This window comes from Zingiber officinale, chromosome 2B (genome assembly GCF_018446385.1).
Source record: "Zingiber officinale cultivar Zhangliang chromosome 2B, Zo_v1.1, whole genome shotgun sequence".
NCBI lineage: Eukaryota > Viridiplantae > Streptophyta > Magnoliopsida > Zingiberales > Zingiberaceae > Zingiber > Zingiber officinale.
The window spans coordinates 126,764,781-126,836,869 of NC_055989.1; the positions used below are offsets into that span (position 1 = coordinate 126,764,781).

General features: G+C 39.1%; 3 protein-coding genes across 3 annotated transcripts in view; 1 reads left to right on the top strand and 2 right to left on the bottom strand.

Annotated features, from left to right (window-relative positions):
- Positions 1–18,831: 18,831 nt before the first annotated feature.
- Positions 18,832–19,437, bottom strand: LOC122048672. The gene has a single exon (XM_042610207.1). It carries the CDS (start codon positions 19,435–19,437, stop codon positions 18,832–18,834), a length of 606 nt encoding a protein of 201 aa, XP_042466141.1.
- Positions 19,438–21,078: 1,641 nt separating this feature from the next.
- LOC122047066 (DDT domain-containing protein DDR4-like) lies at positions 21,079–29,463 on the top strand. Its single transcript, XM_042608099.1, has 12 exons — positions 21,079–21,562; positions 21,666–21,776; positions 23,444–23,530; positions 23,615–23,652; positions 23,737–23,818; positions 25,059–25,165; positions 25,279–25,435; positions 25,976–26,068; positions 26,847–26,970; positions 27,817–27,859; positions 27,955–28,140; positions 28,223–29,463. Exons 1-12 carry the CDS (start codon positions 21,101–21,103, stop codon positions 28,971–28,973), a joined length of 2,241 nt encoding a protein of 746 aa, XP_042464033.1. The 5' UTR covers positions 21,079–21,100; the 3' UTR covers positions 28,974–29,463.
- A 40,675-nt stretch (positions 29,464–70,138) lies between these two features.
- Positions 70,139–72,089, bottom strand: part of LOC122047068 (plasma membrane ATPase 1) — an 8,145-nt gene continuing 6,194 nt past the window's right edge. The window contains exons 16-21 of the mRNA XM_042608100.1: positions 72,025–72,089; positions 71,707–71,867; positions 71,316–71,501; positions 71,049–71,231; positions 70,794–70,972; positions 70,139–70,384 (exon numbers count right to left, since the gene is read on the bottom strand). The exon at positions 72,025–72,089 is cut by the window's right edge and continues 17 nt beyond it. Coding sequence (XP_042464034.1) covers positions 70,288–70,384; positions 70,794–70,972; positions 71,049–71,231; positions 71,316–71,501; positions 71,707–71,867; positions 72,025–72,089 — 871 coding nt within the window. The 3' untranslated portion in view covers positions 70,139–70,287. The remainder of the gene's footprint in view (positions 70,385–70,793; positions 70,973–71,048; positions 71,232–71,315; positions 71,502–71,706; positions 71,868–72,024) is intronic.

A 72,089-nucleotide genomic window follows, 5' to 3' on the forward strand; every position in this document is an offset into this window, starting at 1 on the left:
TAGCATATCATTAGAGGCCGTTAAGGCCAATCGGAGTGGTTACAAAATGCCTTCATTCCAGGAAATCATAAAGGTCCTTTGGGATGGTACTGAGGAGCGTCGCTTGGTCTTGGGCCGGGATGAGGACGGAGTCGGGAAGCAGACCCTTGGACTTCAGGTAGGTTGTTGTGGCAGTCATAGCAAGCTCAAAGGTAGTGTACATCCGTTCGCAAACTTTCTTCGAGAATTTGGCCGAACGGATGTAATTTAGCCTCAAGGAGGCAACCCGGCCTGGCTCAGCCTCCTAGTATTCTTTGAGGGCCGCTCGGGAGGCGTCGGTGGCTGCCTGGTGTTCTTGCAAGGCAGTCTCAAGCTTCGTCACCTCATCTGATCGGGCCGCCTTCTCGCCGGCCAGCTGATTCATCAGCTCCTTAACCCGTTGCTCCAGGCCCCGCGCCTCGATGTTTTTCTTCTCCAGGTCGGCGATGGTCGTCTTCTTCCGATCGGTGGCAAGACTTATCTTCCGATCGAGCGTCTTCACCTGTCTTTCAAGTTCGGCTAGAGTATGGGCCTGGTCGGCCGTCTTCTTTTGCTCAGCCGCTAATAGATCTTGGGTCTTCTTGAGCTCTTTCTGCAGCTCGGCATATGAAGGACCCTAGGAGGGCGCGCCGCCCGAACTCCTTAGCCTCTTTAACTCTTCGTCCACCATGGCCAGATGATTGGAGACAGCGATCTCCTCTATCCATCTCTGACATAAATAAAATCATTAATAGCCGATCGGAATTACGACATAAAAAACTTCGGAAGAAAACACACTTACCCCAGCGGCCTGCTGCATCGCGACACGGGCCCGAGCGTCGGCCCACATCTCGGCTAGGGGCCCCTTCATGGTGATCATGTGCTCAGGCGCGGTTGGCCGATCAGACTCGGGCATCAACTCTTCGGTGGGGAGATGCAGGGAGACCCTGATGGTATGGCGCCAACCGGGAGTCGTCTGAGCGGAAGCTGGGGAAGGATCGGAGGCCGGTGCAGAAAACTGGGACAAAATGGCCGAGCGTTGGACTTGGCGGGGAGAGGGCGGAAGGGCGCTAACAGGTATGGCCTCGAGGGGGTCCGCGGACGCGTCCAGTTGGGATGGGGTCCGATCGAACGAGATCGCCTCCACTGCTGGGGCTTTGCCGCGAGAATCGGCGGTGGTCCATTCGGACGATTGGACCGCGGAAGTGGCCGATCGAAGTGGTGTCTCCGTTCGGCGCCTCTTTTGTCGGAGAGGACGCTCTTCCTCCTGAGCGGAGCCTTCCTCTTGAACTGTTGGTCCCCTGCTGGGGGTGGCGCCTCTAGCCGCATCCCGGGGAGAGGCTTGAGCGACCGACTCCTCGTGGGTCTCGCTCTCCCCTTCGTGTGAGCCGACCGGCTCAATGCCAAGCGACTCCATCTCCTTGGCAGCTGCGGCCTCGAGCGCCGCCGCTTTCCTCTTCAAAATCCCGGCCATCATGGACTCCATGACAATGTCTGCTGCAAAGGAAAAAGGAGAAAATCAGTTAGCAATTAAGGCAAATGCACAAGTAAAATTCTTACCGAAGCTGCTCGGGAGGGGAGTCCGGATCGGACTCAGACCAAATATGTACATCACCCCTTTGGGTAAGAATTTGTTGATGTCAAACTTTAGACCGCCTAGCATGTTGGCAGCGTGAAGATAGTCCGGTTGGGTCTTGAACCTCTTTAGCTCAGGGGAGGTTGGCGGTCCGACCTGCCACTGGGTTCGGAAGGAGGCTCGTTCGGGAAGACGAAGATAGAAGTAGTACTCTTTCCAATGTTTATTGGAAGAGGACAGTTTATTAAAGAAGACTAAATCGGGCCGAGACTGGAACATGTAAGTACCCAGCTCGGACTGTTTAGGATAATAAAAATAGTAGAAGACCTCCGGTCGGAGGGGAATGTTGTGGATTTTGAACAAGACAACAACTCCACATAAAAGGCGGAATGTGTTAGGGACTAAGCTTCTGAGCGGAATGCCGAAAAAATTACAGACTTCTACGATAAAGGGATGGAGTGAAAATCGCAGACCGGCTATGAGCTGGTCGTGGAAAACACAGATAGCTCCGCGCGGCGGTTTGTGTGGCCGAGCGGAGGGGGAGGGTAAGATAAGTTCAAAGTCAGAGGGGATGTCAAAATTGTCCATCAGAATCTCGGCGTCGCGCCGATCGAAGCACGACTCCATGGTGGTATACCACGGGCCGAGGGCTAGGTCTTGAGATTGAGAAGAGCTGGCCATAAGTCGAGCGGGAAAAGGAGCAAGAGATGGACGAAAGGGCAAAAAGCTTAAGAGAGGGGACCAAATTGTAACCAGGAGACGAGAACGCGAAGAGAAGAAGAAAGCACGAGGAAAAACAAGAAATTGCAGAAGGACCTTACGGAAGCAGACGAAGATCGAAGGAAGAATGCGAGAGGTCGCCGGAAGAAGCAGCAGTAGGATTACCGGAGCAGGAACGACAGGGAAAACTTCTGGGCACGCGAAAGCATAAATGCGGCGGAGGAAGAAGGCGAAAGCTTTATAGGGTAGGGCCCGAACGGCCTCAGTCGTCCGATGCAGGTCGCAAAAACCAAGGACTCTATCGGGCCGTCCATTTCAAACCGCCTCGGTCTCGTCGCCCGCGGCGCCGCCGCCATACGATGATGGCAGCAGCTCCACGTGGCATTCGGCCACTGGAGTGCATTTAATGAGCGCCTTCACGAGGCACAGAGCGCATGCCCGGCCTTAATGTCGAAGATTGGCGCAAATTTCGAAGAGATCCGAGGAATGTTGGCGTTGACTAAGGTCATAGCTACCCCCGTGGGGGTCGAATCACTCGGCGTGACTGGCGGTCCAGTCAGTCGGACTAATCGCCTCCTTCGACTAGACTTGAAGGGGAGGCAAATGATCCGGTAATAAGGACGGGGGACCCCCTTTGTGGGGAGCCAATGACACGTGAAGGTCAGAAGTCAAAAGGGTCAGCATGAGGTCCATCCGATCAGATAAGGGTCGGGTCAACCGGCCGAACGGGTCCGGGCGGAATCAAAGACAACTCGACGGGGAGTCGGGTTTCCGACGCTCATGGTGAATAGGGTCGTCGGGTCGAGCAGGTAGCCCGCTCGGCCGAGGCGTAAAGCATCAATGCTATGAAGGAACAGTCTCAGCCGAGCACGCGAAATCTTACCGGTCGGACCGATACCTACGCCCGGTCGGATCGATGCCTGCCGAGCGGATGGACGCTCGGCTCGGGGAAAAAAGAGACAAGGACAAGGGGACATTGGGGAACATCTTCTGACAACAAGCATGTTTGACGACCAAGCCATACGCAGAATCCTACGACGGAAGGTTCTGCTGTCCCATCAGAAAGGTGCTCAGACTGTAGCAGTATGGTGTCAGGCATGCTCCTCTGGTAAGCCCATACTAAGGTATGGTAAAGGACACGTGTACGCCTTGGTAGGTGTGCATAAGCCTCCCCACAGCTCTATATAAGAGCCCTCTGACTTCGCTGGAGGTACGCGATCTCTCATCTTTGGAGACACTTCATCGTTTTCCTCTTGCCTGACTTGAGCGTCGGAGGGTCGTCGCCGGGAACCCCTTCCCGGCTCGACTTCCTTGCAGGTTCGTCGGAGATTCGTTCAGCCAGTCAAAGACAGCGGAGAGCGCCACGTCCCCAGCGTCCATCGACTCAGAATTCGGACAGGATCACCTTCATTGATTATTTTAGTAAATATACTTGGCTTTATCCTATGAGAAGGAAATATGATTTATTTGATATATTTTGTAATTTTTAAATTCAAGTTGGATGATATTTTAATCGTAAAATACTCTCTTTTCATTCTGATTGGGGAGGCGAATATCAAGCTCTTCATCGTCATCTTGTCTCTTGTGGAATTGTTCATCGAATCTCTTGTCCTCACACTCTAGAACAAAATGGCTCTGCTGAGAGAAAACATAGATATATAGTTGAAACTGTCTTAGCTCTTCTTCATCATGCATGGGTTTCGCGTAAATTTTGGGATGAAGCTGTTAACACTTTCGTATATCTCATAAATCGACTTCCTACTCTATTCCTCAATCATAAGTGTCATTTTGAAAAACTTTATAATCAAACTCCTGATTACACTTTCCTTTGAAAATTTAGTTGCTCATGTTATCCATGGTTGCACGCCCTTAGCCTAAACACAAACTTAACTCTCGTTCACTACAATGTGTTTTCCTTAGTTATAGCAATTCACACCATGGTTATCGTTGCTTGCATATACCAATGGGACGAATTTATATTTCACGACATGTTACTTTTGATGAGTCTCTATTCCCTTTTTCAGTAGCTTCTTCGATCTCTCCTCCAGATACAAGTGACACCTTCTTAATGGCACCAAATATTTTTAGAAGTGATGACATCCTAGGTCTTGCTCCGGAGCTCTCTAATAACTCCCCTATACTATCAAAATCACCTCAGGTTGCTGCTCCAATCTTGGAAGTCTCGCCGGTTGAAGATAATATTCTCTCTAGTTCTGGATCCTCAAATAATGCAAGTTCATCATCTACATCACCATGTCAACCTACTTCCTCGTCGCCATCAACAAGTGATTCAGATGATAATGCTCCTTATCGCATGTTTCCCATTAGTGACATTTATGAATGTTACCCACCAAATGCAACTCGATATCCCCTTCCACTAGCTCCAGTGGTCTCCTCAAAATCTATTGAACCAACTTGTTTTACACAAGCAAACAAGGATCCAAATTGGCGTAGTGCAATGGCTACAGAATTTGATGCACTTCTTTACAATGGAGCATGGAATCTAGTTCCGTGCACTCCCTCAATGAATGTTATGGGTTCTAAATGGGTATTCCGTCTTAAGCATTGAGTTGATGGTTCTCTTGAATGGCACAAAGCTTGACTTGTAGCCAAAGGATTTAGCCAACAACCATGTATTGACTTCAATGATACTTTTAGCCCAATCATCAAAATTACATCTGTCAGACTATTATTATTGATAGTTGTTAGTTCTAATTAGCCTATACAACAATTGGACAATTCAAATGTGTTTCTCTATGGCATCTTGAGGAAACTGTATTTATGGAGCAACCACCTGGGCTCATTCATCCACAATTTCCGTCTCATGTTTGCCAACTTAAGAAATCCTTATATGGTCTTCAACAAGCTCCTTGTGCATGGTTTCATCGACTATCTAATTTGTTACAAACTTAAGAATTTTCTGGATCAAAGACTGACTTGTCTCTATTTCACAAATATAATGATGGATCTATGATATTTTTTCTTATTTATATGGACTACATTCTGATAACCGGCAATGATCACAAGGGTATCACAACTTTATTAAGTCTTCTTAATCAAGAATTTCCTACTCAAGATTTGGGTATTGCTAATTTTTTTCTTGGTATTGACTTATTCTACATGAAGATGACTATCTTCTCTCTCAGAGCAAATATATTACTGGACTTCTTCAAAGAGTCAAAATGGATGGAGTACATCCGGTCTCTACACCAATTGTTATAAACAACTCTCCAACTTTATCCTCTCCTAGTCTGTCTAATCCACAGATTTATCAAAGTATTGTTGGAGCCTTACAATATATCACTATCACACATCCTGATATTACTTTTGCGGTAAATCATGCTTGTCAATTCATGCATACTCCAACTGAACAAAATTGGGATAATATAAAAAGAATACTTCGCTATCTCAAAAGTACTATTCTACAGAGTCTTCTTTTATATTGCCAATCGTCTCGAGATTTAAATGTATATAGTGATGCGGATTCGACAAATTCTTCTGAAGATAGACGCTCTACTAGTGGATATGCAATATTTCTTGGACGAAATCTTATGTCATGGAATTCTAAAAAGCAACATACAGTATCTCGTTCAAGCATTGAGGCAGAATATAAAGCTATAGCAAATATAGCATTTGAAATTATTTGGTTTCAATCACTTCTCTCTGAATTTCATCTTGCATCAAATATTGCACCAAAAATTTAGGGTGATAATATTGGAGTAACATATCTCACAGTAAATCCAATCTTTCATGCTCGTACAAAACATGTGGAAATTGATTTTCATTTTATTCGTGAACATATGGCAACTCAATAATTATCCGTCTCTTATATTTCTGCTGAAGATCAAGATATTTTTACTAAGTCATTATCCAGATAGTGTTTCAATAAATTAACAAGCAAACTCAACGTCAAAGATCTCCTATTAAGTTTGTCAGGGGCAAAAGAGATAAAGAGAATCACCAGAATTAACCAGATCAAATCACCAAATCAAATCAAATTAGTATTATAATTATTCTAATAATTCTATTATAATTATTAGAATAATTCTTAGAATAATTTTGTTATTTATTAATTGGTCAATTGACCAAGTACTTTTTAAGCATTATATATTATACTGTCCTTAGGACAACTAGCAATGAACAATCAGATTTATTATTGCTCTCATATTATTTCTTTCTCTCTTCTTATTCTTTCTCTTTAACACGGATCTGCCTCACAGTCGTCCACAACCATAGGTGTCGACAGATCTCAAAGCTGAGATAGATGAGGTGTGTAGACCCAAGGTCTGAGACACTAAATCCGGCAGGGACTCAGGCCATGTTGTGGATGGTGAAGACCTTCCCCTCGGGCACGAAGTGGCAAGGGGTGACACCGAGGCGGTTGGCGTCGGCAAGACAAGAATCAGTTCCTATGAACAGAGTCTCTTCTTAATAGTTTCTTGATTGAAGAGGGCGGTGTAAGACCCTTGGCGGCCGGTTGGAGGGGGTGAATAACCCTGTAAAAAATAATACTCTTTCTCAATCTTTAAAAGCTTTTATTAAGAAATACTTGCATAAAAAAGAATTATAAAGCTAAAAGAAAGAGGCACAGAAAAAGTTACTTGGTTTGCAATCAGTGAATTACTAATCAAAGAAAATTAAAGCTCACTAAAGTCTCCTTCGGGTGGATAAGCCTCTTACAGTAGTCAAAGCTCACAACTATAAAGCTAAACTCAATTAAAATTGATTACAAGTGTTGATTTTAACTTCTGAGATTAGCGTTGTATTTATAGTCCTAATCGGGGCGCCTGAAAGGGTTCTAGGTGCCTAGACATGAATAGAATTTTATCCTCGTCGAACTGGATCGCGACATCGCATTTCGATAACATTTCTGGTCTGGGCACCCGGACCAGGTCGTCATAGCCCCCGTTGGGTGAGGCACCCAAGAGGAGCCCGGACCATGTCCAGGCGCCCGAACCATGTCCGAGCGCCCGAACCCAAAAGTCAACCTCCTGTTGACTTTTTAGTCTGGGTCTTCTGCTCCGGTTCCGCTCACATGGGTCTTGGTCTTACGCTCCGGCTCCGCTCTCTTGGGTGATTTTGGCCATCCGGAATAGGGCTCATCCGAACTCATTTTCTGACCTTCTAGAGCAACCTTCCGCTCCGGCTTCTCGTCCCTCAGAAATGCCGCGTGTCACTTTCTCATCCTCCAGCGTATTCTTCCACAACATCTCATCCCTCGGACGCACCAAGCCCATCAACTCTCTCCAGTGTCGTCCTTCTCGATAGCTGCGTCTTTCACTTGACTTCTTGTGCTCCTAAATTCCTGCACACTTAGACACAGGGCATCAAAACAAAACAGGACATAACTTGACTTGGTTGATTACATCAAAACTACCTCGGGGTACTAACAATCTCCCCCTTTTTGTTGTGAGTAATCCCAAGTTAAATTAGGGTAAATCAAGAAACAAATGACAGTAAGGGTTAAAAAAATAGATAATTAGATAAATTACCCTCCCCCTAGACTTAATCTCCACTTCTCCCCCTTTGATCACATTAAAAATAGAGTTTTTTTTTTAAAAAAAAATAACTTGAAAGAAAATAGAGTCTAAGGGTTAAAAAATGACTATTATCCCGAAAAGATCAAGAAATTTAAGTTTCGCTAATCTGATTTTTATAATTGATAAACTATATTTGGACAAAAAAAAGGAAAAAAAATATTAGACTGGGAAAAATTCTGAAAAAAAATTTATAGCAGTTGAACAGTCAGATATAAAATTTATTTTCAAAAATAAATTCTTTTTTATAAAGACATATTTTAAAAAATACTTAAAAATAGTTATTAACGTCAAAAAAAATCTTGAAATATTTTCTGAAAATGTAATAGAGTATGTATTTTTTTTTAGAAAAAAAAATTCAAAAGTTACAATTTTGAAAATTTTTAATATTAAAAATTTGTATTTAGATAAATAATTCACAGAAATTTCATAATGGTCAAAAAAAAGTTTAAGAAGATTTTCTTAGATAGATAAAAGGATAAAGTTTCATAGAAAATTAAATTTTGTGAAAAATAGCACTGCAAGATATTTTTAAATCAAAGAATAATAACTTTGTTAAAAAATTCATAGAAAATTAATACAATAGTCAAAAAAAAATTGAAATTTTTTCTATAGATGAGTAACGAAATTTATTTCTCAAAAAAAATAATTTTAATTAATTTCTAATAGAAATTATGCAAAATAATTTTTTTGATAATTCTAAGCAAGAATATGAAAATAAAATATGCATAATAATTTTTTAATTTAAGCATGATTTTGGAACCCAATATAAGTTCCTTCCAACTGGGTTAATAAAAAATTTCTTAGTGATAAATTTTGTTGATAATTTTTTGATTTGCCCCTTATGATATCTAAATTGTTTGTTTAGTTCTTGATATTTTTTAAATTAGAAATAGCTATATTCGAACATGCAGAATTCTTTAGATTTTTTATTTCTATTTTTTATTTTTTTATTTTCTATTTTTATCTTGTCAAAATCTTCCAATCAACAAGATGTTGCTAATGTTCCTTTTAATTCACTATTTTCTTTCAATAACTTCTTATTCTCTAATTCTAATTGACAAGAATTCTTTGATAAAATTTTAATAAATTTAAATAAATGGTCAGGAGATAGAGACTGTACCTGACTTACCTCTTCTTTGTTTGAAGCTCCCCCTGTATTGTTGCTTCCTTCCGATGTTGTGTTGGACCAGTTAGGGCCGGTAAGAGGGGGTGAACTGCCTGAAAAAATAAATAAAACCTTTCATGTTCTTTCAACTCTAATTAAAAGTAACTATAATAATAAATGAAAATAACAACTTAAAGACGAGGTACCAGATTTACTTGGTTACAACCTAGGTAGTTGTTAACCCAAGATCAATGAAAGCGCTAAAAGAAAATCTCCTTCGTTGAAGGCTGAGAAGCCTCTTACACTCGTTGAAAAGCTCAGACAGTTGCTAGGAAATGATTACAAGAGTTGTTATCTATTTCCTAGGTCTAGGGGTCTTTTTATAGCCCCTGGAAAATATTATCCATGGCTTGAAGGCGCCTCCAGCGAGGTGCCAAAGAATAAAGCTTTATTCTTTGGCAACTGATAAAATCAGCCTGGTCGAAGGCGCCTTCCATAGGGCTGGAAGGCGCCTTTGTACTGTTCATCGAAGGTGCCTTCCACAGTGAAGATGCAGGGGCGCCTTCAATTCACTTTGAAGGCGCTTCCAGCAGTAATTTTAGCATCCTTTCACTCTTCTGCTGCTCTGATCACCTGGGTGATCGCAGCCATCCGAAATAGCGCTCACCCAGACCTATTTTTCGGCCTTCTCCTCGAGCAGGCTTCCGCTTCGGCTTCTCATCCTTCGAAATGTCGCACACATCCTTCTCATCCATCGGTGTACTCTTCTGCAACACCTCGTCCCTCGAATGCACTGAGCCCGTCGACTTCCTTCCCATGTCATCCTTCTCTCTAACTACGTCTTTCGCTCAACTTATTGTGTTCCTAAGCTCCAACACACTTAGACACAAGGGTCAAACACAACAGGACCTAACTTTAACTTGGTTGATCACATCAAAACTATCACGGGATTCCAACACATTGCTCCCCCTTCATCGATGCTCTTGATGCTCATTTCGAATGAGCTTGCTTTGTCTTCTTCTTCTTGGTGACTTGCTACTAGTGCAAGTTCGACGAGGGCTTCGATCTTTGACTCGGACGACATTTCGTGACATGTTACCTTTAGATTTCGATGCTTTGTCTTGATTGGCTTCTTGTTATTCTCCTTGTTCTTCAACTTTGGATAGCTATCTTTGGCGTGCCCTTCTTTGTCATAGTGGTAGCATTTTATCTTTCTTTTCTTTCTTTTACCCTACACTTGATTAAATTTATTAGTTTTAAAAAACTTTTTAAATTTTCTTACCATAATCATCGTTTCGTCATTGTCGAGGGATGTTTCAGAATTTGGTTCATTCATTTATGCCTTTAGGGCAATGTTGTGTTTGTGCTCCTTCTTCATATCTGCATATCTAGTTTCATGAACTTCAAATATAGAAAATAACTCTTCTAAAGTATTTACCTCTAGATCCTTAGAGATGTAATATGTATCTACTAAGGATACCCATTCAGAAGTCCTAGGAAATGCATTAAGCACGTACCTTAGTGAATCTCAGTTAATTACCTTTTCTCTGAGATTCATGAGTCTGATGATGAGTTCCTTGATCCTTGAGTGAAGGTGTGCAACAGATTTGCCTTCTTCTAATCGAAGGTTGCTGATCTAGTTCCAAAATAGATCCCGTCTCGCTAGTTTTGCCTCTGAGGTCCCTTCGTGTAGTTCTAGAAATTTATCCTAGAGCTCCTTGGTTGACTCATAGGCTCTGATCCAGTTGACTTCTTGAGGTGGTAGGACTCTAAGCAGATGAAACTCTGCTTTGTAGTTTGCCACGAAGTCGGCTTACTCCTTTTTCATCCATTGGTATTCTTCTTTGCCTTCTGATGCTACAAAACTAAATTTCATAATTAGTAATAAATTGAAATCTATCTTACAGAATACCTTCATTTTTTTTCTTTCGGTTTGTGAATTCCCCCTCAAATTTCAGTGGATAGATGCTCGGTCCGACTATCTCTTATGCTTCGATTGACGGTTAGTCCTTTTGAAGCATCCTAGCCATAGTTTGTAAAATCGCGACCCTACGTAGAATCGATTTAGGGTCAGGATGGGATCGATCAGGATTGGATCGTAGAATCGTATGATCCTACCAAAAATCTTTAAAATCTTATCATACATGATTAATAATTAGAAAAAATACCTAAAAACTCATTTACATATAAATAGATAACTAATTTTGTATATATATGCAATCATATACACTCAACACCTTATATTATATTACTACATGTACAAATTTAAATTAACTTATAATTTAACTATGATTCTCGCATAGTAATAATATTTATATTTTCATATCATAAAATGAAAAAAATATAAAATTTCTATTAACACAATAATAATAACACATTCAATGCCAAAAATATTTTCTTGATTTATAAGATAATTCAATTTAAAGACCAACAAAGCACCTAACGTATATAACAGAAGTTATTAAATCCTTTGATTCAAATATGAACGCCGAAAATAATCATCTGAAGACTGGTTGATGTCACACAATACTAGATAATATGCATCCAAAAACTCATCATTTTAGGAAAGAAATGACAGAATATTATTGATAAAAAACTAACTTAAAAATAAGTAAACATATGTTTGAATAATTTAAAACTCTAATAAGATGGGAAAAAAGATAATAAAAAAAAGATAAAATCTTCTGGACATCTGAAATGGATTTAAATGATATTTTTGGATTTGAAATAGGGTAGTTAAGGATAAACTTTAAAATTTATTAAAGATCTTTGAACGAGCTTTGATTTGATATGTTATAGGCCCCATGGTTCAATCTGAGTCAAAAGTTATGACCTCTAAAAGCTTCCACTGATCCTGTTCCAATCTTACCGATTCTATTCCGATCCTACCAATCCTGCTGCGATTCTACTGGAAAAAATCAATTTTGCACAATCCTGGATCGATTTTGGGTTTCCAGATCATACGATTCGGATCGTGATTTTGCAAACTATGGTCCTAGCTCTGATACCACTTGTAGGACCCTTGACAACTGACTAGAGGAGGGTGAATAGCTCTACAAAAAATGAACACCCTTTCTCGATCTTTATAAGATTTTATTAAGAAACACTTGCATAAAAAAAATTAAAAAGTTAAAAGAAAGAAACACAAAAAGAGTTACTTGGTTTGCAATTAGCGGATTGCTAATCCAAGGAAATTAAAGCTCACTAAAATTTCCTTCAGGTGGAGAACCCTCTTACAACAATCAAAGCTCACAACTACAAAGCTATACTCAATTAGAATTGATTAAAAGTATTAATTTTAGCTTCTGGGATCAGAGCTGTATTTATAGTCCTGATCAAGGCGCTTGGAAGGGTTCTAGGCGCCTGGACGTAGATAGAATTTTATCCTCATGGAACCGGATCGCGATAGCGTGCGTTTTGATAACTTTCTGGTTCGGGCGCCTGGAAGGGTTCCGAGCACTCGGACCGGGTCAACATAGGCCTCGCTCAGTGAGGTGCCCAGGTGATCTGGACGCCTAGACTAGGTCCGGGCTCCTAGACCCAAAAGTTAACATCCTGTTGACTTTTTAGATTGGGTCTTCCGCTCGCTTGGGTCCAGGTCTTCCGCTCCGGCTCCGATCGCTTGGGTGATTTCGTCCATCCGGAATACGGCTCACCCGAGTCTATTTTCCGGCCTTCTCGAGCAACCTTCCGTTCCGGCTTCTCGTCTCTCGGAAAAGCTGTGTATCTCCTTCTCGTCTGTCAGCATACTCTTCTGTAACACCTCGTCCCTCAGACGCATCTAGCCCATTGACTCTCTCTTGTATCGTCTTTCTCGCTAGTTACGTCTTTCGCACGACTTCTTGTACTCCTAAGTTCCTGCACACTTAGACACAGGGCATCAAAATATAACAGGACCTAACTTGAGTTAGTTGATCACATCGAAACTACCTCGAGGGTACTAACATGCGGAAACAACGGAGGAGGAATCAAGTCAACTCCTTGGCCATTAATTCTGTCCAGAAATTGAGAAGACGGAACTACCGAAATGATGTGGCGCGAATGGACCAAGTCGCCATGACCCGGAGGGGAGAGTATGTTGAGATGTCTTCTATGTAGACAGGGTTCGGATTTCCCCGGTTCCTGGCACCCCGATGCTCGAGGCAGATCCCATGAATATATAAGAAGCGGGATAATAGCTAAATAATGAAATGAATGAAGAATAAGTATGGCAACGTACCCTGGCCCAGGGTAGCGCCCTCTGGTAGACCGATGAGCTAGTCATGACGCTGATTGACTCATCGTGACCCGGAAGAGTAGATGAATGTGAGGCGCCTGAGGAGCTAGATCTGAGGGTGATGGTCTGAAGCCGAATGTGACATGGATCCGAAAGGCAGCATGCTAACCAAAATATGACAATAGCTCACGGGCTCGAATGCCACAGCAACACGAAGGCTGGATCGTAATAACGACTCACTGGCTGGATAATACCAACAACTCACAATCATAATAGTGGTATGAAGGGCAAAACACAGCAGCTCGATGGCCGGAGACACTGTAGTGGATTAGATGTCGGATCGGCGTCGAAAACATATTGATCCCGTCTGGAAGGTGAGAGGACAGTTGGATCGGTGAAAGTGCTCGCCTACGACAGGAGTAGGTGATAGGGGCGACAACGACTGCCGGAAGTGGCACGTGGTGGAGACAGCTACTGCAACAGTGATGTGGATGACGAAATAGGGGTGGAGTTAGTGCGTGGGCTGCCAACGTGTGGGCTACCGGTATGTAGAGGCTGCTAGCGGGAGAGGGCTGCGGCGCTCGATGCCTGCCGGCGAGAGGAGGCAGCAGCGCGTCTCAAGTGAGGGAAGAGGGGGCTGACGACGTGGAGAGGGAGACAAAGCGGGTCATGGCGTGAGTGAAGGGAAGGTCGGTGGCATGCATCCCTTTCTGCGCCAATGCGGCGAGCAGCACAATGACAAGGAGGAAGAAGACAAATTAGATCTCGTGGCAGCGACAGTGCACGCAGGCAGAGAAAAAAAGGAGAGCGGCGGCATGAGCCGACCATGGTTGCTCATGGCTGGTAGCGAAGGTGATCTGGCCAGAGGCAACAAGGCCGCCATTGTGAGGAGAAGAGCCGTGCATCCTTGGCAGTTGCATTGCGTGAAGAGCAGATGGAGTGAGAGAGAGAGAGGGGAGCGATGGCTCGCCAGCGACGAGGGAGAAGGCGATGATGCCGTGTGTGAGGGAGAGCAATGTCTCATGCGACGGAGCCGCCAAAACCTGAAGAGGCCCCCTTCCCTTTTTCTATGAAACCCTCAAAATATGAAAAGACCAAAATACCCTTGCTACCTCCACAATCTCTCTTGGCCCCCTTGACACATCCGCATCAGCCATGACGGTTGATCCTATTGAAAGTTGGGAAGATGGTTAGTTGGATACTCCGTTTTGATGTTGACTGGACGAAGACTTCTCGTTGTCCTGCATGTCACAAAAAGTGTTAGTACTAGGCCAAGGAGGGTTCTCCAATGTTGACCCTCCGACACTCAAGTTAGTGATCAAATTTTAGAGAGGAATAGTAAAATGACTATAGCAATGTGCGTGTAGAAAAATGTAGCATCATATACCTTCAACTGTGGATGAAGACCCCCTTTTATAATATTACTATTATGTCTATGCATGAATTACGAAACATTTCTAAAAAAGGATTGACCATAAAGTGACCGTAACACCTTTCTTAAAATGAGCCCGTAAATCCTTGTGATTAGACGGGCTAGAAGCTTCTAAAGTATGATTTGCCAACAAAATATCCCTGTTCTATGTGACATAAAGGCCAAAAAAACATAATAGTTTGTTGGGCTACGAGACCCACCATAGATTGATTTGACCAACTGATTGAATTATTGATATAATCTGACCGGTTGTAATTTTCGAGGAATACCCTATCAATATTTATGAGTATGGTTGACGACTCGGCTTCTTTACTTGAACTATTTGTAGCTAGATGTCTAGTATGTTCGTTCAGACCATATGCTCGATTGGCTGGGGCACTTGGTCGGGATAATTGTTACTTGACTTCATTATCCATTGTATTTCATCATTGATTGTGAAATCATATTTGGAGTTTAGTCGAATCGGAGGGCCCGATCAAGCGAGCCTTTAATTTAACATTCATAGTTCGTACCGCCTAGAGGTCCGACTAAGCCTCCTCTTATATTAAATGATGTCGACCATCTTTTAATTTTGACTTTAATTTCTACATCGACCGGCCTCGGCCTCCTGAATTTTAACCTCCTTGCAGGGTCCACCTTAAAGATCGTATCAAAGGTAAATGAGACAAAGTTTTGTGAGGAACTCTAATTGATGCCGGAAACAAGCAAACTTTGTTCAAATTTATTTAACAAAATAATTAAATTAATTTAAATTTAAAATGAATGAAGTCATAAAAAAACTTGAGTTTGATTAAATTTGCATTACGTTTAGCTCTTGTTATCGAATTTTAATTAAGTTTATTTAATTAATTGAAACTTTTATATTTTTAACGGAGAGTCCACCCAAAAATTATATTAATTGGTGCAAGCGGATAGCTAATTTACTTCATCAATATCTAATGGAGTGTTATTGATTATTAGACTGTGGAGAGTGTTATAATGGGATGAAAGAAGGCACTAAGTGTATGGAAGGCTCCTAGTATATGTGCTCTCCAAAAGCAGACATGGAACGAACAAAACGTGATCCATATTCCATTCCACACTTTATTAATTATCGAGCAATTAACAACATTTTTCTCATTTTATTTTATTTTATTTTATTTTTCAAAGTCTAGATGATGTTGAGGATATCGAATTGGATCCTCCGTAACCATGTTTATAAAATTATGATATTGTATTGTATGATCCTACGCATGGCTGGCTTTAGGCATAGGCTAATAAGATCTATACCTAGGGCCCCAATTTTTATTGGGACATATTATTTTTAATATATTAAATATATTTTTATATGTTTTTAAAGATAATAAAAAAATAGGGCCCATATGATAAAAAATTAACAATCTTATTCTTTAATATTTTTAAAAAATTGGGATCATTAATTTTAATATATTAAATATATTTTTATGTATATTTTTTTTAAGAGAATGGAAAAGAATAAGGCTCATGTGATTAAATATTTACATGATCTCAATCTATCAAAATTTTGGATTTCACAAAGAGTTAGGGTTCCAATGGATAGAGTCATGAAGAGACTTTTTTTTAACAAATTAAAATTATTTTTAGTTATGGATGTTATTTTATAAAATCTAATCTATTCATCTTCAATATCTTTCAATCATAGCATACTCTGGTTACATTTATCATTCGTTAGTGATGCTTTCTAATTTGATAAGAATATGAATTATAAATTTTTTATCTTATCCCTACAATGTAAAAATAAAAAATGCTATTTTTTTTTAAAGTTTTCCCTCTTTCCCTTTTCCAACTTCCCCTCTCTGTGCTTCTCTTACTCATTGAGATTGAAGAAGAGAAACCGCACCAAACACTAACACGTGGATGCGGTCAGTGTTATGATGTTGGTTGCTGATTAAATTCAAATGTTTATACATTCATCCGTATTGTGTCTCATCAAAATGGAAGATTTTATTATTTTTTAACAATAACAAGTTAGATATCTCTACCATTCCGCTTACTTAATAGATATTAAGTTTAACTTTTATTTAAATATATTTACAGTCATAAATTATTCGATTTTCCATTCTACCATTTATAATTATTCTTATTTTTAGCTAAGTGAATTGTAAACTTATTATCTACTTAAAATGTATTATTATATCTAATAATAATACTCTATTTAATATAATAAAATTTATATTTCTCTGAATTATGTTATCAAAACTTAAATATAAAAATTTAATTAATAATTTTACATCTAAAACGTGAGAAAATTAAATTGTATAAAAAATATTTTTTAAAATTAATATTTAATTTATTAAAAAAATTAAACCACCATTTTCGATCTAAATCTAAATAAAAAAGGTGAGATTTTTTTTTAAAACAATGTCAAAGGTCTAAAAAAAATTTTCCGCCCAAGACCTCAAATAGGCTTGAGCCAGCCTTGATCCTACGATCCAGAAGCATAAATCAATCTAAGATCATGCAGGATCGATTTTTGCAGTAGAATCATAGCAGGATCAGTAGAATTGATAGGATCGAAATAGAATCGATAGAATTGTAACAGGATCAGAGCATAATTAGAGCAGGATCGGTGGAAGCTTTAAGAGGTCATAACTTTTGACTCGGATTGAACCACGAGACCTATAATATATCAAATCAAAGCTCGTTCAAAGATCTTTAATAAATTTCAAAGTTTATCCTTAACGTTAACTACCCTATCTCAAATCCCCAAAAAATATCATTTAAATCCTTTTAAGGGACCCAGAAGATTTTACTTTTTTTTATTATCTTTTTTCATCATGTTAGGATTTTAAATTATTTAAACATATGTTTAATTATTTTTGAGTTATTTTTTATCAATAATATCCTATCATTTCTTTTCCCTAAAATGATAAGTTTTTGGATGTCTATTGTTTAGTATTATGTGGCATTAACTAGTTTTTAGAAGATTATTTTTGACGTTACATATTTGAATCAAAGGATTCAATAACTTCTCATCCAATAAAATATATTATTATATCTAATAATAACGCTCTATTTAATATAATAAAGTTTATATCTCTATGAATTATGTTATCAAAACTTGAATATTAAAATTTAATTAATAATTTTACATTAAAACGTGAGAAAATTAAATTGTATAAAAAATATTTTTTAAAATTAATATTTAATTTGTTAAAAAAATTAAACCACCATTTTCGATCTAAATCTAAATGAAAAAAAGGTGAGATTTTTTTTAAAAAACAATGTCAAAGGTGTAAAAAAAATTTTCAGCCTAAGGTCTCAAATAGGCTTGAGTCGGCCCTGATCTTACGATCCAGAAGCATAAATCGATCTAGGATCATGCAGGATCGATTTTTACAGTAGAATTATAGCAGCATTAGTAGAATCAATAGGATCGGAATAGAATCGTAACAGGATCGGAGCAGAATTAGAGCAGGATCAGTGGAAGATTTGAGAGGTCATAACTTTTGACTCGAATGCTTTGAGAGGTCATAACTTTTGACTTGGATTGAATCACGAGACTTATAATATATCAAATCAAAGCTCGTTCAAAGATCTTTAATAAATTTCAAAGTTTATCATTAACGTTAACCACCCTATCTCAAGCCAAAAAAAAAATATCATTTAAATCATTTTAAGAGACCCAAAAGATTTTATCTTTTTTATTATCTAACAGAATTTTAAATTATTTAAACATATGTTTAATTATTTTTGAGTTATTTTTTATCAATAATATTCTATCATTTCTTTTTCCTAAAATGATAAATTTTTGGATGCCTATTGTTTAATATTATGTGACATCAACTAGTTTTTAGAAAATTATTTTTGACGTACATATTTGAATCAAAGGATTCAATAACTTCTGTTATGGTATTTAATTTGTTGGCTTTTAAATTGAATCATCTTAAAAACCAAAAAAATATTTTTGAGGTTGAATGTGTTATTATTATTATGTTAATAGAAATTTTATATTCTTTAAAAATATAAGTATTATTATTGAGAATGATAGTTAAATTATAGCTAATTAAATTTATACATGTAGTAATGTAATATGAGATGTTGAGTATAAATGATTAAGATATTTTTTTTCTAATTATTAATATATATAAAATTTTAAAGATTTTTTATTCTACGTAGGATCGTTATTCAATTATGCTACGTACCTAACATTACAAACGAATTCCTTCTTTTTAAAAAATTAATTAGCAATATTATAAAACAATAAAAAAAATATATAAAAAAGGGTCAATTTAGGGAGCGTAAGATGGCCAAAGAGGTGGAAGCCAAGAACAAGGCGTAATTGTCCTGCTTCCGCAAAGGGTTGGATCCCCAGTCGACGCTGCCGTCGCCCTGGAACAACAGAATGTCGCACTCGTTCGGCAACATCGCGGCCGCCTCCATCTTCCTGGCGGCGCCAGCCAGGTCCCCCGCTTCCATCGTCCTCATGGCGTCCGTCACGTTGGCGCTCATCTCCGCGTAGATCTCCTGGCAGCTGGTCAGGTACTCGACCCAGGTCTTGGCGAGGTAAATCGTGCGCGTGACGTTGGCCAGCGTCAGGTTGGCGGATATGAGCGCGAGGCGCCGGGCGTCGGCTACGACGGCGCTGCCCGCGTCCGACTCCAGAGCTTGCACGCAGAACCCCAAGTCCACGTGGCCGTCGGAGCTGTCGGCAGCGCGCTTGCATGTGTCCCTGACCAGGGGATCACCGGCAGCAGCCGCTTGGGAATCTCGGGGGAGGAGGAGGAGGAGGAGGATGAGGAGGGGGAGGGCGGCGGTGGAGGGATTCATAGTGCTCGTTGCTTCGACGTGATCATTGCCATGGAGCTCGACGTTTAAATAGACACTGGCCATTGCTTGATTTAGATCACTTTATAACAGAACAAGATATTGGCCATTGCCTGATTTTAATCACTTTAAAACTGTTCTTATCCTTCACCCAAAATAGAATCAAAACTTAGGGAGGAGGGGAGGAGAAGAGGAGGAGGAGGAGGAGGAGGAGGAAATAATTAATGGACAAAAATCAAAGAGACCCACTAAAATCCTATTTTATATGGCTGTTACAACCGTCTTGTTTAATAATATTTATATTATAATAATTATCAAATGGTAACTATTATGATATTATAATAGCTATGAGTTTATAATTGTTATAAAATAAATTTATCTTGTTCCATAATATTTACATTATAATAATTACGAACTGCAACTATAAGAACTATTACAATATTATAGTCACTGTTTTATTCATACAATTAATCAGAATTGGGTAATAAATGATAACAATGGGGATACAATGTACGGAATAATAATGTGAGACTGATGCGGTAAGAGGGAGGTCCAATTGGTACTGTATCAATAATTAAGGTAGAGGGTAAAATTAATGTGATCAACATCCAAGTGTCAAAGAGTCCAATAAAAAATAATTGTAATAATTGGTCGGGTCAGTCAAGGCCCGATCGATTGGAGATATGTTCGAGCATACTACCTATCTAGCGGGATGATACGTAAGACAACCGACGCTCAATACATAACAGTAGGACGCAAAAGGAGATCGGATAACTTATCTGAATAGGGGAGGACATGTTACTACACAATCATTACAAGGAAGAGCAATTAAGGCCGATAGAACGAAGGAGTTTCGGCCGAGCGGCTACCCGCTTGGCCAAACAACGGGGCCTGGCCATGGACGGAGTGAAGTCCCCGTCGAGCGACTTCCCCACTCAACCAAACAACAAGATCACTGTAGTATCTCTCAACATCCTTTTGGGAGATAGTGTCGTTGACATGAGGCATAGTCGATAGGAAAATCGTACGACAGAAGTCTCTACTGTCTTATCAGGGATATGCATGCTTTGTTAAGGTATGATGTCAGAGGTATTTTCTTGATAGGTCATTTCATAGAACATATTAGAGAGCGTGTCCAAATCTCGAGAAGCATGCATGTCGACACCAGAGCTCTATATAAAGGGATCTATCATCGGTAGAGGTACGCGTTATTACTATTTGCGCTAGTTCTACTGTTGATCCACTTTTTTTATAATTCCGGTGACAGACTTAAACGTCCAGGGGCCAACGCTAGGACTCCTTTCCTGACTCGGTACTGACGTTATTTGTTTTATAGAGTGAAGCGTGATCTACAATTAATGAAGACGTCACATTCTTAACTTTTCATCTTTTTGCTTTCGGACATGATCAAGACCGATGATGAAAAATCCTTTTAATTAAAAATGAAAAAAGATTAAAAATGCTATTGGCTGGCAGCTTAGTATTTCAGGATTAACTTCCTAATAGAAAAAACTTAATTTCATAATGCGCCATAAGTTAGAAATTGACTCGAAGATGCTTAATTAATTGCATCGTTTTTAACTAGGTTAATGGAACTTCATTTTTTCCTCTTAATATCGAATTATTTCATGCATATTTTTAAAATCATTCTCCGTAAATTAAAGAAGCGGAGTTAAATACCCATAATGCCCTTTCCTACCCTCCTTCCCCAATTCTTTTCTTTTCTCTCATGGCCTCCGCTTCTTCTTCCCCATGCCGTCGCCTCCTCCCTACTTCCTCGTCACCCTCCCTTGGCCTCTGCCCCGGCATCGCACCCGCCACGCTGCAGCTCGATCTCCCCTTCCGTTCTCGCTCCATCCCTGCCATGCCCGACGATCCACCCGCCACGCCGTCCCCCGCTGCGGACGGATCCCCTCCCCCCGCGGACGACTCTCGCCCGCGTCACTCCACCAATGAACTCTATCCCCGGAAAACTCGCTTGCCTCGTGCCTGTACCTCCCGTCCACCCTCCGCAGCCGCCTCTAGCCTCCCACCGCCGCCTGAGCGCCGCCTCACGCGCCGGGAGAAGGAGGAGCAGCAGAAGGCCGGGAGGGTGATCACGCAGCTGGTCGAGCCTCCGTCACCACCGCAACTTCCCCGCTGGGAGCTCCGGTCCATGTGGGAGCTTGCCTCCATCCTCAACTTCCTTCATGTGAGGACCATCTTCTCAAGTTTTTGGTCCTTCTTCTTTGATCGATCTTTCTTTGATTGCTCTCTGAGCATGACATTTTTTTTGTCCTGTTTGTGTTTCCTAGGTTTTCAGACCTCTGCTGAACATTGTTGCGGAGTTCTCAGCGGAGGAGCTCGAGACGGCGCTTTTGACGCCCAACAGCACTCTGGATGACGTGCACATGCCTCTCCTAAAGGTTAGCTCTTTTTGATTGCGGCGTAAAAACTGTAATTTTGTTATTGTCTGTTCATTCAAACTACATTCCGTCGTCTCTTTTGAAGAACTGCCTAGATTTTTTTGACAATAGAAAGTATATTTGTCTCTCCTTGTCTGCAAACTCATTCTTTTTCTCGACTAGATTGTGATCGTGTGCCTCTTTGTGAAACCTTATAGGTGTTTCTTTCTATTGCATCCCCTATTGATCTAACAAATCTTTTGGCAGCTCATTGTTTAGCTGACGTGATTTATTACAGCTTTTGCAACTTCAGTCATTATTTATATTACTACCTCTAACATCTTGTTTCTATGTCTATCATTTGCCCACAATGGTAGATAATACATTTATTCATGGTCAATTTTGGTAGATAATACATTCATTCATGGTCAACAGTCAACTCTTTCTTTCTGAAGTAAATTAGAAAGCTTGTAGGAGATCTGAGTCCCTCCTTGGTTTATGATATCACATTTTTATTTTCATGAGCCGTAGCTCATTCATGTGATATACAATTTTTGCTCACTGAATTTGCCAGTACTATTTGTTCCTTTTTGTAACCTAACTGGCAGTTTTTAGTCTTAGCCAATGAAATGGACAGCTCTAGGACCTTTTGCTTAGTGGATAGTGTTAGTAGTGCAGTGTTTCTATGCAACATTAATGAAAGTGCAATATCGTGGTTATTTCTTAAGTGACATTGTATATAGTTTCATCTTCTTGATTCTTTTGGTTTTCAGGAGGTCCAAGTCATGTAAACCAGAATTGGTTTTCACTTTCTGTAGAAGAAAGTTTTAGTCCACCTCTCTGATGTATACTTATGTTAGATTACATGGGTTGCTCTTACATTTGTCATCTTGATTCGCTATTGGATTTTGTATTACAGATACCAAAGTTGAAATCAATGCTTAAATAATTTTATTATCTTACTTACTCTTGAAACAAATGTATAATAATAGTAATTAGAAGTGAGTTTAACTAGGTGCTTAGATGTTAGCCATGCTCATCATGTCTGCACTTAGCCACTTATTTGTTTATTTTCCCCCTTTAGCTAAGCTGAGTTTCACTAACATTGGCACATGCTATAGCATTGAACCTTGCTACTATGAAGTTTCTGATAGATTAACTACATGGAATTTTCCCCTCATCTTGAGGTTGTCTACTTTGGTGGAGGAAAGCTAGAGGGGAAGGGTGGGAAGAAGGAAAGGTAGAGGGAGGGAGAGGAGGTGGGGAAAAGGAGAGTAGATTGGATTAGTGGAAGAGCAGTACAAGTGGTGTCCGATCAATTATGCTTCAGTTAGCAGTAGCTATTATCCACTTTATATATTTTTTTTTAGAAACTGGAAAGTGTATCGTTTTGTTTTCCATGCCTATTAATTGTTTGGGCAAACTGTAATTGCTTTAGAGTCAACCTTGGTTTCTCTTTTGCATGCTCTCAGCGAAGCTTGTTTGTCATGATTTCCTATAATCACACTTTCTTCCTGTATTTTTGGGTTCTGTCCTAGCTTGAATCAATGTCATTCTCATGACTTTATCATGTTAATTGGAGATAATTTCTTCTTAACAGTGACTAATATCTGAAAAAATTGGATTTTTAGAAAATTGATTAGTTAAAAATTTATCTGGTGTTTATATCTTCCTGTTTGTGTCAACAGGTGATTCCTCCAGTAACTCGCATGGCTCTAGGGCGTGCAACTTGGATTACTGTGCTCTGCCGAAAGTTAAGAGATTGGTGGCACTGGGTACTGTCATATTTTAAATTCCCCTAAATATTTATGTAAAGAGTTAGTATAATGGAATAATTTAGTCGAGATTTACTGGTGCAGGTTGCCGATGGTGAGGTCCCAATTGTTGCATCTCACGGGTGAGCTTATAAACTATACAAAAAATCTATAATGCTTGCTGAATTACTCCCAGCTAATAATTACTTAAATTCTATAATTCTCAGGACAGAGATTGAGAAATATAAAATGCTTCAGCCTATGACAAGAGTGGTGATTTTGAAGGCACTTTGTGACATACGTGTTGAGGTGCCTCTTGATTGAATGACTATATTCTCTTACTAAATTTTAAAGTTTGATCTTTGTCTATTATCCTACTTTTTCACTTTTTGATTGGTGTTATTTCTTATTAGCGAACCTTGAAATGGTATAATACGACTGATGCCTTTATTTCAATAAGTGGCTTAGTTCCATATTTAAGTGATCATTGCAGATAACTTATGTTCTTTAAAGACTGCTTCTTTAGTGCCATTTCTTTTTTTGAATCCCTTTAGAAATAATATAACTTTGTTTCAACTTATGGTGGGGTTTTCCCAATAATTTCTTGTGGGCATTCTAGACACGACTGACATGACTAATACGATTGGTAATTTCTAAATTATCTTCATTGTATTTTCTTTCCAAGTAACAAGACCATACTCTCAAATTTTGAATCCCTCTTTTCTGTTTGTATACGCAATTTATAGTTTACTGTAAATCTAAAGGATAGCCACAGTATTGAAATAATTGCTTGTTTTTGCAGTATCTTATATATCTCAGGCTTAAGCTAAATTTTTTTAAAACTTTTTGGAGGTGAACTAGTCGAGTATGCTAAGATTTTACTGTATGTTTTATACAACATTGTATTGCATGCTAATTTTGCTTAAGAACAGTATGAACCCATAGTTTGTGCTGATTCAATAATCATTACAAAGATTTCACAAGGCGTCAACAGACAAGACATATGAGCTTCAAAATTCAATTTTTGCCCCCACCATTTACCATCAATCTTTCTTGACACCACGCTTGCCATGAAGGAAGAAGTTATGTAGGGACCTAGTGTTAGTCTCTACAGTGAAGGAAGAATATATGTGGGGACCTAGTTTTATGCTTTAAATTTGTGACATCTGCCATTTTCACCACACACTCCAAACCTTACTAGATCTGAACTTGGGCTGAAACAGACTAGAATGCCCGTCCAACCATTCCTATGGGCTTGGGTGGGATCATGATCCATAAATCCAACAGAACATGACGCTACTGTGTTCTGAATTATCTGGACTGCAGGATTGTGCATTCCTACCGAATCGATCACACTTCAACAACAATGGATTTCGTTGTCTGCATCTACTATAATCTAGTTAATGTTATTTCAGGGTTTTGGCTAATCAAATATTCTAACTACATAATTTAACTAAGAGCCTTATTTTTCGATTGATCAGAGCTTCAAATGATTATTTTTGGGAGCTACCTTACATTGGATCTTTAACATCATTTTTCTACTTTGCAGCAAGAAGACATTCGAACTTTTATTGATAATTCTTTGAAAAATGGCATCCAACTTTCAACTTTTCGCAAAGAAAGGATTGGTAGTGTTTCACATGGGATTTCCTATTGGTATGGTGATTATATTTAGAATTTGAGTACCTTGGCACTGTATTTCACAATGCTTCTTACAACTACGTATTATATATCATGATTGTCATTGTGGTAATTTCTTCATTTCTCAGGTATGAAGATGATCCTATTGTTGGTCATAGATTATACCGTGAAATTAGACGAGTTGAGACAAAAAACACCAGGGCAAAAAGATCATCAGCGACTCCCTCTACATCTTTGCAGTGGGAAACTGTTGCAACTAACTTGGATGAATTTCAAGGAGTTTCTGTGAGTTTCTCCTTTTTTTTTTGTTGCCACGTCACAATGTCATCTGTTTTCTCTAGGTTTAGGCTGCATTATGCTTGTACCAGCACATCTAGAATAAAGCATAAAACCAATTAAAGGTAATGGAACTATAGAAACTCCAAATTTCTTTAAAATGTCCATTTTATTATATCCAAGGAGGGTAAATTCATCTTTCGTTATCTTCGCAATCACTAGTGTTGTTACAACTTAGTGATTACTAAAAGCGCACTCCCTGAAACACAATTAACTTTGCAGACAAAAATTTTAGCTTGAACAATTTATATTTCCACTGAGTCTTATCTGGTTTTGGTTCCGTCATAAGGATAGTTATTATTTGTTCTTTGTATTTTTGAACATATATGATTTTTTTGATGGTCCTCTCAATATTTGACATTTAAAGTTGTTTTTTCCCTGTAAATTTAAACTTACCTTTTCATCTGTCTAATCTCATTGTTCACTATTCCATTCCTCTTTTTTAGTTTTAGATTTTTTTTCTTTATTGATTTTAAATGCTTGTTGCAGGAGAAGCTGTTTTCAAGTAAAAACAGAACGGAAGCCTCTCTTGGAAAGAAACTAAAAATTGATTGTCTGCCAGGGATTGAGAAAATTCATAAAGTATTGATCCTTTTCACTTACCAATTGCTATTCTAGGATGTCTAGTTACTTATATTTGGTATTGCCTGTGATTAACACTGGGCAAATATTACTGCAAAAGATATTTTTAACTTGCTGTTTGGTTCCTTGCACATGCAATTGGACTGGTTTCCAATAGTAGTATTTACAAATTCAAGTAAATCAAATAACACTAGGTACTTGATAGAATTATGTTTTACTTAAAAAAAAAAAGATATTTGATAATCAATAAGTTTTTAATTTGATGCAACATGAGTTTTAATTATTATGACAGTGTAATTATTTTTGAAATGGAGTAGGAAATATTTTAAAGAAATCTTACATCACATGTTGATATCATATCCATAAAACTTGCTAATTAGCATATTTGAAATTTCATATATGTTGTTGGAATATTAAATCAATGTCTTCTTATTATAATTTTTTTAGCAAACTCTTGAAATAAAAAATGGACATTAGATAATAGTATTTTTTTTTTATTTGATATATTTTTTGTTGTTACATACAGACTGCAAATGCAAACTGTGGCCATTTCAAGTTCTAGTTATATTTTCAGCCTTTATGGGCTACTTTTAAATAAATTTTCTGGTTACATTTTTTAAAAAATGAAAACTTGCAAATTGATTGACTATGCAAAATGCTATTTACAAGCAACAAACAACCCCTTTGTGGATTTATTGGATTGTAAATTTTCATGAATTTTCTGTTCATTACTCTTGCACATTCCCAATTTTTTTAGTTTTTTGGCCATCCTCCACAGAAAAAGGAAAGATTGTTCAAAAAGCAACACAGGGAAGCGATCCTCCTTGATAGCTTTGTGACTGCAGATGGAATTTCATTAGGTCGCTCCCTTCGTGATAGAAAACCTGTCACATATACATTTGGTAGGACCATTCAAACTCTAATAGTATGATTCTTATCAATGTTTTGACATGTAATATTCATTTCTTATTGAAATGTCCTAGTTATGCTGCTTTATTGTTACATTATCATCATCATTTTATCCTATTATTATTGGTCAAAAATATTTCTCCACACAGAAGGGTCAACTTCCAAGTCAGTAAAGTCTTTTGAAGTTGATGATACGATCTTGGGGTTCCGTCCATATCCAGAAATGTTTTTCCTTCACATTCATTTTTTTCCTTGTATATGACTGGACCAGTTCACAATGATGAGCAGTACTAAATGGTCTATCATCTCCCACCTCAAGTTTCTTTGTTTCTCGAAGTCCTATTTGCTTGGATTATCTGTACCATACTGGTCTGGCAAACTGCCTAGAAATGCTATTAGAAACCTTGGTTGAAACTTGAAACTACTAAAAGTTATGGGAAATCATATCGGAAATCATATTGTGACAACCATTATTGATTGATTATAACTCATGTACCGATTTATCAAGTCATATTGTGACAACCATTATTGATTGATTATAACTCATGTTCTGATTTATCAAGTCAACCACTCATGTAGGCAACCTTGGTTTGCTTCAATCTATATTCGAACATTATCCTATTCCATGTGATTTCATCAGTGGATTAGTTCTCATATTCGGGGCATAGTTCTTGCTTATGCTTGTGATATGGTATAGACTAGACTAAATTTTTTTTTCCTGATGATAGTTTTACTAAATCCTTGTTGCTTTAAGGGGTACCACTAATCCTTTGCTTTTATTTTTCTGTTTTGTAACTGAAATCAAAGTGATAATAATTTTCAGTTGAACTAATTTTCAGATGACTATGACCGCTCTATCAGTGAAGCTATTAAAATCACCAAGTATGTAGACCGTCTTTTTCTTTTACATATAAATCAGCACTATTGTTCATAAATTAACAAATGTGTAGAATTCTCTATAACATTCTTTGTTGCAGGAAAAGACAATGCTCACCTGAAAATGTTAGAAAAGTTGTTGCTGCGAGTCCTGAGTTATATGCAAATGGTAATTGGAATGGACCTTCTCAAATAGATCCAACCGACATTGATGATGCACAGTCCCCACATTCAAATGACAAAGAAGAAACTGATGTTGACCATCAGGATGAGAATCTCGACCGCAGGTACCATGACTGTGGTGGTTCTTTTAAATTGTTCTTATTTGATAAGACCATCTAACTTTGCACTTCTGTAACTTTGCAATAGGCAAAGAAAAAGACCTCAGAGATATTCAGAGAAAGATTTTGTGAATACCGTCTCAGATATTGATGCAGATTACGGCAGTGATGATGACATAGTAGGGGAAGCAGTATACGACGATGAATATTTGAGAAGTAGAAAAAAGAGAAAGGCATTGAGTGGTTCAGAGGGGGATGAGGAATATCGTTGGGAGGAGGAAAATGCTGAAGATGAGGAAGATGAGGAAGAAGAGGAATATTCTCTCAGTACGAGTGAAGATATGGAAGAGAAGTGGCATATTAAGAAGTTTCCAAGTCGAACTAGACGAGAAACAAAGTTGAGATCGGTTGATAAACTCCAGACAGGCCTAAGACGGAGCAAGAGATCAATGCGATCGCATATAAATTACCGACAGTATGAGCAATCTGATACAGATACTGATTCAGCCAGACCAGCTGATACAGATACAGATTCAGCCAGACCAGACAATTCAAATGCAACAGATGAACATTCTGATGCATCAGGCGATCTAGAACTTTCAACGGCAAGTCAAGATTCTGCTGAAGAAGGCAGCAAAGAATTGGCAGATAGAGAGATGACTGTGGACCATATCGAGGATGGACACAATGAGCAGCAACAAGCAGTAGAAAAGATGGATAATGACAGAGAGGAGTATGGCCTCCAAAGACTAAGGTATCTAGACCTTAACAAACTTGCCACCGGGACAAGTTTCGACGAAGGCCCAAGCACCAAAGATGGAGATGTGCATGACTCCTAGGCCACATGCTCGATGAGCTGTGTGATTGTTTGACTCCATCCTCTCAACATGCCGTTAAGCTATCAGTGTGCAAATCTGACGGTTGAATTTATGACTGTCAATTCTCACAAGATAAAGAATGACAGTTGAGACAGACTTATTAGCAATCTCAGTTTTCTAATTCACGGTTCGGAGATCAGGCACCACTCGCCTTGGATGTGAAGTACAGCTCATTGGACCCTGTTCGACATGTTTCATGTGCAGTATCCGTAAGCAGATGAGCTCTCAGTAATTGTTGCTTTTTCCTCTACGTAGAGGCACGACCCTTATAAACCTTAGCTTAGAGGGTATACCCATGTAGCAATTTTAGCGAGAGTCGATATTGAGTAATTTTCAAGCTTTGTTCATGTCTTGATTAATTCTACGGCCTGTTGAGCCAATGAGCAACGTTGTTTCCATAAATGACATGATCGATTTTCTGTTGAATAGTTATTTCCATAAATTGTGCTAATCAGTTATGCAAAGATGTTAATAATTTTAAAAGTCTTATTTTTTTTTTTCTTTTTGTTGTTATTTTATAATCTTTTATTATAAATTCTTTATAATTATTTGTTCGTTCTTACTTTTCCTTCTTGGCTTCCTATAACAAGATCAACAGTATCTACTAAATGCATATGACAATAATAACAAAACGAAATTAAAAAAAATAGAACGAACATGATAATTGTGATCATGATCTGCTTGTTAATTAAGAACTATTAAAATTTAGTAAAAAATAAATAAAACCAGAAAATCATAAGCTACAAAAAAAAAAAAAAAAAAAAATCGTATTCATATCGAAATAACGTTTCCCTTATAACTCAATTAAAACAAACTGTGCAATAAACAAATGTTATTTTACCTTTTATAACTTTCAGATTTGGACGAATACGATCTTTCTTAACATATAAATGGTTCAAAATTAAGAAACTTCTCAGGATCTATCAAATAAGCTCAGTTGAATCAGATTTAAAATAATCTTGATCAAGAAAATCAATGTCTTTCAAAAAAGTCTTTGTTCAAGAACATCCATAAAGCTAAGAACAAAACAAGGACAATTAATCTGTTCAAATTTACTACTTCAAAAATTAATCAAATAACTACACACTCGAAGCCAATTAATGAGACGAAGCCTTAAGAATACGCTTCAGCTGAAGCGCGTCATGCTGCTGATCCGGCGGCCGGAGACGAAAGCGCTGAAGGTGGCCGGCGAGTCCTCCAGGTAGACGTCGAAGAAGTGCAGCCATGTGTCGGTGCTCTCGTCGTCGATGGTCCTCTCGCTCTCCAACTCCATCGCCCGCAGAACAGTCTTCTCTCCGCGCTCCACCACGTCGTCGACGTCGTGGACGGGGTTGATCACCACGGGATCGTCAAACAGCTCGACGAACGCGATCTTGCCGCCGGCGGTGACGGCGAAGTGGAGGCCGTCGCACTCCACGCAGTCAAACCACTCTACGCCGTCCGTGTACCTCGGCATGGTCGTCGTCTTAGCAATCGATCGATCAAGGACAAGGAGGAGGAGAAACTCCGGTGAAGAAGAAGAAGAGCAAATGAAGAGGATGGATCTTCTTCTCTGCTCTCGTATAAATAGTTTTTGGTCGAGTAGTCGCTGTCGATTTCCAACAATTTAGGTAATCAATCATGATTAAATCGGTTAATTTTCCATATTTATCGGAACAAATCTTATTCCACCAGTTTCCAAATTTGTTTTCAAAATCAATTCAAGATAATCTAGCGCTATATCAAATTTGTTTCCAAATTTGAACCTCGATCTTAATTCTGCACTTCTGACTGTTAAATTTTATATTTGTTTAGAAAGTTAATCTGACATATCCTTTAACTAAATCTAATAATTTAAATTTTGATCAATTTACAATTCTAAATTTTAGTTATTTAAAAATAATATCAATACTATTAATCGAGTGTACTAGTTTTTGTTCAATACCCAAATCAATATGAACGTTAACGTCAATTTTGCATTAGTAAAACATTTAAATTTCTCTATAATTTTAATTTTTTTAATACAAATAATTATATTCGTGTAAATTTACACTATAAAACTTTGGGGACTTGACGAATTATCACTGCTATATAAATTACCTAAAAAAAGTTTGAATTTAACATTTTTAAAATTTAAAATATTAAAAAAATCCAGGATATAAATTCTTTATTTTAAACATACCAAATGTCTCATCAATCAATGTGGTAAATTATCCATATATCAATATATCTCTTTGATTTTTTTTAAAGATCTAGTAAAATAGTATTAATTGTAGAATTAGTTTAAAAAATAAGGTTTAACTTTGAATAGGATGAGCCGGACAGTGAAGCGACGATTTAACCATGTAGAAGTGTCCTAATTTATATGTTAATTATTTTTATAGGTGAAAGATCGTAGAATATTAAATGTCTAAGATGATAGGATAATGAATGTTGCATCAGGATCCCTCTGTAAAATAAAGGTGTATTCTGGTTACTATGTTAACCTTAAATTCCATGTGGCACAACTAGATTCACGGAGATTAACTTATAATTCTGGTGTTTGTGTCAAAGGATCTATTGACAATAATAACACTGAGTTTGATTACTATGGTAGAATTGAAGAAATCATAGATATTGAATATCCTACATTACTAATAAAGAGGTGTGTGTTGTTCAAATGTTTATGGTATGATCTGACCCAAGAATATGTATTAGAATACATCTAAATTATAATTTAGTTGATGTTAATGAAAAGAAAAGATTTAACAAGTTTGAGCCTTTTATTTCAAGATACAAGTGAGTCAAGTTTTCTATCTTGAATATCCTACGAAGAGAAGAAGATATAGTGAATGGTTGTCTATTTCTCTAATCAAGTCTCGCTTGACCATAGAGATGTCAAACACAGTCACTCCTCAAAACCATGATGCATTTCAGAATGATGAAGTGGAGAGACATTTATTTGATTTACAACTCCAATCTACTTCTCAATTACTTGTAGATGTTAATGTCACTTATGAAGAGATAGATGATGGAGAGATATCCAACAATGAGGATAAAGTTGAACTAAGCTCATCAAGTGACCAGGACATAAAAAACTGTTAATGTTGATTAGTAAGATGTTAATGATGATTAAATATTAACATTATTATTCATCAAGTAAATTATGCTTTCATATTGTTTTATATTTATATTATCATGTTTTTAAATCTTATTATGATGTATCGCAATGTTATTTTATAGATATCATTATGACAGAGCAGCAGCCTGCAGCACCCCTTGGCTACAAGGTCCTTAGGGTGCGTTTGGTTCAAGTTATGGTATATTACCTTAGTTATGTGATTACCAAGTAATCACATAACCAAGGTTATAGGGAATGAAACATAACCATTGGTTATTTGGTTCAATTTAGGTAATCTAGTAAAATCTTGTTTGTTTGAAGGTTTTAGTACATAACCTAATGTAATATTTTACCATATTACCCTTGATTTAATAATGATAATATTATATTATTAATAGTGATTTTACCACATACCCTGGAATGAAACGTTTTTATTATTACCCTTGATTTAATATTTTACCAAATAAAATCTCGTTTTTATTATTACCCTTGATTTAATATTTTACCATATCAGGCTAGGCTTCCTTGATTTAATAAAATATCGTTTTTATTATTACCCTTCTTCCCTTCCCATCACATCCTTCGTCGCCTCCTCGCCACCGCCCCCTCCCCGACCCCTCCGTCGGAGTGGATCGATCCCTTTCTCGACGTCTCCGGCGTCGCCTGCCACCCCGCCGACCCCAGCCACCCATCCCCGTGGCTCTCTCGCGTTGCTCCCCTCGTGGTCGCCTCCTCCCCAGCCTACCTCTCCTCCGATCTCAAAACCTTCTGCCGTAAGTACATCATCCGTCTCACTCCCGCGTTCGTATCCCACATCATTCGCACCCCTGACCTCTGCTGCTGCCCCGACCTCGCCCTCGCCTTCTTCCGCTGGGCCGCCACGCAGAAGAAGTACCCCAGACACGAACTCGACTCCTATGTCTCCTTGATCGACATATCGTCCTCTTCCTCCGATACCAAAGAAACCAGTCGAATCAAGGAGCTCGTTGCCGAGATCAGAGACCGCGGGCTTCCGGCGTCGACTTCTGCCACCACTTCGTTAGTGCGGAGACTCGGCTCCGTTGGAATGGTAGAAGAGTTGCTGTGGGTTTGGAGGTGGATGAAGGAGAGTTCGGTCGAGCCGTCGCTCATGTGCTACAACTGTTTGTTGCTCATGTTTGCCGCAAGGAGGATCGCCGTCGCGCTAGGATTTCTGTGAGGCAGGGAACACGCGAACACGGATGGGTTTTAGTTTGGGTTTTCTAGCGTCGGTGGCAAATTGTTATTTGATAAACTTGTAGGGTTATTTTTGTCACAATCGATAAAAATTGGAGGTTAATTTTGTCTTAAAAAAATTATTAACCCCGGAATCAAGAAAAACCTCGCTTTCCTGAGGTTTTCTGATTCCGGGTTGGATGCCCAAATTGCTGACGTGTCAGGCATGCATTATAACTTTGGAATTGTTGATTACTTAAACCAAACAAAGGTTTTGTTGATAACCTTGGATAGATAACCAAGGTTATCAAAGATAACCCCGAACCAAACGCGCCCTTAGAGTTGTTAGGAACCCGTAAGTATTTTTTTTATTAATAATTCAAGTTCATATATAATATATTTCTCATACTTTAATATTATTTCATGCAGGTTCACTCCAAATGGCCACTGAGTTGCCACATATATCACTGGAAAATTTAAGGAACTAGTTTGCGCGTCTGGTACTACATTGAGGCATGTAAACCAGTAGATGAAGCTGTTTTATTATAATGAATTTGTGGTAAGTAAATTTAATATATTTGATATTTTATAATATAGTTATCATTTAAACTAAATGTTTAACCTATAATTGCAGAAAAGATATACATGAGAGGACCAACAAGAAGAGCAATTTAAAGCTACATGGAATACTTATTGTGCTAAACTTTACAGAGATCATATGTACTATATGAGAAAGAAGGACACTAAGCCTGGTATGTTTTTGAGGCTATATGGAGTGCATGGATAACCACCTGGGCTGCAGAAAGGCAACAAACAAATGCTAAAAAGGCAAAAGTAAATAGAAATACAGAGCCAGGTGGCCCGAGCACCGGAACAGCTTGACATACGTTAGGTTCCAGACCCATTGTTGAGCATGCCATGGATCTGGTGAGTATAATTTAGAGTTATACTTTGTAACAAATTTTGTATTTATTACCAAAGTTGTATAACTTTATTCAAAATTATTTTGTATGTAGGAACGTGAGCTTGCCCGACAACCCATGTGTATAGAGGTCTTTCTAAAGACCCATAAGAAGAATGATGGATCATTTATTGATTCTCGATTTCAGAGGTCTTTATTTATTAACTTCATTACATTTGTTCATTTCTATCTTGATTAGTATTTAGTAATACTGATCTAATTGGATATTATATTTTTTTTCATACAACAACAAATGACAGATAGGGTGAATGAGGCATCTCAGCCATAATAATCGGGGGGGGGGGGGGGGAGTCACAGTCTCTATCTACCGACGCTCTAAATGAGATTTATTATGATGTTGTGGGTGGAAGAATAAAAAATTCTACCCTCTACGGCCTTGGCTCTCAGGCCAAAGTTGCATTTGATTTTTCGAGGAATCCGGTGGGCCACCATACTAGATCCTCTTCTTCTAGTGAGATGCAATCTTTAAGACGTGAAAATCAAGAACTGTGTCAGAGGATGGCTGACATAGATCATTGGAGAGCTGATGAAGAGAAGAAGAGAGTCGAACATGACAAGAGTAATGAAGCTCTGTTCGCCCAGATGCGAGTGATCGTGGCTAATTTCACTCAGGCATACATGTTTTTGAGTCACAGGAGACTCAAGATCCATAAGACAGTGATGATTAGCTTTTTCTGAGGTTTATTCAACTATACTTTAGTTTTTTATTTATCATATATACACTGTAGTAATATATTTATTCTATTTTGATATTATAATATGCTCATTTCTAAATATTTTATTACTATATGTTTTAGGAGTCACGTTTGATTCTATTTACATATTGGCTCTTCATATTATCATATGCTCATTTTTGTATATTTTGTAAATTTGGATTTATATATGGATATTTGTATTTGTATTCTATAGAATTATTTAATTTAGTTTATTTTAGATGATTTTGATTGTTTCTAATACTATAAATATAATGTTAGTTTATTTGTCCTTATATGTTTGTATGAAGAAGAATGAATGAATTGTTAGAATGTATAGATTTTATTTTTATGTGTGAATTTTATAAGTGTGACTATTTGTATGTGATTGTTATATAATGTGTGTATGGATTACATTTTTGTATGTGTGAATTGTATGTGATGGATTATAATGTCATCGTCTATGATAGTTTCGGATATTTGGAAATTGTAAATAGGGCAGAGCATGAAAGCAGATGGTAGCTGTCAATTTTTTTTTTGTCTATCAACAGAATACCGACGGAAAATCTATTCTGTCGGTAATTATCAAAAAATAATCGACTGAAATTTTATTCGTCGGTATTTCGATACATTACCAAGTCGGTATAGAGATTTTTCATCGGTAAATACCGACAAAAACCCCATTTCCGTCGATAATCTATTTAATGGCGGCCATGGTTGGCTAACACTGTCCCAACATCATTACCGATGAAAAACTAAGCCATCGGTAGAATATTACCGACGGAATAACATATTTTGTTGGAAATCCCGTTTCCGACAAATCGGTACTCTTCACACCAATATATCCGTCGGTAATCTGTCGATAGGGTTATATTTCGACGGAATACCGACGAATATTTCTGTCGATAATCCTGATTTTTTTGTAGTGAAAAACAGTGAAGCTTTTGAAGGAGGAAGGTGGGGACAATCTTGGTCATGGGTTATGACTACATAAATGGAAATTTTGTAGTTAAAACGGAGGTCGTCGACATCCACATCTTGAAGGTTTTAAGAACATTGTGTGCACCACGCACTATCTTCAGTCATTTTGAGAAAAAAGATGAAGAGCACAAAGAGTGTGGAAGTAACGAAGAAGAAGGAAAAGTAAATGTGCTAAGGCCCTTAAAAATTTCTTATGAATTCCGTTAAGTGTTATTTTTTGAGCCTTTTTAAGCAGAGTCATTGGATCGTAATAATAAAAAGGTGAGTCAAATTTTGGACCATAGGATAATAAGATGAAACGACGTGTATGTGAAAGAGAGTACACCGGTTATAATGTGATTGCATATGTGTTACCAATAGGAGGTGCACGTGTGTAATTGATGTGATAGGTACTTCGCCCGAAACGTCGATAGATTTTACCGAGGTGGACTTTGATTTTTATGCAAGCCCTTAAGGAAGCTCGATCGGTCCTAAATTCGGTCGAGTTTTTATGACTTATCCAAAGATACAATGATCAAGCATACGGTCGGATTCATGCTGGAATAATTTTAACTCCGAGCGGAGTTAATCTCGGGCGGGAATAAGGCCGAATGATTTCTAAAAATTGTTGCCTTTAATTAATCTTCACCTCATTAGGGCCCGAGAGGATTTAAACCCGAACGGTTTTGAGTTTTACCTCATTAAACTAAAAGAGTATCATTTGTTATAGCTCGTCCGACCTTAAATTTTGGATGAGTTTAAGGCCAAACGATTTAAAAAAAAAATTGCTGCCCTTCTCTAAGTTAGCCTCACCTCACTATAATTCATCTGGATGTTGGACCGGATGTATTTTCATGGTTCTTAGTTTAGAAACAAAAGCTATTAGATAACTAAACAATAGAGTGAATGTAGATGACAAATTCAACAAAAACTTAATTCTACACAGTTTCTTGCTAATTGTTATAACTCTTGTTGCCATTATTTTTTCTTTCATGCCACCATATAAGAACCTTGCGCTCGTAAGAAAAATTTGATGTGATTTCATCTAACTTTGGGCTTGTAATGAGTATGTCTTATCCTCTTCATTTTTTTTAATGCTAACTTGGACATTGGAACCTAGCTTGCCTATTTTGGATGAAAAAATAATGTGCCTGAATTTTCCAATTTCTTTTTATTACATTGATCGGTATCATTTGTTTATCTCCCTGTACCCTACATCTTCTGCTTCAATTCAACTCTTCTAATAAAATCCATTAGCCACCTATGAATATGTTTGTTCAATCTCATTCTATTTTTGCAACATCTAATTACAAATATTAGTATTTTTTTTATTTAATCGTTTTTAGTAACTCCACACATTCTAATATAAACTGTAGATCAGATCCTTACTTAAACTATCTCGTTTTAAATTTTTATTCAAACAATAATTTTTCCGCCTTTTTTAACAATGATTTTAGATATAGTTGTCCTGAAATCCGAGCTAAAACTATTTCTCAATGCAAGGAAAATTAACTTTTTTTTGATAGTAAGATCACTGACTATTTAAAATTTCTTAACATTGACTAAAAGGTTGACCATTGTTGATTGCTTTATGATATGATATTCAGTATGCAGGGAATACCATACCCATCTTTACCAAAAAAGGAGAAACTCAGGCACGTCGATATTCAGTATGCTATTTCAGTTCAGTTCATAGGAAGACAGAAATAATACATACTTGTATACCAATGAACCAAAAACTACAAGATGAAGTCTGAATAAGTTTATGTTTAACTTGGACAATCTCTTACTTAAACAGGAAATTGCCAATGCCAATTGAAGTAACGTTTCCCTTGTAACTCAATTAAAACAAGCTGTGCAATAAACAAATGTTATTTTACCTTTTATAACTTTCAGATTTGGATGAATGCCTCTTTCTTAACATATAAATCGTTCAAAATTAGGAAACATCTCAAGATCTATCAAATAATCTCAGTTGAATCAGACATAAAATAATCTTGACCCAGAAAATCATTCAAGAACATCCATAGAGCTAAGAACAAAACAAGGACAATTAAGCTGTTCAAACTTACTACGTCAAGAATTAATAACATAACTACACACTCGAAGCCAATTAATGAGACGAAGCCTTAACAATACGCTTCAGCTGAAGCGCGTCATGCCGTTGATCCGGCCGCCGGAGACGAAAGCGCTGAAGGTGGCCGGCGAGTCCTCCAGGTAGACGTCGAAGAAGCGCAGCCATGTGTCGGTGCTCTCGTCGTCGATGGTGCTCTCGCTCTCCAACTCCGTCGCCCGCAGAACAATCTTCTCTCCGCACTCCACCACGTCGTCGTCGACGGGGTTGATCACCACGGGATCGTCAAACAGCTCGACGAACGCGATCTTGCCGCTGGCGGTGACGGCGAAGTGGAGGCCGCCGCACTCCACGCAGTCAAACCACTCTACGCCGTCCGTGTACCTCGGCATGGTCGATCGTCGTCTGAGCAATCGATCGATCAAGGACAAGGAGGAGGAGAAACTCCGGTGAAGAAGAAGAAGAGCAAATGAAGAGGATGGATCTTCTTCTCTGCTCTCGTATAAATAGTTTTTGGTCGAGTAGTCGCTGTCGATTTCCAACAATTTAGGTAATCAATCATATGATTAAATCGGTTAATTTTCCATATTTATCGGAACAAATCTTATTCCACCAGTTTCCAAATTTGTTTTCAAAATCAATTCAAGATAATCTAGCGCTATATCAAATTTGTTTCCAAATTTGAACCTCAATCTTAATTCTGCACTTTTGGCGATTAAATTTATTTTTCGATTAAATCAATTTACTTTTAAATTTTCATTTCCAAATTCAAGCGTTAGCTAGATATTTAATTTTTGTATCCTTTCTTAAACTTTTAGATGATGAACCGTGTTAAAGAGATTTATAGTCATTGATATTCTTTTTATTGGAATAGTTAAAATGCATTATTTTTCATTTATTATGAAAATAATGTTCCATCCGCCCTTAGTTTTATTTTTATTTTTTATTTTCAAAATGCCCTTATTATATTATTGTAGCATGCAATTACGAAAACATAATTACTGCATTGTTAACATTTCAATTATGAACAACACTAATAATATTATATTATAACAACTACAATACATAGTCACTACAATATGAGCATGTCACTCTCAAGGCATAACTAAATTAGTACTTAAGTAGTAGACTTATATCAACGGGCAAAGGTTTGAGTCGTGACTATGACAAATAACCCTCCCACTTAGAGGGTTGCTCAATATCTAATCTTATTGTGGGGTCAGTGATAAATGCGCTTGGTGTGAGCATTATCACATTTTAACATCTACAATATAGTATTTTATTTTTAGTTAATAATATTGAGACCTTGATCACCGGCTAGAAGGGGGAGGGGGGGGGGTGAATAGTCAATCACTTACATTGTTCGCTTCTTCCGTATTTGTTATTGTACAGCGGAACTACAAAACTAATACGAATACAAAAGCCAAGAATAAGAAAGAAGACAAACAAACCCGGCATGTTTCATTTAATATGATTCGGAGATGATACTCCTACTCCACAACGTGTCCGTAAGGTGGATGATCTCTGTGATCATTCGGTGGATCAATCCCTGGTAAAATCCAGCTAGTGAACAACTCATTGGTGGAGAAACTGTTGGTACGGTTAGCACTGACAGTCTAACTCGGGTTTTGACAAATGACAAAGTAGGTTAAGTTAGTTTCATAGTGATCTGATACTTTGATGAAGTGTGCAGGAGAAGCCCAGCTAGGTCGATATGTTGACCTGATAGCTAGCACGAAGCCTAGCTAGGTCGACGGGCTGACCTGAAAGCTGGCACGAAGTCCAGCTAGGTCGACGGGCTGACCTGATAGCTGGCAGAAAGTTCAGAAGGGTCGACGGGCTGACCGGGCGTCTGGCAGGTAAGTTAAGGTAAGTCACTGGAGGGGAGTGACTTGGTGAGGACGCGTTCGAGGGAACAGTAGGCGTCGATCCAACTTAGAACCATTTCGGGAATCTAAGTTGAGATCGTGACTAGATTCAGGTCTCGGTGAGATGTAATCTAATTACTACTCTTTTATTATATTTATGCTAACTTTTGTTTTGCAGGGTAGTATAACTTTTATTTTGTCTCGGACTAACATTTTCTTACAGGAGAAGGACTTTTTGGAAGATGGTGGTCCGGGCGCTCGGAAGGGATCTAGACTCCCGGAGTTGGTCCGGACGCCCGGAATTGGTCCGGGCGCCCAGAAGGAAAAGACTTATCGCATCGCAACATGGAGCGCGCTGGTTGGCGGGACCTACGTCACGGTCTGGGCGCCCGGAAGGGATCCGGGCACCCGGAGCATCCTATATAAGGAGGTCTTACCCTGGAGCAAAATACAACGTCTTCCAACGACTGCTCTACTACACTGTGCTTCTGCGACGCTGCGACTCTGCGAAGCTTCTCCGACAACTTGCGGCTCAAGTTTTTTTTTATTGTTGTCGGTATTTTCTCTCTAAAGTTCTTGTACTTACATTTGTAATCAGATTTTGCGAACTATTAGTGATTGTCCAACGAAAGCACTTGACGAGTGCGGGCCTTGGAGTAGGAGTCGACCAAGACTCCGAACCAAGTAAAACTGGTTCGTGTTAGCATTGTTTTGTGCCTTTTCCGCTGCGTACTTAATCCGAAATTTTAAATCGCAATTCACCCCCCTCTAGCGAGCTCTACGATCTAACAGAAACCTCGCCACACATTTGATTACGCGCACTTGGATCATGAGAACTTGGAGACTTAGGGGTTAACTGTTGGTGCAACCTTAGGTCAAGGTTGACCTGGTTGACCAGACTCGAGTTGACTTGACTCGAGTTGTGTTTTGATGTTTGACGAGTTATGTTTGACAATGTTTGACGTGAACAGAAAAGTTGTACCTTGATGTTTTACAAGGATACAAGTTTGGGAGATTGTGGGTGCAACCCGTGGTCAATGTTGACCTGGTTGACCCGAGGTGAGTTGACCTGACTCGGAAAAGTCCAAGCAGGGAGCTTGGCACGGGAAAAGTCCAAGCAGGAAGCTTGGCATGGGAAAAGTCCAAGCAAGGAGTTTGGCATGGTGAAAAGTCCAAGCAGGGAGCTTGGCACGGGAAAAGTCCAAGTATGGAGACTTGGCACGGAGAAGTCCAAGTATGGAAGCTTGGCACATGGGAAGTCGGAGAGGGCTCGGTAGCTCGTTCTCCGGACTGTGGTCAGAGAGGGCTCGGGAGCTCGTTCTCTGGACCGGATGGAAGTCGGAGAGGGCTCGGTAGCTCGTTCTCCGGACTAGGTCAGAGAGGGCTCGGTAGCTCGTTCTCTGGACCGGATGTGGAAAGTCCTGGTGAGTGAAGCCAGGCAGACGGATAAGTCCTGGTGAGTGAAGCCAGGCAGTGGGAAAGTCCTGGTGAGTGAAGCCAGGCAGTTGTGAAAACCCTAGTGAGTGAAGCTAGGTGAAAGTCCTGGTGAGTGAAGCCAGGCAGTGGGAAAGTCCTGGTGAGTGAAGCCAGGCAGTTGGAAAGTCCTGGTGAGTGAAGCCAGATTGGAAATCCTGGTGAGTGAAGCCAGGTGAAAACCCTAGTGAGTGAAGCTAGGTGAAAGTCCTGGTGAGTGAAGCCGGGCAAGGGAAAATCCAGATGGATCAAGGGTGATCGGACATCTGGTGTTGAGAAGGTCAAGTAGGTCAAGGGAGTGACCGGATACTTGACACGAAGAGAAAAGTCCAAGTGGGTCAAAGGGATTGACCGGACACTTGGTGGGGAGTCTTAGCAGGTCAAGGGAGTGACCGGATGCTAAGCATGATGTACCAAGAGGTCAAGGTTGACCGGATATTGGTTTGGACTTGGTTTGGGCAAAAACCAAGACCTGGATCGGTCTGGTGACCGATCCACTGATACTGTGGTTTCCTGATCGGTCTGGAGACCGATCAGAAAGCGATCAGTGTGCCTCTGTGAGCTTACTGAACTCTCTGTGAAAGCATTCTGATCGGTCTGGGGACCGATCAGCATAGAGCCTGATCGGTCCCCACGACCGATCAGATCAGCCCCAGACCGATCAGGGTGATGCCTGATCGGTCTGGCCCTAGCCGTTGAGAGACAACGGCTAGATTCTTCTCCTGTCTTTGGCCTCTGTTCTTCCCGCAGGTGGATGCAGGCTATAAAAGGGCTGAGGGCTTCTACAGTGGACTTTCTCACTCTTATTCTTCTTCTTCTCCGAAGCTTCTGCTTCTTCTTGTTCCTGCCTCTTCTTCTTGCTGCTGCAAGTTCTTCTGCGAGCTTTGCTGAGCTCTCGTCTAAGCTTCGCGTGAGCTTCCTTTCGGCTGGGTTCCTGCTGTTGTAGGCATCACTTGAAGCTGCTGCTTCATCCAGTCGAAGAGAAGGCAAGTAAGCGAAGGTTTTACAGTTGTATTGTATTTTGCTTCTTGTTGTACTTGTACTCCTTCTTGCTGTTGTAAGTTTTTGTGGCGAGGTTTCTCCACCCATAAGGAGTTTATATTAACCGGTTTTCTGGGGACTCATCCACCGACGGATTGATAGGCTTCGTCCACCTTACGGACACGCCGAGGAGTAGGAGTATCATCTCCGAACCTCGTTACATCTTCGTGTTGAGGTTTGCTTCTCCTTTTTCGTTTCTATTTGTTATTTCCGCTGCACTAACCCTAATCGTAGGAAGAAACGAAAGAATTTGAGGTCGGCTATTCACACCCCCCCTCTCTAGCCGCGTCCATCGATCCTAACATTAACCACCTCTAATTTCATCGCCCAAGCAAGTCATCCCAAGCTCCATTATATAGAGCTTGGGAAAAACATCCAAGCTATTTTTCCACTACCAGTCGACTGAGACCGTTACACCCTAATGGCTCGATACCAGTCAATTTGTGTCAGTATCAGTCGATTGATGAAGACATCAATTGATTGGTCCACATCGGTTGAGAGAATAGAAATATTTTGTTCTCTCCCAATCAACTGGGACCAGTTGACTGATGAATATACCAGTTGACTGGTCACCCTAGGTTGAGCAAATAGAAACACACACTTGTTGTTTCTCAATCACTAGTTGATTGGGATATATATGTTAGAGTGTATACTGAAAGCCTAAGCTTTTGTAAACATTTATTTTGAATAAAGAATCACATTTGGTCAAAATTATCTACATTTGTTTGTAGTTGTTCAATTAATTTATATTGTAGATAACATAGTATGTGGTGTCACATACAGAAGATAATGTTATCAGTACCTTATAAATTATAAACAGTAGCTCACGACCAAAATGGAAAGGAACAAACCATTGGAAGGTCGTAGTGTAATTAGGTATTAGTTTATCTTAACTATATAATTACACTAGTACACTTAGAGTGTATTGAGTAGGACCATCAGAGGTCGTTTCTTTTATACTGACTTTATAAAGGAACAAAGACCTCAGTTATTATGAAAGTGTGTGCTCTTAATCCTAATATAATAACAAGCATATATATTTGATATTTATTTCTTTAATTTATCAATGGGTGAGATTTAGTTCGATAAATCAATAAGCCCGATAAGTTGGGAAATGATATCACTTATAGTGTGTGTTGTTAATTATAGAAGGAAACTGTGTCCTAGTGATATAGGTTGATAATGTCCCCAAGAAGAGCTTATAAGGATTGTCATGTTAAACCCTGCAGGTGGACTTAGTCCGACATGACGATAAGGTTGAGTGATACTATTCTTGGACTAAGATATTAATTAAATGAGTTGTCAGTAACTCACTTAATTAGTGGACATTCAACATCTTAAACACAGGGAGACTAACACACTCATAATAAGAAGGAGTCCAAAAATGTAATTTGGGATTGGTGCGGTAGTTCAATAATAGTTCTCTAGTGGAATGAATTATTATTGATAAAATTAAGTTGTGTGTTCGGGGCGAACACGGGATGCTTAATTTTATCGGGAGACCAAAACTAATTCCTCCTCTCGGTCCCTATCGTAGCCTCTTATTTATAGAGTACTATACCCACCTATACCCACCTTCATACCCATGTTATAGGGGCCGGCCAAGCTAGCTTGTGGATCAAGCAAGGGTCGGCCAAGCCTTGGTCCATGGGTGGCCGGCCCTAGCTTGAACCCAAGCTTAGGTGGCCCGCCCTATTAAATTAGAAAAGAATTTTAATTTTAAAATTTTCTTATGTGGAAGATATAATTTATTGGAGAGATTAAAAATTAAAATATCTCTTTTATAAGTTTCTACAAAAGATTAAAGAAAGAGATTAGATCTCTTTCCTTATTTGTAGATTGAAGGATATTTTATTTTTCTTCTTTATAAATTATTCACATGTTGAAAAATTAAAATGATAGAAATTTCTTTTTATCAACCATGAAGGGATTTTAATTGTAAATTTTATTTTTTAAAATTTCCGAGGACAAATAAGGAATTTTAATTGTTGATTGAAAATTGCCTTGTTTGCTCCCATGAGGTGGCCGACCATGACATGTTTAATTAGGAAATTTTATTTTATTTTTCTTAATTAATTCATGTCAAGGAAAGTTAAGAAAATTTTATTGTAATTAAATTTTCTTATTTTCCAAAGCTAAGGATTATAAAAGAGGGGGTTTTGGGAGCCTTCATGGTGAACAACCTCTATTATTTTCTCCCTCTTTTCTTCCTTGGTGTGGCCGGCTCTTCCCTTTCTCTTCTCTCCATCCTTGTGGCCGAAACTCTCTTCTCTCTTGGAGATCAAGGTGTGGCCGGATTCTAGCTTGGAGAAGAAGGAGAGAAAACTTGCATCCCTTGGAGCATTGGTGGTGGTTTTTCTTCATCCTTGGAGGTGCTCTTGTTGTGACCGAACCTTGCAAGGAGGAGAAGAAGGTGCTTTGGTGGGTTCTCATCTCGGAAGATCGTTGCCCACACAACGTCCGAGGTTAGAAGAGGAATACGGTAGAAGACCTAGAGGTTTTTGTTTGCAAAAGAAAAGGTATACTAGTATTTAATTTCTTTGTAAAAACACCAAATACAAGAGGCATGCGATTCTAGTATTTCGAATTTGTTTTCGATGTTATGTTCTTTTGTTTTTCTTTTCCTTGTGATTTGATTGTTCTTTTTGGTTGACCTAAAGTTATTTAAGAAAATTAAATATTAGCTTTCCTTAAAAGGCTTTGTCTAGGCGGTGGTGGTTGTTCCCATATCCAAGAAGGTCATGCGCCCCATGCAGTCCTGGAAGCCAATTTTGGAAATTAATATTTAATGGAATTAATAACCTAGGTGATTTGGATCGAACGTGTTAAGTTCCGCAGGAGATCCAAGTCTAAACCTAAAAGAACAAATAAATTAAACTTTGGATCAAACGTGTTAAGTTCCGCAGACGATCCACGTTTAATTTAAAAGAACACATGGTAGCTAGGAAAAGGTTCAGACCTTTGTACAAAATTTTTGTACAGTGGAACCATTAGGTTTTTCGAGTAATAACCAACAATTGGTATCAGAGCTAGGGTTTTGCCTCTGTGTATTTGGTATTAGTTTAATTATGTACATGTCATACATAATTTAGGCAGGTTAATAGTAGGATGTGCTAACTTTGTGGATGCAAGATCCAACTATTATGACTTATAGTTATTATGTGTGTGATTGGACCCTTGGACATGCCCGTTAGGATCTTCGGATGGCTAGAGAGGGGGGGGGGTGTGAATAGCCTCCTCTAAAACGTAACCAAATTCTTCAATCAAATCGTTAGCGCAGCGGAAATATGCACATGAAAATCTAATACAAGGAAAAGAAAGACACACACCACTAACACCAGTATGTACGAGGTTCGGGGATAACTTGCCCCTACTCCTCGGCGTGTCCGTAAGGTGGATGATCCCTTGATCTTTCGGTAGATCACACCCCGGATAGATACCGGCTAAAGATTTCTCCTTCTCGGTGGAGTAACCTCTCCACAAAGTCTCAGAAGATATGTAAATAAAGCACAAGACTTACAGATCAGTGGCTAAAGAGGATGAAGAAAAAAACGCTCACAGCCACGCAAAGACAGCAGTTAAATAGAGCACAAGAAGGAAGCACAGCCAAGAACTCAAAGCTCAACACCCTTGCTTGATCGACCGAGAGTTCTCTCGTTGAACCTCTCTTCATCCTTCATCTTATGCCTCTGCTTCCACTGCGTTCTGCCTGTCCCGAATTGCTGTCAACCTGCACCGAATCCCTGCTGCAAGCTACGACGTCGCCAATCACTCTTCCTCCTCCTCTGGTTCTCTGAGCTCACACCAATAGAACCCATGGTCTTCACTGGGGTCTCTGAGCTCGAACCAATGAGCAAGAGTCAAGCTGATTCCTAACTGATCGCAGCCAGATCACAGCCTGATCGCAGCCAGTAATCGTTGATGCTCCAATTGCACCATTTGCAGCGAAACACAGTAGAAGGAACCCTTTGTTTTATTCTTCTGATGGAGCTTAATTTGAATTGAAGCATTGGCATGATATCTGCAACCTGCAACTTAAAAAGCTAACAGCAGATGGTTAAATCAGATGGATCAGAAGTTGCAGAGAAACAGCAGAAACTTCAGGCAGTATTGTGGATCGATCAACAGACCGATCCACAGCTTTTTGGACCGATCAGGCTATGGCCTGATCGGTCTGTGGACCGATTAGGCTATATGTGGATCGGTCCACAGACCGATCCCCTATACTCTCTCCCAACTTTATTGCCTCCTGATCGGTCTCCAGATCGATCAGTAAATCTCACAGAAGGGTACTGATTGGTTACTGATCGGTCTACAGACCGATCAGTAATTCTCACAGTGAGTTACTGATTAGTTACTGATCGGTCTGGCGATCGATCAGATAACCATAGTATCACTGGATCGGTCAACAGACCGATCCAATGCCTATGTAGTTAGGTTTAGAGCTTCCCAGCCCTAAACCCTAAAGCCTTTCTGGTCTAGAGAACGAGCTACCGAGCCCTCTCTGACCTAGTCCGGAGAACGAGCTACCGAGCCCTCTCCGACTTCGTCCGGTCCAGAGAACGAGCTACCGAGCCCTCTCTGACTTTGCGTGCCAAGTTTCCATACTTGGACTTTTCCCTTCCACCTGATCAACATTGATCAGTAATCAATCTGAGTTTAATTAATATCTGATACAAACTTAAATCAGTGTCAACAACAAAACAACAGCCAGGTCAGACCGTATCAACAATCTCCCCCTTTTTGTTGTTTGACAACACGATTTAAGTTTAGATCAGAAATGCTCATATTTCCCTAATTTTAGGGGAATCAAGATCCTCCCCCTAAGACAAATACAACACTAAGGAAGTCAATAATCCTCAAGGTTATCCTCTCCCCTAAAATCAAAACTTCATTCATCTCTAAACTTAGTCATCTTCTCCCCCTTTGTCAAACACCGAAAAGGTGCGAAATAGGTAATAGGACTCAAAGGACTCCCCCTTAACCCATACTGTCTCTTTCTTAATTCACACAGAATCCCTTTAAGTGTAATATCGGACAGTAAATAATAGACAATCAAGATATGACATATGAAAAACATATAAATAGTCAATAAGAACTGAAAAATAAAGAGAAGCAAGTAATAAAAAAATGAGTAGCATAAACAGCTAATATCCAGGTCAGACACAGTATCTATCAAACAGTATCTGCAACATAGGCAGTCAAAATGACCAACATAAAACAAAGTGTATCAATCAACATCCTCAATATGAGGAGCATCATCATCATCTGCTGGAAGAATGAATCCCTGAGGCGGCATGCTCGAGGGTGGATAGCCCGAGTAATACTGCGAAGGTGGGTAGCTGGCCATCTATCCCAGAAGCACCTGCTGCGTCACTAACAGCTGACTGCGTAGATCATCGTAAAGATGGTCAATCTGAACGCGCAGCCCATGGAGCTCAGCAACCAATAGCTCATCGTGCTGATCAATGCGGCTCTCCATCTCAGCAATCTGCCAGCGCAGATCAGGATCTGCCTCTCCATACTCAGCAGCAGCGGGAGGAGGAGCATCAACGGGAGCAGCATCAACCTGTCGTGGAGGTGCCCGTGGTAACTCACCCAGTGCTCTCCCGTCCTTCCAACGAACCGACCCATTCTGTCCTATGATGCCAGACTTGGAAAATGCACGTTTTCCAAGTCTGCAGTCCTGTCTCACCATCTTGACTATCCTTCCCTTGGAGACATCAATCTGTAGGGTCTCGAGCCAATCCGTAATTATATGCCCATAAGGCATATAAACTGTGAAGTTGTTAGGCTCACTATAGGAGATGATAGAAGAGTAAATGCTCGACATGATGTCAAAATCGAGACGCCGACGCAATCCATAAAGCATCAGGCAGTGATATGGTCGGATCTCTGACAAGGGCTTAGATGTGATTGACAGAAAGCAATTTGTGACAATCTTAAAAAGAATGTAATCTGGGGTAGATAGTCTCAGGGCTGCAAAGGTAGGAAAATCAACATCTAACTCACCCTGTCCACCCGGTCTAGGATGTCCGAAGAAATACTCATAAATGGAGTCAGATGAGACATCAAATGGAGAAGGTAAAGGGTTTGGTAAATCAGGATATATGGAAAAGATATTTCCTGAACACCTCCGACAGGCTAGATAGTCAAAGAAGGTCGAGAAAGAGAAATCAACAGTTTGCTTAGCAACTCTAGTTCTATAATTAACATCATTAGTTCAGAAACTTCCAAATTCAGAACCTAGTACCTGAAGAATCTACAAACATGAATATTTCCGAAAGATAAGCTTTTACAATATGAAATTGCTCAGAACCCGAAAGTTCCAAACCTTTACAAACTTAGATCAACTTCAAACGCATAGAGTTCAGACGTTTTTGAATCTAAAAGTTTCTAAACCAGAAAAACTTCTGAAACTATGATCTATAGTGGACCAAGATATTAATCAAGACTTAAGCTCTCTATTACCTGGTTCAAAACACATCCTTGCTCGAGTTTGTCAAAATATATCCAAATTGCTATCATTACTTCAACAACTTATCCTATTTTCAATCAAAATCATGAAAGGTATCGACCAAGGGTATCAATCAACACATCATCCATAGTTAGATAATTTCCAGGTAAAGGTCCAACCAAGTTTCTTTGGTTGGAATATATGAGTAAGATCTAGGAACCAAATATACATGAATTATGTAATGGTCTTCCCCATATTCAATTTATGTCTCTTCAACCTAATTATTCAAGAGATGCATGATACATTTTGAATAATTTGGCTGATCCTAGCATCTCACCCCATTTCTAGCAAACAAAAATAATTTGTTAAACCTTATAGTTTGTGTGAGATGTCCCCAAGTTGCCCAAATTAATTTCCCAATTTCTCTTGTCGTTTTAATTGTCCTTATTGATCATGATGAAGTCCTAATGGCCTATTGAGCAAAACACATTCCCAATTCTCTCCGTAAATGACTAAATTCATTTTCCGGAAGGGGTTTGGTGAAAATATCAGCTAGGTTTGATTTTGACTCAACATATGTGAGCGCAATGTCTCCCCTAGCTACGTGATCTCTAATGAAGTGATGACGCACTTCAATGTGTTTGGTCCTTGAATGACGGACTGGATTTTTCGTTAGGTTTATTGTGCTGATGTTGTCACACAACACTTGCACTCCCTTATACGAAAGCCCATAATCTTCTAAGGTGTGGATCATCCACAACAATTGTGATATACTCTCTCCCATGGCAATGTATTCAGCTTCGGTCGTGGAGAGAGCAACGCAATGTTGCTTCCGACTTGACCAACTAACCAATGATGAACCTAAAAATTAGCAACCCCCACTAGTATTTTTCCGATCCAATTTGCACCTAGCATAATCGGAGTCGGTATAACCTATCAAGTCAAAAGACTCCGTACGAGGGTACCAAAGACCTACTCTAATTGTGCCCTTAAGGTATCTTAGGATTCTCTTAACTGCAATTAAATGAGATTCCTTGGTACAGACTTGATATCTAGCGCATATGCCCACAAAAAAAAGTATGTCCGGTCAACTAGCTGTGAGATATAGAAGACTACCGATCATGCTTCTATATTGCGTTAGATCACCTGGTTTTTCATTCGCATCATTGTCAAGGCGAGTGTTTGTCGCCATTGGAGTGGATACTTCCTTAGAGTCACTCATTTTGAATTTTTTGAGCATCTCTTGAGTGTATTTCGTCTGATGGACATAAATACCATCTCGAGTTTGTTTGATTTCAAGTCCAAGGAAGAATGTCAATTCTCCCACCAGACTCATCTCGAACTCACTTTCCATGTGAGTGATAAATTCATTCAAATAGCCCTTGTTATTTGAGCCACAAATTATGTCATCGACATACACCTGGGCTACAAATATGTTTTCACCATCTTTACGCAGAAATAGTGTTGGATCTATTTGACCTCTTACAAAATCCTTTTCTAGTAAGTAAGTTGACAACCTTTCGTACCAAGCTCGAGGTGCTTGTTTAAGCCCATAAAGAGGTTTCTTGAGCTTGTACACGTGGTTTGGAGCTTCGGTATTCACAAACCCCAGTGGTTGTTCAACATAGACCTTTTCTTTAATGAAACCGTTTAAGAAGGCCGATTTAACGTCCATTTGATAGAGCTTGAAGCCTCTATGTGCAGCAAAAGCTAGCATCAAATGAATGGACTCTAATCGGGCCACGGGAGCATAAGTCTCATCATAATCGAGGCCTTCGACTTGACTATAGCCCTTGGCTACAAGTCTTGCCTTGTTTCTCACGACTTCTCCCTTTGGTTTAACTTATTTTTGAAGACCCATTTGGTTCCAATAATGGTGGTCTTCTTAGGTCTAGGAACTAAGTCCCACACTTGGCTCCTTTCAAATTGACCTAACTCATCTTGCATAGCTATGATCCAGTCAGGATCGTGCAATGCCACATCGACTATTTTTGGTTCGATTTCTGAGATCAAGGCGATCTCATTAGACTCATTTATAAAGAATGATCTAGTCCTAACCTCTTGTTGGATGTCTCCAACAATCTAGTCTTGGGGATGACTAGAGGCTATCCTGGATTGCCTTGGCGTCGGCGGTGCCTCATGAGTGGTCTCACTAGGCACAGGCAAAGACTCAGTATCAGGCAAAGGATCAGCCTGAGCCCTTTGTTACCTTTGCTCATCGTCATCGGAGTCAACTTCGACTCTTTCTATGTTTTGATCATTCAAACTTAGCCTTCTAAGTTCAAATTGAATTTCTCCTACATCCCTCGATTGATCATTTGATTTAGGGATTTCTTCAAATGCTACATCCGAGGACTCTTCAATCAATTTGGTCCTATTGTTGTAGACTCGATAGACTTTGCTGATGAGAGAGTACCCGACCAGTATCCCTTCATCAGCCTTAGCCGTGAACTTTCCAAGATGATCCTTGGTGTTCAAGATAAACACCTTACAACCAAACACCCTAAGATGTTTAATTGTAGGGGGTTTTCCAAACCAAAGTTCATGGGGAGTCTTTCCTAAAAACCTATGTATCAAGACTCGGTTTTGCACATAGCAAGCTGTATTTACAGCTTCAGCCCATAAGTAGCTCGGTAGTGAGTACTCATTGAGCATGCTTCGTGCAACCTCTTGCAAGACTCGATTCTTTCTCTCCACAACCCCATTTTGCTGTGGGGTCCTCGGAGTAGAGAACTCATGCCTATATCCTTTTTCTTGATAAAATTCTAAAAATCTATGATTTTGAAATTCTCCACCATGATCACTTCTAATTGTTTTAATTGTTGTTGATTTTTCATTTTCAGTTCTTCTACAAAAGGAAACAAAAATATCTATGGTTTGATCCTTATTTTTCAAAAAGAAAGTCCATGTATATCTAGTAAAGTCATCAATGATCACTAAGCAATATCTACTTTCATTCAATGAAATGACATTACTACAATCAAATAAGTCCATATGAAATAAATCTAACGCAGTAGAGGTACTTACAGCGCTTTTACCTTTATGAGACACTTTTGTTTGCTTACCTTTTTGACATGCATCACATAATTTTGTCTTTTGGTACTTGATGCTTGGTAGGCCTCGCACTAATCCTTTGTTGGCCAGCTTTCGAATATTCTTCATGTTTACGTGGGCCAACCTCCTATGCCAAAGCCATGATTCTTCTTCTTTTGACATGAAGCACTTAGCAGAGGCATTAGTAGCACTTTTAAAAGATACTTGATAAATGTTATCTACCCTTGTGGCTACTAGTACCGTGTCAAGTGTGTCAATGTGTTTGACTAGACATTGACTTGAATGAAATTCAATTGTGTAACCCGTATCACACAATTGGCTGACACTTAGGAGATTGAATGTCATCCCCTTGACTAGAAGGACATTCTTGATTTAGAGATATTCGGATATATGAATGTCTCCAACTCTTATAACCTTAAGGCTGCCATTATTACCAAATGACACATTACCTCTATTTTTGTTTTGAAGGGTGGTAAAGAGTGACTTGTCCACGGTCATGTGCTTGGAGCACCCACTATCAACAAACCAAGTTGATAGATGCTCCCCCTTGACCAATGCCTACAAGACACGAAAAATAGATGTTTTAGGTATCCAAATCTTGGGACCTAATGCATCTACAATGAAAGACCTAGGAACCCATGCCTTGGTCACAACCTTCCTAGTCTCATGAACCCTAGAAGCATGTGATCTATGAAATTGAGTTCTAGACACTAGTGAAATGAAACTAGACTCCTTAGGTTGATATCCTAACCCAGCCTTGTTGTAGACCGCCCTTTGGGCATTTAGAATAATATCTAAGGTCTTAGAGCTAGTTGAGAATTTTTCAAGCATTTTCTTGAGTTTCTCAACTTCACCCTTTAAGGCTTTGTTTTCATCCTCAAGGACCTCTAGATGTAGGTCATCAACCTCATCTTCCCTAAGGGCCATCAAGTGCTCTACTTCATCTTTTAATGATTTAATTTGAGTTTTTGATTTCTTAAGCAAAGTAGATAAATGTGCAATGGTTTTATAACATTTCTCTAAATGAGGAGAGGTTACCTCTTCATCATCTGAAGATGATGAAGCCGCGGTTGAGGTGTCACTTGTGTCACCATCACTCCCGGAATCCGGTTCCTCCCTTGCCATGAACGCTAATTGACGTGTGCTTTTCTCCTTCTTCTCTTCCTCCGATGAGCTTGAGGAGGATTCATCCCAAGTAGCCTTGAGAGCTTTCTTCTTCTTGGCCCTTTTCTCCTTCTTCTTGAGTTTTGGACACTCGCTCCAATGGTGTCCTTTCTTGCTACACTCATAACAAGTAACATTAGTTTTATCAACATTTTGATCGATAGGTTTACCTTTCCCTTTGTATCTCCGACTTCTTCTCATGATTCTCCTTACAAAGTTGGCCATCTCGCTTGATGATGATCCACCTTCATCATTGGACTCGGAGGAGGATGAGGATGAAGGAATCTCTTTTTCCTTCTTCTTTTCTTTCTTCCTTCTTCCATCTTTGCTCTTTTCTCCTGCAACTAAGGCAATACCTTTCTCTTTTTGACCCTTGTTAGCAAACTCATGGAGTTCCATTTCACAAAAAAAATTCATCTACTTTAACAATTGAAAAGTCCTTGGAGACCTTGTAGGCATCTATCATAGATGACCACAGGGCATTCCTAGGAAAGGCTTTGAGAGCATACCTTACGAGATCGCGATTCTCTACGCGTTCATCTACAGAATGAAGACCATTGATAATTTCTTTGAACCTTCCGTGTAGTTCACTTACCGTCTCGTTCTCCTTCATGGTGAGGTTTTGTAGTTGGTTTAAGAATAAATCTCTCTTGGCGATCCAAGAGTCTCGAGTTCCTTCTTGGAGCTCGATGAGCTTGTTCCACAAGTCTTTTGCGCTCGTGAATGGACCTACCTTGACGAGTTGATCCTTGGCTATCCCACATTGTAGAGTGACCACTGCCTTGGCATCAGCTTGTCCTTTGCGAGTTTGCTCGGTGGACCACCTTGATGAGTCAAGTTCCTTACCTTCTTCGTCCTTCGGAGGTGTAAACCCTTCCTTGATGGAGAACCACATTGAGATGTCGGTCTTGAGATAGTATTCCATGCGGCTCTTCCAGTATTGAAAGTTTGCTCCGTCGAAGTAGGGTGGACGATTGGTGCTAAACCCTTCCTTCATAGCCATCTTCTTGCTCTTTAGGGTGTTAATTCGGATAAAGAGCACCTTGCTCTGATACCACTTGTTAGGATCTTCGGATGGCTAGAGAGGGGGGGGGGTGTGAATAGCCTCCTCTAAAACTTAACCAAATTCTTCAATCAAATCGTTAGCGCAGTGAAAATATGCACATGAAAAATCTAATACAAGGAAAAGAAAGACACACACCACTAACACCAGTATGTACGAGGTTCGGGGATAACTTGCCCCTACTTCTCGGCGTGTCCGTAAGGTGGACGATCCCTTGATCTTTCGGTAGATCACACCCCGGATAGATACCGGCTAAAGATTTCTCCTTCTCGGTGGAGTAACATCTCCACAAAGTCTCAGAAGATATGTAAATAAAGCACAAGACTTACAGATCAGTGGCTAAAGAGGATGAAGAAAAAACGCTCACAGCCACGCGAAGACAGCAGTTAAACAGAGCACAAGAAGGAAGCACAGCCAAGAACTCAAAGCTCAGCACCCTTGCTTGATCGACCGAGAGTTCTCTCGTTGAACCTCTCTTCATCCTTCATCTTATGCCTCTGCTTCCACTGCGTTCTGCCTGTCCCGAATTGCTGTCAACCTGCACCGAATCCCTGCTGCAAGCTACGACGTCGCCAATCACTCTTCCTCCTCCTCTGGTTCTCTGAGCTCACACCAATAGAACCCATGGTCTTCACTGGGGTCTCTGAGCTCGAACCAATGAGCAAGAGTCAAGCTGATTCCTAACTGATCGCAGCCAGATCACAGCCTGATCGCAGCCAGTAATCGTTGATGCTCCAATTGCACCATTTGCAGCGAAACACAGTAGAAGGAACCCTTTGTTTTATTCTTCTGATGGAGCTTAATTTGAATTGAAGCATTGGCATGATATCTGCAACCTGCAACTTAAAAAGCTAACAGCAGATGGTTAAATCAGATGGATCAGAAGTTGCAGAGAAACAGCAGAAACTTCAGGCAGTATTGTGGATCGATCAACAGACCGATCCACAGCTTGTTGGACCGATCAGGCTATGGCCTGATCGGTCCAGGAGAGCTCTGATCGGTTTGTGGACCGATCAGGCTATATGTGGATCAGTCCACAGACCGATCCCCTATACTCTCTCCCAACGTTATTGCCTCCTGATCGGTCTCCAGACCGATCAGTAAATCTCACAGAAGGGTACTGATTGGTTACTGATCGGTCTACAGACCGATCAGTAATTCTCACAGTGAGTTACTGATTGGTTACTGATCGGTCTGGCGATCGATCAGATAATCATAGTATCACTGGATCGGTCAACAGACCGATCCAATGCCCTAAACCCTAAAGCCTTTCTGGTCTAGAGAATGAGCTACCGAGCCCTCTCTGACCTAGTCCGGAGAACGAGCTACCGAGCCCTCTCCGACTTCGTCCAGTCCAGAGAACGAGCTACCGAGCCCTCTCTGACTTCGTCCGGTCCAGAGAACGAGCTACCGAGCCCTCTCTGACCTAGTCCGGAGAACGAGCTACCGAGCCCTCTCCGACTTTGTCTGGTCCAGAGAACGAGCTACCGAGCCCTCTCTGACTTCGCATGACAAGTTTCCATACTTGGACTTTTCCCTTCCACCTGATCAACATTGATCAGTAATCAATCTGAGTTTAATTAATATCTGATACAAACTTAAATCAGTGTCAACATCAAAACAACAGTCAGGTCAGACCGTATCAACAATCTTCATCAGACTAATGATGTTAATTATAGAACTAGACCGTATCAAAATGTCAAGGGCATTTTATTGTGTGTGCATGATTGTATTATAAAATACAGCATGAGTTGTATTTAGTTTTATTAGGATTTTATTTTTTGATCTAGTTACATGTATATTCCTTCGAGGAATATATGATCGAAAAATGTAAAATTCTATTTATGTCGCGGATCGAATCTTGCAAGGCGTGGAACTTTTTGAGGACCAGAGGCGCAGCGGAACAAGGAGCAAGATGGATGCGACAACTTGACCCGGTGGTAGTGGCCAAAGATGGCAGCAGCTAGGGTTGGCGATACACGGAGGACAGCAATAGATAAAAGTCATAATAGTTGAAAATTAGTTTTTCTATTTATTGCTTTTTATGCTTTGACTGTGTGTGCTTGTTAGTATGCATGTTAAGTAGGCTAGCATAGTCAAAATTCCTCACTTTAAATAACTAAGTGGGAGGGGGATTTATTTTTAAAATAAATTCCACGGTCTCCATTACTAGTTTATAAGTGATGCAACAAGCTTGCGCGTTGGCTCTGAGTGCCTTCCTCCATATCGAATGAGCTTGTTTGCGAATCAATAGATTAAACTTCCATTTTTGGATGACTATAGGAAGTTAATTAAGAGCGTGTGATCTTCCCCATCGGAAAGGGCACAATCTTATTAATGGACTTAGTGTCAAGTAATGGTATACACTTAGGCACGTCTAATAGTATCCTCCCCATCAGAGTCACTACTATTATTCATGTGACCAAAGGAAACCAACTATTAATTTTATTTGTCAAAAAGTTAGATTGACAAGATAATAAAATTAATGGGTTAAACCCTCCTTTTACAAATGTTGAATTTGTATACATTCACACTATCGCGGCATACAAAATTCACGGTGTTTTAAGGTGTTGGTTAATTTAAAATAATATTGTTTGAGGAATCAATATTATTATAAATTTAGAGTTCTGACCAAAAGTTATTTGTGATTCTTAGGATGACTTTCAATCCACTGGCCATCATACTAAAAGAGAATAGACTAACTGGTCCTAACTACATAGATTGGAAAAGGAATCTGGACATTGTTCTTACTGCTGAAAGCTACAAGTTTGTACTGACTGAACCTTACCCTGATACACCCAATGGTGAATCTAACCAAGAGGAGATTGAGTATCATAGGAAATGGGTAAAAGCAGATGAGATGACGCGGTGTTACATTTTGGCTTCAATGTCAAATGTATTGCAACATCAGCATCAAGATTTACCAACAACCTATGATATTATGAACAATCTCAAGGAACTCTTTAGTCACCAGGATCGGGCCTCTAGGCAAGAAGCCATGAGAAAGATAATGACAGCCACCATGCAAGAGGGTACTCCTGTGAGGGATCATATCCTAAAGATGATGACTTATCTGAATGAAATTCAAATCTTTGGAGGAGAAATTGATGGGGAAACCCAGATCGATATGATCCTCCCGACGCTACCTAGAAGTTTTGAGCAATTCCGCCTCAATTACAATATGAATAAAAGGGTATATTCATTGGCGGAACTACTGACAGAACTTCAGGCAGCAGAAGGTTTGTTTCGTCACAATTCTCAGATTCACTATGCTGAAAATGGTTCTACTTCTAAACCGAAAGGAAAGAAGAAGAAGAAACAAGTTAGCTCAGCAAAGAAAGTGAATAAATCTCAGAGTACATGACCTAAAGCTGGAGTGAAGAAGCCGAAGGGCAAATGCTTCATCTGCAAGCAGTCAGGACATTGGAAGGCAGACTGCCCTCGTAGGAATCAAAACAACAAAGGTATATCTCATGCTCTGGTTATTGAAATATGTTTAGCGGTGTTATCTACCAGCACCTGGTGTCTAGATACAGGAGCCACTGATCATGTCTGCAATTCTTTGCAGGGGTTCCAGGAAACCTGACGACTATATGAAGGAGAGATAACCGTCTACATAGGCAATGCTACTAAGGTGGCGGCTATTGCAGTGGGAGACGTCTACTTATCTTTTAATAGGAATAGAAATTTGGTTTTAAGAAATTGTCTTTATGTACCCAGTTTTAGAAAGAATTTAATTTCAGTTTCTAAACTGTTTTTGGATTGATATTCAGTTTCCTTTAGTAACGATGTGGTTATTAAGAGAAATAAAGTGATTATCTGTTCTGGTGCATTAGTTGGCAATTTATATACTTTAAATCTAATTTCTCCCACAAAGCAAAATATGGAAATTAATAACATATCTTCTAACTCAAATAAGAGAAAAGAACCTTCGGAAATGAACCAAGCATATCTTTGACATCTAAGGCTTGGTCATATTAACTTAAGTAGGATTCAAAGGCTTATAGCCGATGGACTCTTGGGTTCATTAGAGTTGGAAAATTTTCCAACCTGTGAATCTTGCTTGGAAGGTAAAATGACCAAGAGGCTTTTCAAGGCCAAGGGGTATAGAGCCAAAGAAGTGTTAGAATTGATTCATTCTGATTTCTGTGGTCCTATGTCTATCCAGGCAAGAGGTGGTTTTGAATATTTTGTCTCTTTTATAGACGATTATACAAGATACGGATACATTTATCTAAGGCGCCGCAAGTCCGAGTGCTTTGATAAGTTCAAAGAGTACAAGGTTGATGTGGAGAAACGACTAGGTAAAAGTATCAAAACACTACGATCTGATCGTGGTGGCGAATACCTCTTAGGAGAGTTTAGGAATTACTTATCAGAGGCCGGGATTCAATCCCAATTGTCTGCACCTGGTACACTCCAACAGAATGGTGTGGTAGAATGAAGGAATAAGACTCTTATGGAGATGGTTAGATCGATGATGAGTTATTGAGAATTACCAAATTCGTTTTGGGGATACACTCTGGAAACGACAGCGCACATTCTGAACTTAGTACCTTCTAAATCAGTATCTTCTACTCCCACAGAATTGTGGAATGAGCGAAAACCCAGTCTAAGACATATTCAGATTTGGGGTAGTCCAGCACATGTGCTGAAACCAGATGTTGATAAGTTAGAATCTCGTACAGAAGTTTGCGTGTTTGTGAGTTATCCCAGAGGAACGAAAGGTGGTTTATTTTATAGTCCTAAAGACCAGAAGGTTATTGTTAGCACCAATGCCCAGTTTTTAGAAGAAGACTATATAATTGATCACTAGCCCAGTAGCAAAGTTGTTTTAAAAGAACTTAGAGAGGACACGTTTACTTCAGTACCAACAGTACAAGATGAAGTACCACAAGAGACTGCAACACGTGTCACACATGATACACAACCACAGACGGTGCCTCGTCGTAGTGGAAGAGTTGTGAGGGAACCTGAGAGATTCATGTTTTTGGGAGAGTCTTCGGACTTGATCCCGGGTAAACATGAACCTGATCCCTGAATATATGACGAAGCACTCCAAGATATAGATGCAGTATCTTGGCAAAAGGTAATGAATTCTGAAATAGAGTCTATGTACTCTAATAAGGTCTGGGAGCTTGTAGAACCACCTGATGGTGTAAACACCGTTGGATGCAAGTGGATCTACAAAAGGAAAAGAGGGACAGACGGGAAGGTAGAAACCTTCAAAGCTAGGCTTGTTGCGAAAGGGTACACTCAGAAAGAGGGAATCGATTATGAGGAGACCTTTTCACCGGTAGCCATGCTTAAGTCTATCCGGATACTCTTATCCATTGTTGCTCATATGGATTATGAGATTTGGCAAATGGATGTCAAGACAGCTTTCCTTAATGGAAGTCTTGAAGAGAACATCCATATGAAGCAACCAGAAGGGTTCATTGAAAAAGGCAAAGAGCATCTAGTGTGCAAGCTCAATCGGTCCATTTATGGACTGAAGCAAGCTTCAAGGTCTTGGAACATCCGGTTTAATGAAGTAATCCAGTCATATGGATTTATTCAATGTCCGGATGAGTCTTGTGTATACAAGAAGTGTAACGGAAACGTGGTGGTATTTCTTGTACTATACGTAGATGATATTTTATTAATTGGCAACAATATCAAGGTATTATCAGACGTAAGGGTATGGTTGTCCAAACAATTTGATATGAAGGACTTAGGAGATTGTGCACAGATTCTTGGGATCAAAGTTATAAGGGATCGCAAGAAAAGAATGTTGTGTCTGTCCCAAGCTTCATATATAGATACAATCCTTGCTCATTTTAACATGCAGAATTCCAAGAAAGGTTTCTTACCTTTTAGGCATGGAGTAGCTCTATCTAAAGAGATGTCTCCAAAGACATCAAAGGAGATAAAGGACATGAAAGCAGTTCCTTATGTTTCGGCTGTAGGAAGCCTTATGTATGCAATGCTATGTACGAGACCTGATATCTGTTTTACCGTGGGCATGGTCAGCAGATATCAGAGTAACCCTGGACAAGGACATTGTACTGCGGTAAAGTATATATTAAAGTACCTAAGAAGGACTAGAGATTATATGCTAGTTTACCAAGCAAACGATTTGCTCCCTGTGGGTTACACAGATTCAGATTTCCAATCAGATAGGGACAACAGTAAGTCTACATCAGGCTATGTGTTTACTTTAGGAGGTGGAGCCATTGCATGGAGGAGTGTTAAGCAGAAATGCGTTTCAGATTCAACCATGGAAGCTGAGTATGTAGCAGCCTCTGAGGCAGCTAAAGAAGCAGTATGGCTCAGGAACTTTCTAATGGACTTAGATGTGATTCCTGGTTTGCCCAAAATCATCACAATTTATTGTGATAATAGCGGTGCAGTTGCAAACTCGAAGGAACCACGAGCCCATAAGGCAAGTAAACATATAGAGCGCAAATACCACCTGATACAAGATATCGTGAAGCGAGGAGAAGTTATCATCGCCAAGATTGCATCAGCAGATAACCTGGCAGATCCTTTCACTAAGGCCCTTACAGCAAAAACTTTCGATCGGCATGTGGAGGGAATGAGAATCAGATGTATGGCAGCAGATATGGCAGCTTAGTCATTAGTATAAGTGGGAGATTGTTAGATTGTATACTGAAAGCCTAAGCTTTTGTAAACATTTATTTTGAATAAAGAATCACATTTGGTTAAAATTATCTACATTTGTTTGTAGTTGTTCAATTAATTTATATTGTAGATAACATAGTATGTGGTGTCACATACAGAAGATAATGTTATCAGTACCTTATAAATTATAAACAATAGCTCACGACCAAAATGGAAAGGAACAAACCATTGGAAGGTCGTAGTGTAATTAGGTATTAGTTTATCTTAACTATATAATTACACTAGTACACTTAGAGTGTATTGAGTAGGACCATTAGAGGTCGTGTAATGCCCAAAAATTCTCAAAACTATTTTAGAAATATTCTATGATTTTTCTGGAATTTTAGGATATTTTCATGGAATTTTTAGAGTAGCGGAAGTAGCAAAAATAAATAGAAAACGAAAATAGCTTAAGCGGGAATTGAACCCGAGACCTATTGGGTCCTACGACTTATGGTGAACCATGGTAACCAAGTGAACCTAGCAGGGCCGTGCTGAAAGGAAAGGGAAACAATTTTATTTAAGTTGGAGTTGGGCCGGAATTATCACTTAGTATAAATAGGAAATAATTACGTGAAGAGTTATTTTCTTGGATCGTAGCTTTCTCCACCCCAACCTAATTCCGCCGCCCACTTCTCCTCTCCCTCTCTCAGCGCCAACCATAAGGAAGGCTGAGGTTCGACCCAAGGGCACTTTCCGGCGACGACTTCGAGACGAGGACGCTCCCCTTCGCGAGAAGAGCACGTAGAAGTAGGAGAATCGTCAAGGAGATCGTTCTTCCGGGAAAACTCGCGATTAGAATCGTAAGAAACTTCGAATAGGAGGTAAGAAACCCCTCACCTGCAGTATAAGTAGCTTCCGTGTGAATTCCATGTTTTAGTTTAGTAATATGTAGACTTTCGGCACAAGGATGTGAATTAGTGCATACTAAGTGTTCGATTAAATTATTTAGCACAGAAAAATGCAACTTAGGCATTTTAATAGCTCAGTAAATGCAATAGAAGCATTTAAATAGTTTAATTAGCCTTGCCACAGCATATATCGGACTACGGTCCAATGGGTGGGCACCCACAGTCGCCTCTAGGTTCAGATAACCTAGTAGAAGCAAGGTAAATTAATTAGCTATGATTCAGTATTTTATTTTCAGTAGTGGCACTGTACAGGATTAGATATCCATTGGGCTGGGCTCCCATAGTCGGTCCCTAGGTTTAGATAACCTAGTAAACCTTACTAAATTCGGGATTTGCAACCCCGGGTCTAGTTAAGGATGCGCGCATAGCATGTACAGTTGCCGGACCCATTAGCAGTATGATTATGTATTTTAATCTATTATATTATAGTTTTTCAAAACTCACAAAGATCAGTTATGTTAGTTGAGTTTGAATTCAGTTCCAGACTAGTTTAATTCATGTTCAGCTCAGTTTTCCTTGTTGTTACACATGATAGTTATGGTTAGCTTTGTATGTCATGCTTTGGTGTTCATGTTCAGCTTTTATTACACATGTTTAGATGATAGTATGCCATGACTAGCTTTGATTTCTATGTATGATAACATGCTATGTTTCAGTCTAATCAGTGCACTTTCAAACATCATGTTTTAAAAGCATATTGCATCGAATGCATGTTTTAGTGAGGTAGATGGTTTCTTACTAAGCGAAAGCTTATAGATACTTTCTTTTCCTTATACTGCAGATAAAGGTAAAGGAAAGATGGACTAGCGGAGGCTGGAGGGCAATGCTACAAAGATGTGGGTGGGCAGGAACTTGGAAAGAAGATCTTAGGAAACTCTAGCAAGCTTTGTTTAAACATTAGTACTTTTTAGTGTTTTAGCAATTTGCACTTTAGTATGTTGATCGCTATGAATTAGTTAACCATGCACTCTATTATGCTTAGAACATTGTTCTTTATGATGTTAGAATGTTAGTTGTGGTTGTTAGAGTGTTTCCTAGCCATCTTAGAACATGTAATGTGATTGAGGCACGAAATAGTGCTGAAATCAGGGGTTCTGGTTCGAAATCAGAAACCCAGATCGATCTGCAGATCGATCGAATTGGTGTGCCATCGATCGGCCACCGCCGATCCGTATGCGAACAGAGTACAGAGCTCATTGATCGGTCACCGACCGATCGGTGAGTTAATCGATCGGCCTACCGACCGATGTACTCGATCGGTCCAGACCGATCCACCGCATACTGAAGGTGAGTTACCGGATCGGCCACCGACCGATCACTCTGATCGGCCGAGACCGATCCACCAAGCACTATAGTTGTGGATCGGTCACCGACCGATCCAGTGTCTTGCGGTATCGTGCTGGATCGATCACTGGATCGATCCGACAGCCCAATCGATTCATGGATCGATTGAAATGCCTGATTATAGCTAGCAGGACATCCGAGAGGCATAGATTATCTTCCCTAGCATGTGTACAACTCCTAGGTACACCTAGAATATTAAGTTCAGATTTTACAGTAATCAGTTTAGTAAAATTTTAATCAATCCAGATTTCTGCAATAGTAATTTAGCACAGCATATTGTAGCGATCGGCCTCACAGCCTAGTCAGTAGAAGGCGGGTCGTTACAGGTCGTTTCTTTTATACTAACTTTATAAAGGAACAAAGACCTCAGTTATTATGGAAGTGTGTGCTCTTAATCCTAATATAATAACAAGCACATATATTTGATATTTATTTCTTTAATTTATCAATGGGTGAGATTTAGTTCGATAAATCAATAAGCCCGATAAGTTAGGAAATGATATCACTTATAGTGTGTGTTGTTGATTATAGAAGGAAACTGTGTCCTAGTGATCTAGGTTGATAATGTCCCCAAGAAGAGCTCATAAGGATTGTCATGTTAAACCCTACAGGTGGACTTAGTCCGACATGACGATAAGGTTGAGTGGTACTATTCTTGGACTAAGATATTAATTAAATGAGTTGTCAGTAACTCACTTAATTAGTGGACATTCAACATCTTAAACACAGGGAGATTAACACACTCATAATAAGAAGGAGCCCAAAAATGTAATTTGGGATTGGTGCGGTAGTTCAATAATAGTTCTCTAGTGGAATGAATTATTATTGATAAAATTAAGTTGTGTGTTCGGGGCGAACATGGGATGCTTAATTTTATCGGGAGACCAAAACCAATTCCTCCTCTCGGTCCCTATCGTAGCCTCTTATTTATAGAGTACTATACCCAACTATACCCACCTATACCCACCTTCATACCCATGTTGTAGGGGTCGGCCAAGCTAGCTTGTGGATCAAGCTAGGGTCGGCCAAGCCTTGGTCCATGGGTGGCCGACCCTAGCTTGAACCCAAGCTTAGGTGGCCGACCCTATTAAATTAGAAAAGAATTTTAATTTTAGATTTTTCTTATATGGAAGATATAATTTATTGGAGAGATTAAAAATTAAAATATCTCTTTTATAAGTTTCTACAAAAGATTAAAGAAAGAGATTAGATCTAATCTCTTTCTTTATTTGTAGATTGGAAGGATATTTTATTTTTCTTCTTTATAAATTATTCACATGTTGAAAAATTAAAATTATAGAAATTTCTTTTTATCAACCATGAAGGGATTTTAATTGGAAATTTTTTTTTTTTAAATTTCTGATGACAAATAAAAAATTTTAATTGTTGATTGAAAATTACCTTGTTTGCTCCCATGAGGTGGCTGACCATGACATGTTTAATTAGGAAATTTTATTTTATTTTTCTTAATTAATTCATGTCAAGGAAAGTTAAGGAAATTTTATTGTAATTAAATTTCCTTATTTGCCAAAGCTAAGGATTATAAAAGAGGGAGTTTTGGGAGCCTTCATGGTGAACAACCTCTATTATTTTCTCCCTCTTTTCTTCCTTGGTGTGGTCAGCTCTTCCCTTTCTCTTCTCTCCATCCTTGTGGCCGAAACTCTCTTCTCTCTTGGAGATCAAGGTGTGGCCGGATTCTAGCTTGGAGAAGAATGAGAGAAAACTTGCATCCCTTGGAGCATTGGTGGTGGTTTTTCTTCATCCTTAGAGGTGCTCTTGTTGTGGCCGAACCTTGCAAGGAGGAGAAGAAGGTGCTTTGGTGGTTTCTCATCTCGGAAGATCGTTGCCCACACAACGTCCGAGGTTAGAAGAGGAATACGGTAGAAGACCTAGAGGTTTTTGTTTGCAAAAGAAAAGGTATACTAGTATTTAATTTCCGCATCATACTAGTTTAATTTCTTTGTAAAAATACCAAATACAAGAGGCATGCGATTCTAGTATTTCGAATTTATTTTCGATGTTGCGTTCTTTTGTTTTTCTTTTCCTTGTGATTTGATTGTTCTTTTTGGTTGACCTAAAGTTATTTAAGGAAATTAAATATTAGCTTTCCTTAAAAGGCTTTGTTTAGGCGGTGGTGGTTGTTCTCATATCCAAGAAGGCCATGTGCCTCGCCATGTAGTCCTGGAAGTAAATTTTGGAAATTAATATTTAATGGAATTAATAACCTAGGTGATTTGGATCGAACGTGTTAAGTTCCGCAGGAGATCCAAGTCTAAACCTAAAAGAACAAATAAATTAAACTTTGGATCAAACGTGTTAAGTTCCGCAGGCGATCCAAGTTTAATTTAAAAGAACACATGGTAGCTAGGAAAAGGTTCAGACCTTTGTACAAAATTTTTGTACAGTGGAACCATTAGGTTTTCCGAGTAGCAACCAACAATATACCAATCGACCGGTAAACCCTAACACTAGGGTTTTTACCCCGAGTATAATTACTCAGTACTTGTTCTCACCTGGACAACTTGACCTTGCCTTCTAACCTCCTTACCAGCCTTGCATCCCTTAAATGCTTCCCTATCATTCACGCTTTGCCTTTAAAAGCTTCCTTTGGTCTTGTCCTTATTGTCGGGTCTTCCATTGCTAAGAGACTCCTCACCTCCTGGACTTCAACCTTGCAAAGAGCCCCTTGCTCAGGACTTTATCCTTGCCAAGAGCTCCTTGCTCTGGTACTTCATCCTTACCAAGTCATACTTGGACTTACCTTACCAAGATCACATTTGGACTTACCTTTGCCAAGATCACACTTGGACTTTTTCTTTGCCAAGATCACACTTGGACTTTTTCTTGTTATACTTATTACCTGTACACTTAACAGTGCATATCGAATATAACAAATAACATAACTTAAACCTTTGCTCAAATATCAAAACCTAGGGTCATACTGATTGCTCCAACAAATAATACTATATTGTAGCCATTATAAATTATAACTGATAACATAGATAATTTATTTTAGTCAATACTGATTATATTATTGTAGTAGCTATGAGATCATAGCTCGTATATATATAGTTATAGGAATTATTATCTTATACCTACTACAAGATCATTTGTAAGAACATGATGGAAAAATTAAGTGACTATAAGGAATTATATATGTTAGGACCAAAAGTAGCTAGATGGGGTGAATAGCTCGTCGCGTTCGCTCGGTGGTCGGCGTTGCTTGTTCCTTCAAAGATGTGCAGCGGAAATACAAAGAAACAATCACACAACGCTAACACGGTTGGTTTACTTGGTATCCACCTCACAAGAGGTGACTAATCCAAGGATCCACACCAACACACACAGCCTCCACTAAGTAAAACTCTCCTTTATGGTAACTACCAAGGGCGGAGAAGCCCTACAAGACTCAACACAAGAAGAGAGGGAAAGGATACAAGAAATACAAGCTTACAATGAGTACAAACCCTAACCCTAGCTTCTCTTCTTTGCTTTGATCCGCCTCTTGACTTGGAAACCTTCCAAGATCCTTCAAGAACTGGCGATCTGAACTTTGTGAGTGCTGTGGAGAAGCTGGCGAGAGATCTCAGATGAATCTGCGAAGAGCTACCGAAGGAATCGTGCGCCTGCGGCTTTTATCGACGCCAACGGTCGGATCCCGATCGATTGGATTGCTCCCAATCGATCGGGGAGGCTTTGGATCGATCCACGGATCGATCCAGAGCGCCTCTGTGCTCTGGAAAAACGCATGGATCGATCCACGGATCGATCCAGCGCTTATCGCGCGAAGCAGCAGCGTCCCAATCGATCCACTGATCGATTGGGACATCTGGATCGATCCATTGATCGATCCAGAGGCTTTCTGTTCGCTGGGAAAGGTCTGGATCAATTCACTGATCGATCCAGAGCCTGGATCGACCCACTGATCGATTCAGCACTTGGTTTTTGCCCAAAACCAAGTCCCAAACCTCCCAAACCAACATCCGGTCTTTCTTGACCTGTTGGTACATCATGCCTAGCATCTGGTCACTCCTTTGACCTGCTAGGACTTCCCACACCAAGTGTCCGGTCAATCCCTTTGACCCACTTGGACTTTTCCCTTCGTGCCAAGTATCCGGTCACTCCCTTGACCTACTTGGACTTCCACCAGATGTCTGGTCAACCTTGACCCAACTGGATTTCCTCGTGCCAAGTATCCAGTCAATCCTTTGACCTACTTGGACTTCCCAACACCAGATGCCCGATCATCCTTGATCCATCTGGATTTGCCCTTGCCTGGCTTCACTCACCAGGGCTTTCACCTAGCTTCACTCACTAGGGTTTTCCATCTGCCTAGCTTCACTCACTAGGACTTTCACCTGGCTTCACTCACCAGGATTTTCATACTGCCTAGCTTCACTCACTAGGACTTTCCTTCTTCTGCCTAACATCCTAGTTAGGTCTTCCCAGTCAAGTATCCGGTCATCCTTGACCTACTTGACTCTTCTTCAATCACACTGATCAGTCCCTGATCAGAGTCTCCCCACATGACCAACTGCACCTGCATTGTCAATGTGTCTACGTGTATTGTCAAACATCGAAACTATGACCAAGACTCAAGCTTGGTCAAACCAGTCAACCTTGACCTAAGGGATATTGCACCAACAATATATTTATAAGAATGAATAAAACTTATAAAAAATATACAAAAGCTAAGAAAAATACTAAGAAAACAATGAATGAAACAAAAAACATAGAATGTTTGAACGATTATATTGAAAATTAGATACAAAAGAAGGGAAAAGAGACATTTATTGAATAACTAAATTGAGAGAGAGGAAGATAAGAGATCTTATATATCCAAATAAGATGTATTAAATATGGATGCAATAGATAATTAGCAAATGATGGAGAGATAAAATAGTGGTAATAAACTTGACTTAAGTAATTTAAGTAGGTTATAACAATGTAAATATTTATCGTAGAATTTAAACTTTAGAGGTAGAATAAGCTTTGAATGGAATGTAAAATGAAAAAACCATTGGATCAGATGATATTTCGATAGAGGTATAAAAATATATAGGAAAATAAAGTATTGAATAGATTATAAAATTATTTAACATGATATTGAAAATAAAAAAAATGTCTGATTAATAAAGAATAAATATTCTAATTCCCTTATATAAGAACAAGGGAGACTAAAAAATTATGCAAGCTACAAGAGTATTAAATTAATTAGTCATATCATGAAACTTAAAAAAAAATAATATAAAAAAGATTAAGGAAAGAGACTATGGTAACTGAAAGTCAATTTGGATTTATGTTTGAAAGGTTAACAATATAAGTTATATATTTTCTCAAGCAATTAATTAAAAAATATCGAGAGCATAAATAAGATCTACACATGTTATTGAGTTTTAAGAGAAATTATATGGAGAATTCTAAAAAAGAGATGTGCTAGCGTATAATTAATTAAGGATATGTATGAAAATGTAACGACCAGAGTGAAGATTTCAAGTGGATTAACTGAAACATTTCCAATAAAAAATAGGATTACATTAAGGATTAGCTCTAAGTTTTTATCCTTTTACACTAATCATGGACGAACTCACTAACACATTCATGATACAGTATCATGATACATGTTGTTTGTAAATAATATTATTTTGATAGATGAGATACATAAAGGAGTAAATGTTAAAATAGAATTTTAGTGGAAAACATTAGAAGTGAGGTTATAGCCTTAGTAGAGTATAAATAAAATATATAGAATTTAAGTTTAGCAATATTAGAAGTAATGCGATTTTGTTAAAATAGAAGATGATGAGTTGTCTAGAACTAAGAATTTTAAGTATTTATGATTATTTTTGTAAAACAATTGAGGGATTGAGAGATATGTATTACATATAATATAAGCAGAATAGTTGAAATGGATGTTAGCGTCGGGTGTTTTATATAATTGTAAAGTACCTTTAAAACTTAAAAGAAAATTCTATAAAATGATAGTTAGACCTGCTATGATATATAATACTGAATGTTAGGCTATGACTCGAGCACATGAGTAAAAGATGAAAGTTACAGAGATGAGGATGTTAAGATGAATGCATGAATATATTATGATGGATAAAATAATAAATGAGAGTATTAGAGAAAAAGTTGAACAGCCCTGGCTGTCTTTTGGGGCTCCCGCAGCAAACAACTGATGATCTCTATGGGTCACTGTCGGGCACGATCGCGTGCCAGTCGCACCGATTTTTTCATAACAGATCCATTATCACCCCACCTTCGTCAGTCGACGCTGTCGTCGATTCCAGCGGTGATAGGGCGTGTGGTTTCTTTAATTCGGATATCAAAATGAAAGATACTTTTTTTTAATCGAAACTCGTCCAAATACCTAAATTTATTAGTGCCTTGAACCTATAATCAATAATCGACCAAGTTTCAAATTCAAAAAAAATATCATTTAGACACTTTTGAAAGTTCCAAACCTCTTTTTATTTTTTTTAATAATTTTTAATTTTTATAGGTTAGAATTTATTTATCTATTTCAGAATTATTAAATTTTTTCCAATAAAATAGATAACAGTTTTTCGTTGTCGATTTCTCATTTTATTTTCTCCATAATTCCTCTTTATAAGATGATCGTTATCCGACATCATAACGCATAAAATCTAACTAACCCTGACTTAAAAGCCCCAAACTAGGGCAACAGTGAAACCCAACTCAACTCCCCAAGATCAATATGCAAAAATCCTATTAAAAAAAACACTTTCAAAATCCAAACAGATTCATTGCAGTCTATCAAATCTCAGCATAATTTAACATATCAGACTGTCAAGCTGCTGACTCCTATCACAAGAAGAATCTTCAGGCAACTGCAACCCAACCTAACACAATCTCACATGCAACACATTAATGATATCTACAAGTCAGATACTCAAATCTCCACCTACATGTGCTTCAAAACATCAGAGCAGTGCCTGCAATAATGAATCACATGGAGTTGCATCCTAGCATTTATTACATAAATTTGTTCATCAGATACTAAAAACAAATCATGAGCTCAATAAAAAAAAAATGATGCAAAACAGATTGATGGCCGTTAGATCTGGAGACAGTCGTTTGCACTTGATATAATGCAGATTGCAGGAATAGAAAATAGAGATTCCAGATTGTTTCAAAGACATGAAGTCTCAGGTCAAAAGTATAAAGGATGGGTTACAACTTGAGTGACAGAAATATAACTTTCACTCTTCAATAGTTACATAATTGGAGGATCACACAGTATAAGCCTGCTGAATTGTGTCAATGTCCAAGCCCTTCAATCTTACGACTGACTCGACGTGTCCTTTCAGAGTGTGCAGTTCCCTCAGCCTAAGTTAGGAAGCAACATCACAAATATAGTGCCATTACAACAGTGTATCATATGTAAAATGAACGAAGTGTCAGTGGAAATAAATACTCAAGTAGCATTTTTGTTTTTGTTCAACTTTGCTCGAAATAGCATCAGGAGAACACGACAAATTAGTCTTAAAAAAACCACATGCAACATGTTGTAACTTATCGATGCCGCAAGCTGGCGAAAAGAACATGGAAAATCAGCATGCAACATGTTGAAACTGATTGAATGTGGCAGGCAAATAGTTGGACTTTAATGTCAATGTATCATTTCAAAACCAGTTAAAAAGACACCATGAAACACATGAAGGATCAGTGCTAAAACAATGGAAAACTGAAACACGTCACAGATTGATTGCAGGCGAGAAAAGAGAATAGAACTAACCTTGCAATCTCAGCTCTTCTTTTTGCTTCTTCTGCCATCTGATTCAATTCTGTGATGCCACTCCTTTCATTGAACATCTTAGTATCAGGTGGTTGCAGACCATGCAATGTTCTTTGAGCATGGGCCCACTTAAGCTCCCTCGCTTCTTTCCCGAAATCCTTCTGCCTTGTAAAAGCAATCTACAAGAAGAAAAGTTTGGATTAATTAAAATTCAGTGTGAAAACATGTACTAATTTGTTTCTTGGTATAAATTACTCTTTGTTCAATGACAAGATCCCAAGCCTTGCCACTCAGAGCATAGCGGATGAGGAACTTGATAATATCTAGCGGGAAATAGAAGATGATGTTGTAAAGCCAAATGACACCAGCCCATCCCCATCCGATCCCTTTGATTGCCGCAAAACCCCAGTTGGCGTAAACAGCTATCAGTGTGGCAATCTGCGGTTGGACAAGGTACAAGATGGACAAGAAGATTAAGGAATCTGTAGATAAGCACATTGCAAAAATTAAAGGAAATTTTACCAGCTGAGCAACCAAGAAAGCAGTGACGAGTAAGAAACCGGGTCGCTCGACAAAAGACCAGCTGCGTGATCTCGTAACAAATATCAGTGCCTGACTAATGGTGCTCACTTGCAGGTAGACTGCAGATGCAAGCTTTTGAATGTCATCCTGGGCTGTTTTTTCAAGGCTTTCAACATGGAATATGCGCTGACAATTATAAACATGTACAGCAACAGTTAGTTTGAAGATATAATTAGTACAAGTAGTTGAGGAATATTAAGAATATTCCAGCTTAGTGCAATTTCTTAAACTAACTGGCAACTTCGACAGATTAATAACTTCAAATCTTAGTCATTCAAAGCCTGATCCAAAAGATAGTTTTGTTTGGACTTGAACAATAAAGTTATTCTACCGGGAAGAAATTAGTTTTGTAGGCAGCCCAAAAGAAAATGACTGTCATCATTGCCAAGTAACCACCAAGGATGATTCCAGTTGCAAAAATCTCAGCAAGCTTCCAACTGTCAGGAAGAGGGGATGGTTTGACTCTGTCCTTCGATATAGTCATAATAGTGCCTGAAGACATTCGTATAAAATGAGTTTGTGTTCAAAGGAGAACCATTACAAGTATGAACTACAAGGTTAAACATAGCATTTACCAAAAAAACAATAAGATAAAAGGATAAATGCTGAACCACAATGGTGCATAAATGGGAAAAAAAAACATTATTACCGTCATTGAGAATTGCAATGATAAGAACCATAAACGGTGGGAAATCGAATTCCCATATAAGCGCA

What these genes read in the sequence shown, in the direction of transcription:
- LOC122048672 (XM_042610207.1), bottom strand. Translation starts at nt 19,437, where the DNA reads ATGGCCAGTGTCTATTTAAACGTCGAGCTCCATGGCAATGATCACGTC.
- LOC122047066 (XM_042608099.1), top strand. Translation starts at nt 21,101, where the DNA reads ATGGCCTCCGCTTCTTCTTCCCCATGCCGTCGCCTCCTCCCTACTTCC. An exon ending in CCAATTGTTGCATCTCACGG is followed by an intron (nt 23,653 to 23,736) that starts GTGAGCTTATAA and finishes TATAATTCTCAG; the next exon opens with GACAGAGATTGAGAAATATA. An exon ending in TCACATGGGATTTCCTATTG is followed by an intron (nt 25,166 to 25,278) that starts GTATGGTGATTA and finishes TTCATTTCTCAG; the next exon opens with GTATGAAGATGATCCTATTG.